This window comes from Herpailurus yagouaroundi, unplaced genomic scaffold (genome assembly GCF_014898765.1).
Source record: "Herpailurus yagouaroundi ecotype Mexico unplaced genomic scaffold, PumYag 250, whole genome shotgun sequence".
NCBI lineage: Eukaryota > Metazoa > Chordata > Mammalia > Carnivora > Felidae > Herpailurus > Herpailurus yagouaroundi.
Genome location: NW_024412467.1, coordinates 15,543,665 through 15,615,377, shown reverse-complemented (window position 1 = coordinate 15,615,377; position 71,713 = coordinate 15,543,665). Strand labels below are relative to the sequence as shown.

Sequence of the window (71,713 nt, the reverse complement as noted above, 5' to 3'; positions counted from 1 at the left end):
ATTGGGGATGAAAGAACTCGCAATGATAGGTCGCTATGGACAAAATGTGGGTCCTGAGAGTAGAGACCTTGACTTGTTCTGAAGGTCATAGTACCCAGCACAGCCGAATGCACAGTGCAGCTGGAAACAGCTGGGCCTTTTTCCAAAGTGTGAGCGTGCTTTTAGCTTCTTCCCGAACTGTCTCCTGTAACAGCAACCTCTTTCCTGGTTATGGTTTGTGCTCGCAGCTGTGCCTGTGTGTGCCAGTGGGCTGGCGGTGGTCACAGACAAGCTGCATGTTGATATATATATATATATGTGTGTGTGTGTGTGTGTGTGTGTGTGTGTGTGTGGATGTGTGTATATACACATATATTTTTAAACTGGTGCCAGACAAATCATTGTTTTCAATATATGTCATGGGGTAAAAACTGCGGAAAAGTATTCCCTTAATAAAGCATCCCGCAGTAGATCCTACATTTCAGAATCTCAGAGGGGCAAGATTTCCAGTTGCTCGTAAAATGTAGGGAAGAGCTGAATCCAGTAATGGAGCGTCGATCTTCAGGTAGCATCATTATCCTCTGTTAATTCCACAAAATGGGGATGTTTCCACATTCTGGACAGCCCCAACATTGGCAGTTTTGTTGACGCCAGTAATGCACATTGTATCAAAGAAGAAATTCTGTAGACCAAATGCTTTCTCAAGGAGAAAGCAGAAAGACTTGACATTGAGGCTTCATTGAGTGAGTCATTTAAGTGCCACAAAAATCCTCTGAGGGAGGTAAATATCATTACTTGCAACTTGCAGATGTGGAAACTGAGGCCTCGGAAGGTAAAGTGATTTAATCTAGGTTTGTTTGACCTTTAATTCAGGATCGGTCTAATCCACCATGTTGCCATGTAAGAGCTCCCACAGCTGAAGCAGTGTATTTAAAATTTGTTTTTTTAACGTTTATGTATTATTGAGAGAGACAGAGCATGAGCAGGGGAGGGGCAGAGGGAGAGGGAGACACAGAATCCGAAGCAGGCTCCAGGCTCTGAGCTGTCAGCACAGAGCCCGACGCGGGGCTCGAACTCACAAACCGCGAGATCATGACCTGAGCTGAAGTCGGATGCTTAACCGACTGAGCCACCCAGGCGCCCCTGAAGCAGGGTATTTAATGGAAACATGACTGGGGGAAAAAAAGAGAGAGAGAGAGAGAGAGAGAGAGAGAGAGGAACCAAAAACCAAACTCTTAATTAAAGAGAACTGATGGTCACCAGAGGGAAGGAAGATGGGAGAATGGGTGAAATGGGTGATGGGGATTAAGGAGTGCACCTGTGATGAGCACTGGGTAAAACCGTTGAATCGTTGAATCGCTCTATTGCGCACCTGAAACTAATACAACACTGTATGTGAACTCTACTGGAATTAAAATTTAAAAAAAAAAACCTAACCAAAAGATACTCTCCTACGTGCTCTAGCGCAATGATCCAGTGACACATCACCACGCTTTCAACCACAGACCCTATTCCAGTCTTACTGGTTATCCTAAAAATGTCCTTCATAAATCTGGCATCTGATCAACACTCTCAAGCTGCCCTAGCGGTCCTACCTCTTTAATCTCCTCAAATTTGAAACAATTTCTCCGTCTGTCGGTGTCCTCTCACATCTTATCATTTTCGAAGAGTGCAGTCCTGATGTTTCCTCATGATTAGATTCAAGTTATGCCTCTTGGGTAGAGATACCAAAGAAATGATGCTGTGGAAACACGTTAGTTGACATTCATCTATAAGGTAGAGCCTTCTCTTCTTCCCGTGTGTTTGTTTGTTCACATCCCTGTGAACATGGATTCCCATTTCACTCACTGGGTTCCAGTCCATTACAACTTGTAGTTATCTTTCTGCTGAAATTATCCCAGGCTTAGCCAACGGGGGCTCCTTCAAGCTGGCTGTTGTGTCCCTTCAACACCGTGATTCTTTGAGAACTTCCTTCCTTGCATTTAACCTGTCTTGGAACCAGTCATTTTCTTCAAGGAACCCAGTTCCATTTCATAGAGAACGATATTTAGAAGCCACGGTCTGGGCCCTCAAGCGCATGATTACTTCTACGTCTTTTCAGGGCTCTGAGCTAGAAAAAATACACATGTGTGTGTAGGCATAACATCTGTCTACGCACATGACGCACACTCACGCGTGTGCATTCTCGAACAGGTACTCCAAATCATTCACATATTCACACGCACATGCCCGTCTATAGTTTAGGTTTCCAAATACATATTACAACCACAAGTTCACACTGAGATCTCCAGTTCCAATCCAACAACACGGGGTTTCTTCCCTCCACTTCCTTCCCTAGCAGCGAGGAACCCAGCCCTGGTTCGCCTCAGTGCCTTCACGGATTTCCTTGCTCCCGCCCTGTGAAATCAGTCCTCCTCAGGGTGCTTAGCTGAAATGCCCACCCCACAACGTGCTCCCAGGATCCACCTCCCCCTGGCTGTAGCTTTAGCCCCTGGGAGAGACCGGGAGCTCGGAATGAATTTTGATACTTTCATAAACTTAGTTGTTGTTGGGAGGCCGTTCAGTACGTCAATATGTAAAATACAAAATTTGGTTCCAACTCTACCTGACATCATGAGCTTTGGTAATATGTTGGGCCTCTCTGAGTCTCACTTGCTCATCTGTAAAATGGGGCTAATAACGGTGCTTACTTTGCAGAGTTGCTGTGAGCCTTGAATGATGCTCTCTGTGAAATGCTGACTGACGACTTGGCACCTGCCGAGTATTAACTCAAGTGTTATCTTTATCAGTGTTGTATGGGTCAGAGACCCAGCAGGAAACCCACAGCGTACTTAGAAATTAGGCTAAGCAAGAAGGACTTACCACAGGGACTATTTCTGAAGGTGTGGGCACAGTGGAGGGAAACTCTAAGGGGTATTACAAAACCGAGGGCCAGTAATAGTGGAACTATTACCATTTCTCGACCTGAAAGGAGTGGTTGGAAAAAAGTGCTGTGGCCAGGGGCCCTTTGAGAAGAAAGAACTTCAGTCAAAGGAGTCAGCTCTCCTGCTGAGGACGGCAAGAAAAGAGCTGGGGAGCCAGCCACTTGAGCCCTGTCTTGTGCCCTCATTGGCAAACCCAATGGGAGCCAGAGCTGCTTGATCCACTCCCTATATGTCAGCCCTCTTACAGGGTGGAGAACAGAGGGAGGGATCTACAAGGGCCAAATGGAGGGGCGTCTGGCTGGCTCAGTCCGGAGAGCATGTGACTCTTGATCTCAGGGCTGGGAATTCGAGCCCCACATTGGGTGTAGAGGTTACTTACGAATAAAATCCTTAAAAATATATCAACGGAGGTGCCTGGGTGGCTCAGTCAGTTGACCGTCCAACTTTGGTTCAGGTCATGATCTCGCGGTTTGTGAGTTCAAGCCCCACATCGGGTTCCCTGCTGTCAGCCTGTCCGTGCGGAGCCCGCTTCAGATCCTCTGTCCCTCTCTCTCTCTGCCCCCTCCCCTGCTTGTGTTCTCCTCCCCCCCCCCACTAAATAAATAATGTGTATATGAAGAGGCGCCTGGATGGCTCAGTGGGTTAAGCATCTGACTCTTGATTTTGGCCTAGGTCATGATCTCATGGTTCATGAGATCAAGCCCCATGTCAGGCTTTGCACTGTCAGCACAGAGCCTGCTTGGGATTCTCTCTCTCCCCCCTCTCTCTGCCCCTCTCCTGTGCTCTCTCTCTCTCAAAATAAAAAAAAAAAAAAAATTAAAAAAAAAATATATGGGCCTATAACAATAAAAGGGCCAAATGAAAGCTGTTCAACTCCATTATTCAAGTTGTGGAGCAGGGGCATGTTTTGGTAAAACTGGTGACTGACTCTGGCAGAATTCTTGCAATAGTGTATCAAACCCCTGTCAATATACCAATCATGTGGATGGCCTCAGACTTAGTCTTCCTGTGAAAGGAAAGCTAAAAAAAAAGAAAGAAAGAAAGAAAGAAAGAAAGAAAGAAAGAAAGAAAGAAAGAAAGAAAGAAAGAAACTTGGCAAGTCACCAGGACAGCAGGTGTCTGAGAACTGCGAAGGGCTGGGGATCCAGGAAGCGTGAGACAAGATCTGAGCACCTGGTGTCCCCAAGTCAGAACGGAGGAGGAAGAAGTGACTGGGCACATCCGGGTACTGATGCCATTCTGGGTCCTGCGTGCAGAGGCGCAGGATGGCACAATGACTCACATTCCAGCCCTGGGTCACCCCTCCTCACCGAGTGACCCCAGACCGGGAGGTTCTTGAGTGTCAATTCCACATCGGGCAGGTGGGCTGGTGTCAGGAGCCAGAGGGGGAACCCCCTTAGCAGTCAGGTTGCTTAAGGGACAAGTAAGGGGGCTCCAGTACGTGGTACTGGAGAGTATTTGGCCGCAGGCGATGATAACTCGTGAACGTTCGTTATTCCAGGACTCCCGATCCCCAGTCACCTGGAAGGTTCACCTGGCAGAGTTTTTCTGGCAGAAGGACCATGACTCATTTCATTCATTCATTCATTCATTCATTCTTGGTGAAGAATTTTATGACATAGGAAAGCGCACAGATCAGTAAGGAGTGTTGGGCTCAGTGCGGTGTCACTGACAAAACACACCCAAGTAACAACCATCTAAACACAGAACGTGACCAGTATCCCAGTCACTACCCTGATGTCTAACACCATAGATTACTTTCACCTTTGTTCTTCATTAACATGGAAATAACGACATGTACTCTTTTCCTGTCTGGCTTTTTTTGCTCGGTGTTGTGTCTGTGAGATTCACGTTTTGTGTGGTAGGCAGTTATATATATATATATTTTTTTTTTTTTTTCAGGCAGCTATATTTTTTCATTCTCATTGCTGTGTAGGCAGAAGGAGGTGCATGACGTGAGGAGGGATGATTTTGCCCCCCAGGGACCATTTGCCGATACCTGGAACTATTTTTGGTTGTCACCACTTGCAGTGGGGTGGGAGGGGGCAAGGAGGCTATTGGCACTTAGTAGGTAGAGGCCAGAGATACCGCTAAAAATCTACAATGCAAGGGACAGCCCCCACAACAAGGCACGTTCAACCTAAAGTGCCAGTAGTCCCAAGGCTGAGAAACCCTGATGGCATTTGGGCTGGTGGGCGTTAGGGTCTACTGTGAATATGGCTGCAGCGAATATTGACTTGCACTTCCTTTGATAAATGCGTATGCACTTCTATTGACGAAATCCCTGGGAAAGGCATCACTGGGTCGTAGGACCTGCCTGTGCTCAACTTTGGTAGATACTGCATTTTCCAGACTTGTGTCCATTCCCACTTTGACCAGCAGTACATGAGGTTCAGGGTGTTTCACACCTGCACCAAGATTTGGTATTTTCTGCCTTTTTTTCTCTCTTTCTCTCTCTCTTTTTTTTTTTTTCCTCTTGGTTGTATTTTCTTTTTCTTTCTTTTTTTTTAGTTTATTTATTTATTTATTTATTTATTTATTTATTTAGAGAGCGCATGTGTGAGCAGGAGAGAGGCAGAGAGAGAGAGGGAGAAAGAGAATCCCGATCAGGCTCAGAATAGAACCCAACGCAGAGTTCGAGCCCACGAACCATGAGATCATGACCTGAGCCGAAATCAAGAGTCGGATGCTGAGCCACCCAGGCGCCCCTCGTTCTTGTTTTTTAATCTCTCTCCTACACCCCTCCTCTAATTCAACTTATGGCATATTAGATGCCCAAAACATCAGCTTTTGTCAGTAAATAATCCTGTTCCGTATTTTGTGGGAGACTGGGATTATGCACAGGTGTGCTTGCTGTATATGTTGGTCCCAAGAGCCTGCTAGAAATGCAGATTGTTAAATTCCACCTGGAAGTTACTACCTCTTGCCTGCAACCTGTATTTTAACAACCCCTCCAGGTGATGGGATGCTTGACAGAAGTTTGCATACTTTTGATCTGGATGATCCTTATCCCGAAGCCAAGAGAACACCTAGTTTGGGCTGAACACTTTTAGAAACAAATGTTTTAGTTCTTCCAGGGTTAAAGAATTCACTTCCACATGTACATTCAGTGGTAAGTTTCATCAGTGGTAATTGGCCGTGACTTCTTTGGGGTCATTTGTTTTTCATTTTCTAAGCCTCCAGCTATGGGGAGATTGCCTCCTATCTGCACATGCTTGGACATTTGCCTATTTGAATGTGTGTAGACTGTGTTTTGCAAGTATTTGCTTAGCACTCTTTAGCATCCAGGAAGTGTTTCCATGATCCCTTCACTCCATCAAAATCGGAGGCAGATCACTTCACCTCACACCGCTGTGATGTGACCCATCTAGCTGGACCATGCTCTGGACCTGCTCTCTAGGTTTTAAGATTCTGCACGTTAAACTTCTTCCTGCCTCCAAAATGAGAGTTTTAATAATGCTTTGGGTTCCACCATCTAGAAAACAGCTTCTTCTGTTGCTAATTAGATGAAGGGTATAGAAAGCAAAATGATTGTGTCTCAGGAGAAGGTGGATTTTCCCCAGTGAACCCCAGGACTCCCCAGTTATGGGAGAATTGTTGTTTTAAAGATGTGCTTTGGAAATGTCTCCTTTCTTCTCTTTAACATCATGATCATTATCATGAAAAACACAAACAAAAGCCTCCATTGACAAACTATCTGGTCCCCCAGAACAGAGTTATGTAGTTGGCCATCCAAAGGGAATTAGATTGTCCGCATTCTCTACTTGCCTGTGAATTCCTGTGAATTCCTGTGAATTTCCTGTGAATTGCATTCAAGGGAAAAACATAAATCCCTATGTTTTATTTTTTTAAGTTTAGTTATTTATTTTGAGAGACGGGGGGGGGGGGGGGGGGGCAGAGAGAGAGGAAAAGAGAATCCCATGAATCATGAGATCATGACCTGAGCCGAAATGGACGCTTAACTGCTTAACCTGAGCCAAGTTGGACGCTTAACCGACTGAGCCCCCCGGGTGCCCCCCACCTACATTTTATAATTAAAAATGAATCCCTGAGTCATTTGGCCTGCTTCAATAACAAAGGAAACCACACAAAAATGACCTTCCAAAGGACAGCCATCAGCAAACCCAAGAAATGATATAATCTCACCTCATTCACCCAACCATTTCTGCCAGCGTGTGACTTATGCTCTCAATGCTCCTTCAACAAACTTCATTCTGCTGTTATTTAACATTTTAAATGTAGTATGCCTGCTCAAGCCTGTATCCCCTCAATGTCTCTCCCAACTAAAGGACAACAGTTAATTGGGAGTGGAAAAACAAGTCCCAGAACAATGATGAAAGTGTAATGAAGTTTACATAAGTCCACGCGATTAAACAAAGAAAAGGTACATGAGGAAATGCAAACACAGTTCAGCGCTGATGTGGGACATTCATAGTTAGGTCTCTCTAGGTGTATGCTGAAACAGGAGAGTGAAGAAAGGACTATCGGGACAGTAAAATCACACATCTAGAACTAGATGTAACTAGAACATCCACTTAAGAGAAAAAATCATGAAGGGCTCTCCTCGAATAGCTCTCCTATGCTATTCCAATATGTAAAATAAAACGGTGGGTATAAATTAAAATAGAAACAGAAATAGAAATTTATATTATAGGTTTTAACACTCCTTCCCCATCGCTAAAATCTGGACCTCTTAAACAAGCATTGAACGCAGTGTGTGCCCAATGGCCCGCCGGCTGTAACACAAGAGAAGACTCTTGGAGTTGCTGGACCACGGTAGGAACAGGGGGGAGATGTCCCTGCCGTCCTACAGGTCACCTTCTAGCTAGGCCTGGTACTCTGAGGTCACGGCTCACTGGTGGGAAGGTTTTATGTGCTGCTCAGCCTGTGAGGTTCTAGATTCACAACTCTGCCTGGGAAATTTCTCCACATTGGGCTTTCTTGTTTTTGTGTTCTTGCTCCCTCCTGTAACGTCTCCAACTGGAATGGATGCCTTCTCCAGATTCGGAGTATAGGAACACACACGTTGAAGGCGCTTTCTCACCATCCCAGCTTCTAGGGAGCTTTTTCTCCTCTGAGCGCCCCCTACGTTTAGTGGCTACCCTCTTGTTTGGAACGGATCCATAGTCTTCTATGTTTCATTGGTTATGCATTTTCAGCTAAATGTATTTTGAAGCCTAGGGAGGAGACGATCTCCTGCGGGACGGGGGTCATACTTCACGCTTCCTGGATTTGTCACTGCTGCTTTGTGGACTCACCTTTCACATTCTGAATTACAGCTCAAAGGGCCATAATTTTAGCCAAAAGGGACCATAGAGAACATCCTTTTTTTTTTTTTTTTAAGTTTATTTATTTTGAGAGAGAGAGAGAGAATGCACACAAGCACAAGAGTAGGGGAGGGGCAGACAGAGAAAGAGGGAGAGAGAGGCTCTGTGCTGTCAGTGCTGAAACCCATGGTGGGCTTGATCTCACGAACCATGAGATCATGACCTGAGCCGAAACCAGGAGACAGACGCTTAACCGACTGAGCCACCCAGGCACCCCGGGAGCATCTTGTTTTAAAGATGAAGCAAGTGGGGGCCCAAGATCACATAATCAGTTAAAGGTGGAACAGTAACTAGAACCCAGGTGTCCTGAGTTTTGCACCATGACCTGTTAGCAATATTGTGGGGGTGAATGGGCACCCCTTCTTGATATTCAAATGAAAACACATCTTGCATGGTTTCCCACAGAAATTTGATTGAAAGTTGTGGGTTTTTAAATATCGTTTCATCTGTCTGGTCAATCAGTCTGGTCAGTTTTTGTGTGTCAAAATAAAAGACACCAGTTGTTCTGTTCCCAGTTCCAGCTAGGAGCGCATTTACCCATGAGCACCTGGAACCATGGGGGGGGGGTGTGGTCTTTCATTCATTCATTCAACACCTACAAACAGGTAAATAGTATAAATAAGGTAACATACACATTTCTACATTACAACGTTGAGGGAGTGAAAAAGCAAGTCTAGACTTTCCACTAATTTCTTAGCGACCCTGGGACTTTAAATCCTTCTATCTGCATTTCTTTATCTAAGGAAAAACTCAAAAGATGCCACATCTGATGTTCTGGTTCATTAAAGCCTTGGACTTGTTTCTAGAAGACACTTAAGGTGTAGCCAGCACCTTTACCTCATACTTTCAGAGGCTTTATTTACAATTATTATTTTTTAAACACTTAATTTTTTTAATGTTTTTATTTATTTCTTTTAAGACAGAGAGAGATCCCGTGTGCACGCACACAAGTGGGGGAGGGACAGAGAGGGGGGGAGAGAGAGAATCCCAAGCAGGCCCCACACCTTTGGCGCACAGCCAGACGCAGGGTTCGAACCCACAAGCCCTGAGATCGTGACCTGAGCCGAAATCAAGAGTCAGACACTTAACCCACTGAGCCACCCAGGTGCTCTGATTTTTATCATTATTAACGTGATTATATTATCATTATAAACATAAGCTTTTATGGGCTGACGTAAACTTCTCACCGTGGATTAGTTTGCTCTCACCCTTCCTCCTGTTCTCCTGTTGGCACGTGTTGCCTGGGAACACTCCTCCACCTAAAAATGTCTTTGGTGGTGTTCCTTTGCAGCAAGATGAAGGCCAAGTGCTTCATGCAAGGTCTTTTACGACTGCCTGGTTAGCCACAATTTCTGTTGTGCCACTGCCTTCAGCTCAACCCTCTTTAGGTCTCCCCCTTCACATGGGAAGCCGATCAGTGCTGGGATGTCAGAGGATACTCTTTCTCCTCTTTTATTATTTAAAAAAAAAATTTTTTTTTAATATTTATATTTATTTTTGAGACAGAGAGAGAGAGAGAGAGCATGAGCAGGGGAGGGGCAGAGAGAGAGGGAGACACAGAATCCGAAGCAGGCTCCAGGCTCTGAGCGGTCAGCACAGAGCCCGATGCGGGGCTCAAACTCACAACCTGAGATCATGACCTGAGCTGAAGTCGGTCACTTAACCGACTGAGCCACCCAGGCGCCCCCATTTCTTTATTTCATAGAGATTCTGAGTCTTCTATCATTTCAAATAAAGGGATACCCTCTTCATTTTGGAGCTGTGTTCTGGACAGCTCCATAGCTGGAAAAATTCTTAAATAATGTACAGAAAATAAAAACTGCTGAATGGAATGAAGAGCAGGCTCTGAAGGTGACCCCAGGGAAGAGTCAACACGTCTAGCCTGATTAATTGGCTGGTTCGGGAATAACTGCTTCCAAAGGAGCCCCGAGGTTTGGTTGCTAGGCCTGCAGGTGCCAAACCGGTCCCTGCCTGCAGTCAAAGGCGTGTAGGGAAGGAAGTCTGAGATGTTCAGTCTCAGTAGCGAAAACACAGGCCGAGGTGTGTGTTCTGGGTAAGCAGGTCTTCTGGCCTATTAGGAGGGAAAGGTAACAGGTACAGCCTTTCTCTATTGCAACATGAAGTTTCTTAAAAGGTTCTCCTGTGAGCTTTTTTTTTTTTCTAAATACCAGAACTTGCGGGGGGGGGGGGGGGGTGGCAAATTGGCCCAAGGACAGCCGAAAGGGCAGAGAGGAAAAACAGCTATACGTTTAACACGCAAACAATGCCATTCGAGGTAATAGATTGAATACAGAAACATTAGGATCGCTCCTAATTGGGCTGGTGTGTGTTTATTTCTTAATATAATGGCATTATAATGTCTGTCCCTAAGCCTGTGTAGATCTGAAACCCTGTGTTATCGGCCAGTTGGAAACAGCAATGTAAACAGGCTCGGTTGGCCTGATTAAGTTATGCGTCTGTACGCTGAACACTTTGTCAGACTGCAAACGCCTTAATATTCACTCTAAGCCAAGAGGCTTTGCCAGACGAGATGCTGAAATTACTCTCTGTTGTTTTGAAATACAATATACAATAAGCTAATCCTTAAAGGTATTATTTGGAAGAAGAGCAGCTCGGCACTGAGCTTTCCGTTATCATGCGCTCTCCATCGTTTTCTTTGCTCTATTCCGTGGAAGACACTGAGAATTAGACTCCTCTGCTTTACCCGCATAAGGGTTACCTTTTCTCTTTTCCACTTGGCCTAAAAATCTGAAGGCGGGTTCTACATGGAGTTTATCTGTGGCAGGTCTTAAAGAACGGGGAGGATTTAGTAAAGGAGAGAGGAAAATAAGGTATAAGTTGGAAGAATAAAAGATGGGAACAATGGACACTGGCAGAAAGAAAAACTACAGGGCTCGGTTGATGGAGCGTGTAACTCTTGGGCTCTGGGGTTGTGAGTTCGAGCCCGGCGTTGGGCGTCGAGTTGACTTGAAAACAAAAACAAAAAAACCACTGTGTTCAGGAAATGACGTGGCATTCCCTTGGAGCAGGGTGGTTTCGGATCGCGGGGGCTCACATTTGTTTTCCTATCCGGGCCAAAGCAAGGAATCAGCCTGTTGTCCTATCAGTTCCATTAATAGCAGTGTAGAGGCTTTTCCAAAGAAGGAGAGAAAGCACCTTGGAGGGCATCATTTCTTCACGGGGTGGGGGCTCAATCTGCATTGTGAGTTAATGCCACCGGGTGGAGGGACTGGGGTTCTGAATTCAGAGAGCGAGGAGAGATGTGAAGGCATTCAGCGGTTGAAGTGGCATTTTCGAAGTCATTTTAAATAAAATATATTCATCTATATTAAAAAAAAAAAAACAGCTGGTGGGAAAGTGAAGGGTTGAAGACAAGAAACTTCTAAGTCGAAGAGCTTGATATACTTTACCCAAAACACTGCTATTTACAGGTTGGGGGAAATCCCGTCCATCCTAGGTGGTCAGTATCCGACTGAGCCGATATAAAGGATGTATCTGAGTATTAGACGATGTTCTCTGGGTGTTTAAAACCCGAGTGACCCCTCCCCCCGCCCCGGGGTCCCCGAATCTGAACGTCACTTGTGGCCAGGATTCAAGTTCTTTCGGGTGGAGCTCTAGGGCCTTAAGGAAATCAGGGGGTGCAGCTGGGGACTTGTTCTGTGACCCCAACATTCTGTGACAAGCCCGCAGTGGATGCCGTAAGCCGGTGGGGGCGGGGGGGGGGGTGAGGGGGTGCGGCTGGCACCTCATGGCACCTCACCTATGAGTCACAGGACCAGGAGCCTGCGCTGTCTGATTCCCCCCCAGGACTGGAAGTCCTGTGATCTCTGGTTTTAGAAAAGGGTAGGGCGGGGCCGGAAAGCCAGGATGGATGATGTTGTTGTTGTTTTTTTTTCATTTTAGATCTCTGTCACCTCAGTCACTTTTGTCATTAAAGCATTGGTTGTTTTCCTTAAAGCATTTGAGCATGGAGGCCGCGTCACCTGGAAGAGTGGGGGGACCCCTGGAAGGGGGGATTGCCACGAGCCACAGGAGGGGATAACGCCGCAGCCCGTGGAGGGCCAGCAGGAAACGGCACGCCTGCCAGAACACATTTCAGCTTTGCCTTTCACTGTGCTAATTCCCTGAATGGCAATAACAAGCGGGGGAGGGGGGAGGGGGAAGGGCGGGGGGGGGGGGCGTGGTGCGGGAAACACACGGGAACTGAAAGAAAAGAGATCTGAGAAACGAAATCCGCAGGGGAAAGGAGTTGCCGGTGTTTTAGGGCCACAGCCAGCAGATGCGGGCAGGGAAGCGGAGGGAGGGAAAAGGCCGGGCTTCTGGAACCTGCCGCTGGGCTTTACACAAAGGCGGTTTGAGAAGCGGAGACCGCGAGGCGGGACCGGTTGCTCATATCAGCACGGTGGGGGGGGGCCCCCCCGGAGCCAGCAGCGGGACTCCCCGGCCTGAAAGGGGATCGATTCCCAGCGCGTCCTTCAGGCTGGGAGTTCCCGGAGTATGTGCCTGAGTAAGAACGCAGAGGGAGAAGTAAGCTTGGGGGAGGCCTGGCAGATTTTGCCCGTCGTTGACAACCTGCTCCTCCGGGAGGCATGCTGCCTTCATCCATGCGTTACCTCTTCGTGGTTTCTGTTTCCTGCGTCGTCCTTTTTATCGTGCTCTACGTGTTTGGGTTCGGGGGAGAGCCGGGCTTCCAGAGGCTAAATAATTCAGACACTTGGATGCTGACTCAGGTTTGCACATCCTTTATCAAAGGCAGAACGCCTTTCCTGTGGAGAAACAAACTGAGGATTCAAGACAAGTCTTCTTGCCGGGAATACCTGACCCAAAGCCACTACATCACAGCCCCTCTGTCTAAAGAGGAAACTGAATTTCCTTTGGCGTATATAATGGTCATCCATCACCATTTCGATACCTTTGCAAGGCTCTTTAGAGCGATTTACATGCCTCAGAACGTCTACTGTGTTCACGTGGACGAAAAGGCGACGGTCGAATTTAAAGGCGCGGTGGAACAATTACTGAGCTGCTTCCCAAATGCTTTTCTGGCTTCTAGAATGGAGCCAGTGGTCTATGGGGGGATTTCCAGGCTCCAGGCCGACCTGAACTGCATCAAAGATCTCGCGGCCTCCGAGGTCCCATGGAGGTACGCCATCAACACGTGTGGGCAAGATTTCCCCCTGAAAACCAACAAGGAGATAGTCCGGTATCTGAAAGGATTTAAAGGGAAAAACATTACCCCGGGGGTGCTGCCCCCAGCCCACGCCATTGGACGGACTAAATACGTCCACCGGGAGCACCTGGGCAAAGAGCTTTCCTATGTGATCAGAACCACAGCGTTGAAATCACCTCCTCCCCATAACCTCACCATTTACTTCGGCTCTGCCTACGTGGCTCTATCAAGAGAGTTTACCGACTTTGTCCTCCGTGACCCGCGGGCGGTCGACTTGCTCCGGTGGTCCAAAGATACTTTCAGTCCTGATGAGCATTTCTGGGTGACGCTCAACAGGATCCCAGGTATGTGCGACGCCGTGTTTCAGGGGACAGCAGCGTGCCGTACTTGGAAAGGCCGTTCGAGAGCCTGCTCCCTTTTAGTAGACGTGCAAGATGAAAGGGACCATCTGTAGTTCTCTCTGATCCTTTCTGGATGCAGAATCAGGTTCTAGCACGGCCAAGGAATACCTATCAGAGGTATGGCTTTACAACTGATCGCGTTCTTTTGCGTTCAGCTTACTAAATCTTTACCACGATAGGTATTACTGTTGTCAGTCATAGTGGTGTTCTTTCTTTCCCCCGAATTTGCCAGACCCTCTCTTGCCAGCGCTTCTCCTTCCTACCCCATCCATCAGCCAGATATCTACAGCTCAGCGGAACTGAGCTGACCACTCCCCTTATTCTTCCTTCAAAGGGTGTATCACCCCTTGGAATAATCACATTGACGTCTTTGTATGAGGTTGTTCTTGGCCTCCTCTACATTATTACCTGTGCGAAGTTGGGGTCATTTTCCTATCTTGTTAACTGCTAAGCATCCTCAGTGCTTAGAACAGATAGTAAATGGTCAATAAATATATATTAGATAAGTGAGTGAGTGAATGAACGAATGGCCAAGCATGAAGCTTTACGCCACAGTTGTCTCCCTCAGACCCGGCGAGTTGAGAAATGGTTGGACTCGTGTGTATACCGTATCACACGGGTAGGGTTGTTTTTTGGAAAAGAAAATACATTTTGCTTTAGCTCAAGAATGAGATTCTAGGAACAGCCCCTTCTTTTCTCATCAGAACATTTCCACCTTTACTAATGGACCAGATGGATTCTTTTTAAAACTACATGAAACATGATAGAATCTCTTCTGCAGGAAATCTCAAGCTTTGGTCTCCATGAAAAATACAAAATGGACCTCTGATGAACTCAACAGCATTATTATAGCAGGAGAAAAACAATCATTGTTCTGGTTTTGGGGGCCTGCCAAGTTGGAAACACTGGTAGGTCCTCTCAGGCTGCAGGGCAGGGCCTGCTGGGCAATAAACATGCCAGCATTCTCTGGAAAATACCACGTTTGGGCTCTGAATCTCAGGGCGACTGGCTTGGGGAACAGGGTTTGCTCTTGTTCTGTGCCCTCTGTCTTTCCTGGCCTCCCTCTCCGTATGGCCGCCATCTTCCCACCTTCTGTCTATGGTTTCCATCATTGTCATATAATTTGGGAGGGACTCAGTACTTAGAGGCTGATTTTCACATTTCAATATTTATCCCTTCCTTTTTTCACTATTCCCCTTTGATTTAGAACACTTGGTACCAGCCATGCGGTTCCTTACATCTGGTCTGAGATGAAGGCATTTCTTAGCAAAAGCCTGAATCGTCACATCTTGAAAGAAGAAAAACACGTATTTAGGCTGGGGTTAAATGTCTGGTTACTGTGACAGATGGATGATCAGTCTTCTCAATGTCAAATCAATATAAGAAAACCAAGGAGGGTCGCCTGAGTGGCTCAGTCAGTTGAGTGTCCGTCTCTTGGTTTCAGCTCAGGTCATGATCTCACAGTTCCTGGGATTGAGCCACGAGTGAGACCCCGCATTGAGCCCCGAGTTGGGCTCCTCGCTGTCAGAGCAGGGCCTGCTTGGAATTCTCTCTGTCTGTCTGTCTGTCTGTCTCTCTCTCTGCCCCTCCCGCACTCTCTCTCTCCCTCCCTCTCAAAGTAAATAAATAAAGAGAAAACCAAAGGAAAAAAGAATCTTCCACCCCTCCTCCCCCCCCCCCCATTTTCCAGCCCTAGAAAAATAGACAAGATAGGAGACCAAGACTGATATGTAGACAGGCAGAGGAAAGGAAACCATTTTTGCTATAGGCTGTGGTATGGTATGCTGGCTTCTGCCTTCATGGAGTATGGCTCCATGTAAATCACATAATCTCTTGGAGCCTCAGATCTCCCCAGCTACCAAATGAGAGCCCAGGTAAGAAGACCCCCTTCATCTCTGCCTTTGCCTCTCCTTGCGGAAGACTCAATGCCCAGAACGACATGAACACTTCACATACAGCTATGAGGAATTTGTAGGAAGGTGGAAATGCTGGTGAGTCTAGATTCCCGGTTGCCCATTAGCCTTGGCAAATGCATTCCATCTCCTTCGGAGGTGAGAGCTCCACCAAGAGCATCCTCCAGGGAGAAAAGCAAGCCTGGTCTAGGGTCAGTGGTCTGTCAGATCTGATTCTACAAGGGATGCTTTTCAGGATAATGTGACGTCTCCTGTGGCTTTGCTTCCTTCCTTTCTTACATGCGGGATGGCATTCTGGTTTAGGGAGAAAGCAGAAGGATATCCTGCTTGTACGCGGGGCCTTCATGAATTGCAAGGTTTTAAAAAAAAAATCATCGGGTGCCTGGGTGGCTCAGTTGGTTAAGCATCTGACTCTTGGTTTCAGCCCAGGTCATGATCTCATGGGTCTATGAGTTCGAGCTCCAGGTAGGGCTCCTTGCTGACAGTGCAGAGCCTGCTTGGGATTCTCTCTTTCCTTTTCTCTCTGCCCCTCCCTTGCTCATGCTCTTTCTCTCTCTAAATAAATAAATTAAATAAAATAAGTATCATCAAATGCTCTAGCCCGTGTTGGATATCTCCATCTTCAAAGGCAATGTAAAATCCAATCACACCCTCAAGTAACTCCAGGATTTTATGCTTGAGTCTCCTTTGGGACTTAAGATTTGGGATGTGAGTCTGGTCCTTCATTACCAGATAGCTTTTAATCATATCAGCTCTTTTTTTTTTTTTTTTTTTTTTTGAGAGAGAAAGAGTGCATGTGAGCAGGGGAGGAACGGAGGGAGAGAGAGACTCTTAAGCAGGTTCCATGAGAAAGGAGCCCCACGCAGGGCACAGTCTCACAACCCTGGGATCATGACCTGAGCCAAAATCAAGAGTCGGACTCTTAACCAAATGAGCCACCCAGATGCCCCAGCTCTTCTATGTTCCATGTCACGTTATAAGAGGAAAAGTCCTTCAGTAAGTATGGCGTCAACATCGTTTTTGCAAAACGTGCAAGTACAAACAGTGTTGTTCCTTTCCTGTCTCAAAAGTTCCTTCTCTCTTCTGCCTAACACCCTAACTTAAAGTGGTTGTGTTAGAAATACCATGCACAGGTACATCAGCTTCCCCAAATCACCCACAGTTGTCATAGGACCAAGGAAATGACTAGTACCCTACAGTTACATGACATCAGAAAACCAAATGAAAATAGTTTATGAGACTCAATAGAAAGAATATTCGCAGAGGTAGCACTGAATTACGTAGCTTCACCTGGCATTTTTTTTTTTTTCAAGTTGTGTTTCTATTGAGAAAATGATTTCTTTCTTGGTCTTCAACCCTTAGGCTTGTTCCAATCTGCATTAGAATTAGAAATGGTGCTAGGGGCGCCTGGGTGGCTCAGTGGGTTGAGCGTCCCACTTGGGCTCAGGTCATGATCTCACAGTTCGTGATTTCGAGCCCCGCGTCGGGCTCTGTGCTGACAGCTCAGAGCTTGGAGCCTGCTTTGCATTCTTTCTCTCTGTCTGTCTCTCTCTCTGCTCCTTCCCTGCTCACACACTGTCTCTCTCTCAAAAAGAATAAAGATTAAAAAAAAAAAAATGGTGCTAAAACAGGCCAAAAAGAGTCTCTTGGGGTAAGAGGGCCAGTCTCACATCCTTCTTTAGGGGAGGCCAGGCGGAGTGGCTACCAGCCCATTCCATGTGGCTCTTGGAGAGACAGATGGTCTAGACCTCTCCCTTCTGGCCATATTCTCAAAGGAAACCCTCCAGGAGCACAAACAGAGAGCCAATAGTCCACCTTGAATTCTGGTGCATGGTTAGATTTTCTAACTCATCAGATCTTTGTAATCATTTGTGTCACCTTAAGAAACCACCATTTTCTCCAGCTTTTCTGGTTATTCCTATAGCATTGTCTTTGGCCTCCCCACCCCATGGTGGAATGTTAGAGGCCATTTTGATTTTTGCTTTAAATCTTGTGAAATTCCTCAGTACCCACAGAAACAGCCGCTAGGCTTGTTTCTTACAGTCCATTCCCATGGCTAAATTGTCTTCTGGTCGCACTTCAGGGCCAGTCCATCCCTAATGGAAAAAGCAAAACTGTTACTTTTTTTTCCAGCTATACTTTCCCCCCCTTCTCAGTGTGTAAGTTTATTCTTTTGAATTTTTGCTCGTGCATTCATTACTCTGACCTTTCTCATGCCGTGAGGTTTTTTCCTCCATAAGAATGTTTTCGTTTGCCTCTCTTCCTTTTTCCATTTGTATACATTTTTTTTTCAGAGCCCCTTCTTCAAATAAATTATCTCAACCTCAGCAGTGACCACATGATCGCATTTCCTCATTTTTCAAACCTAAAAATAGCGTGTTTCCTACTTCGATTTATTTTGCTTTTTTAACGCTGAGTTTTATTTATATGTGCACATTCTTTGGGAATGTGCTATGACTCTTTAAGTGGCAAGCGACAGAAACACAACTCAAAGTTGCTTAAATAGACACAAGAGCCTACCGGGTCACAGAATTGAGATGCCCAAGAAAGGACTCCAAAAAATCTGGATCAAGAGTGGAAACAACATATTCAGGAATTCAGGACTCTGTCTGCCAGATGGTCTCTCTGTGGTGTGAAAAACTGTCTCTTTGTCCAGAGCTAAAGGTGGGGGGGGGGGCGGGGGTCCCAGGTATGGGACTCCCAGTGCTACAACCAGGAAAGCCCCAGGTGAATTGGGCCAAGTTGGTCACTCTCCCTGCCTGTGGTGGCCCCATTCAGACAGACTCCCCCCACCTGCTGTCAGAGATGGCCACAAGTAGCTCTCGTTTCTTGGTTCTGACAGTTGGCACTCTTAGGGGACAAGAGAGTCTTTTTCCTGAGAGTTCTAGCAACAAGTTTAGGGGAGACCTCGTATTTGTCCTGCTTGGTGCAAATCACTATCCCTAACCAAATCGAGGGGGTGAAGGATACTGACGAGCCTTTGTTGGGTCACTTTCCCAAGGGGCAGGCTACAGTTGAAGACGGTTCCTTAGGGTGACGCTGGTCAGACTAAAGGACGCTCCCCACTGCAAAAGCGTTCCTTGTCTTGTGGGTAGAGTGTTAATGAACATCTCCATCTGGTATTAGAAGGGCAAGATTCAGGTTAAGACCTAAAGCTTCAAGCCCTTGAACAATCGTAACTTGGAGAATACTAGTTAAATTACTTCTGTGGAAGTGGTGTCATCTCAATAAACATATGCCTTCTGTCTCATAAAAACATTTTTTTTTTAATTTTTTTTTCAACGTTTATTTATTTTTGGGACAGAGAGAGAGCATGAACGGGGGAGGGGCAGAGAGAGAGGGAGACACAGAATCGGAAACAGGCTCCAGGCTCTGAGCCATCAGCCCAGAGCCTGACGCGGGGCTCGAACTCACAGACCCCGAGATAGTGACCTGGCTGAAGTCGGACGCTTAACTGACTGCGCCACCCAGGCGCCCCTCTCATAAAAATTTTTTAATAATGTTTCTTTGTTATGTTTGGATAGTACTTATTTTGCAAAAGTACTTACGCATGATCTCGTCTAATCCTTACAAGACCCCTGTAAAAGGAAGTCTACCATCCCCATTTTGCAGAAGAGAAACTAAGATGAAAATATGTGACTTACCCAAAGACAAGTATTTCATATAACCTAGCAAGAAATTTAAAAAAGAAAAAGAAAAAGAAATTTCTAGAGGAAGGAGAGATAAGACCTGTGTTACACATTTAGATTCAATTATACCTGGTTTTATGGATCCTTCATTAATTATTGTAAAAACTGCAAGTGTCCAGAAGATGAACCTTAGGGGATTCGGAGTCTTGTTGAGCTTGAGGAATGATGTATAATGGGACTCACCCAAAAATATTCTCTCTTGTTCCCTAAGTCATCTGGATGGTTAGCCCCTCTTTCTGGAACTCGGGGCTTTTTTGTGTGAGCAGGAGGTCCAGGAAAGAGGAGGGGACTGCCCATCTGCCCCATCTGGGTCTGCATTATCTCGGCTTAATCTTCTCAAGAATCTCGTCTGGTCAGTGTTGAAACGCACATTTTGCCATTTTACCGAGAGGTGAAGAGGGAATCGGAAGGGTTGAGGAACATGCTCTGCTCCAAAAGCAGGAGGCACAGTGAAGGATAGAGTGGATACAAGGAGCACTGCAAATCCAACGCACTCAAAACACAACTTACACAGTCGCTTTTGTGTGTCCTCTTCTAGCTCTTCCCTGCAGGCTGGGTTCTCTCTCTCCGTCGTTCTCACTGCCCCATCCTGGGGGATCTGGCTTTCCCTGGAGCTTGGGTTCCAAGAGTTGGGGAGAGCCAGGCTGGAATCCTAGCTGCCCTATCCCAGCCACATGACCCGGTGTTTATACAAAAGCCCGGTCTTCAAGTAGCAAAGCCAAGGTGGTGAAAGCATGGAGCCTGGAGCCAAACTGCCTGCATTTGAATCCCTGCTTTGCCGTTTACAAGCTGTGTGACCTTGGACCAGTGACCTGAATTTGGGGACCTCAGTTTCCCATCTGTAATGTGGAAAATAATAATTTTGTATCAAATACGTGAGGCTTCAATGAGTTGGACTATTGCCCAGCCCATATTTTAAGCGTTAATTTTTATCGTTGTTATTGTTGTGATTCTGGCCTTCGCCTCTAAAAGGTCGTCTGTAATAAATATCTATAAAATGTCATCATTTAACAAATGTTGAGCACCTAGATACCGTGCTAAGTACTGGGATACAGTAGCGCATGAAACAAATAAGACCCCTGCTCTCGTGGAGTGTATGTTCTAGACGTGGGACACGGATAAAAAAAAGCAGACAGATAAGATAATTAGAGATTCTGTTCAGTGCTCTGCAGAGAACACAGGCTGATACGGAAAAGGACGTGCTTTGAATGGGGTGAGTCGGGGAAGCCTTCTTAGTGGACGTGGTACATGAACTGAGGTGGGCACCTCGTATGACAGCCACGGGGACGATGTGACCTGGCCACCCCACCTTCGTAGGTGTTACTGGCAGAAGAAGCAAGGCGATGGGTGTAAGTTTTTGGCATAGCACTGACTACAGACTGAACAGTCAATAAACTGAACCTGGCTGTCAGCCTCCTCTCTGTTTCTGGTGCCGCCATCTGTCTTCTCTTGTCTCCTACAATATAGTCTTGTTTCTTTCTTTCTTTCTTTCTTTCTTTCTTTCTTTCTTTCTTTCTTTCTTTCTTTTTTAAAGTTTATTAGTTTATTTTGAGAGAGGGAGAGAGAGCACACACAAGCAGGGGAGGGGCAGAGAGGGAGGGAGACACGGAATCCCAAGCAGGCTCTACACCGTCAGCGCAGAGCCCAACTCGGGGCTTGAACTCTCGAACCGCAGGATCATGACCTGAGTCGAGATCAAGAGTCGGATGCCTAACCGACTACACCCTCCGCCAGGAGCCCCTCGTCTCGTTTCTAATTACATCAAACCCGTGAACCACACGGGTTTGAACTGCGTGGGTCCAGTTACAGGTGTGTGTGTGTGTGTGTGTGTGTGTGTGTGTGTGTGTGTGTGTTTTACAATAGAGCCCTATAAATGTATTTTCACTTCTTTATGATTTTCTTCCTTTTTCTTTTGTCTCGCTTACTTCATTGTCACAACACAGTCCATGATACATATGATATACAAAATATGTGTTCATTGGCTGTTTGCCATTGGTAAGGCTTCCAGTCAACAGTAGGCTACTGGTACTTACGTTCTGGGGGAGTCAAGGGTTATGTGGGGCGCGCCTGGGTGACTCAGTCGGTTAAGCGTCCGACTTCAGCTCAGGTCATGATCTCGCGGTTCGTGAGTTGGAGCCCTGTGTCGGGCTCTGTGCTGACAGCTCAGAGCCTGGAACCTGCTTTGGATTCTGTGTCTCCCTCTCTCTCTGCCTCTCCCCCACTCATCCTCTCTCTCTCTCTCTCTCTCTCTCTCTCTCTCTCTGTCTCAAAAAATAAATAAACATTAAAAAAAGTGTTATGTGCGGATTTTCTCCTGCACAGGGGGTTGGCACCTCCAACACCTGCCATTATTCAAGGGTCAACGTATTTTTCCCGACTGTATTCTCAGCCTGCTTTCATCCATCTCCATAGTGACAAGGATGACATTTATAAAAATTGATCATGTGATCATCTCTCTCCTTGAAAACCTTCAAGCAGATCCTCATCACCTCCAGCATGATGTCCTAGCCCCTTCACTGAGCGCAGGGCACTCATTGCCGTCTGGTCTCTTAGGCTTTCCAGCACCTTCTCTCGCTATGTGCCCCATCCCATGCTGTACTCCAGCTCTACCTGGGTGACTTGTGAGTCCCAAATGTGCCACTTCCACCGTCCCTGCCTCGACTCATGCCAGTTGCCCTGCCACGACCTTCTGGGCTTTTTCTCCTTCTCCCTCACTTGACTGACATGGGCCTTTCTTGTAAGAGTCAACTTACGGTCACTCTCTGAAAAGACTTTCCTAATTCTCACTGCCATGGACTCACTCCTCCCGTATCACACTGTACTATTATTAGTCTTGCAGTGCTGTGTTTGTGTTCCCAGCGGACTTTGAGACTGAGCTTCCAAGGTAGAAGCTACACCTGATAATTTTTGTTTCCTTTAGGCCTAACACAACCCCTGATACGTGAGCAATGCTCAACACAATGGAGTCTCAACTGTTATTCATTCAACTTGCACAAACTCAACTGTATGCACGCACACATGCGCACACACAGGCCCACACGGTGTGTAAATTTAAATGGTTTGGGCCATCCCACCCTGCCTTCCATTCCATGCAATTTGTCTGGGGTTTCGAGTGAGCCCGAGGTGGACTCTGTTTATTCCCATGATGGGTCTTCGTTCCCATGGCTCTCTAATGTTAATGATACCGTGTACATCTCATAACACATAGTTCCTCAGTTCCAGCCAACTTCTTCGTCTGGGGCTTGTTAGAAGAAACTACCATCTAGGTCAAGATTAGAGGGAAAATCGGCCATGTTGGAATTAGGGAGACTCTGTGTCGTCTTAATGTGGCACGTTCCCAAGGGATTTCTCCAGAGGAGTTTTGACTGTGTGTCGTCTCCTCTTTACACCCTGCCTTTGCAACCTAGACTCCCTATAAGATGTGTACCGTTCTTTGAATTGAATTTATTGTACGTTTATTGTATAAATATGTACATTTATTGTATATGTATACATTTATACAATACATTTAGGTAAATGCATCGTATACGTTCATTGTGTAAATGTATATATTTCTCTCTCCCGACACTTCCCTACAGCAGCTGGTGCTTGTCACAACAAATGCCCTCCTTAATCCCTATCACCTATTTCACCCATCCCCCCACCACCTCCCCTCTGGTAACCACCAATTTGTTCTCTATGGGTAAGAGTCTGTTTCTTGCTTTCCCACTCTCTCTCTCTTTCTTTCCCCCCTTTGCTCATTTGTTTTGTTTCTTAAATTCCACATATGAGTGAAATCATACGGTATTTATCTTTCTTTGACTGACTTATTTTGTTTAGCATAATACTCTCTAGCTCCACCCATGTCATTGCAAACGGCGAGAGTTCGTTCTTGTTTATAGCTGATTCACATTCCGTTGTATCTAGACACAACTTCTCTACCCATTCATCCGTTGATGGATGCTTGGGCTGTTTTCATAATTTGGCTATTGTAGATACTGCTGCTATAAACATCAGGGCGGGTGCATGTATCCCTTTGAATTAGTATTTTTGTATTCTTTGGGTAAATACCTAGCAGTGCAATTTGGGGATCGGAGGGTGGTTCTGTTTTTAACTTTTCTGAGCTACGATTTCAACACTATGTAAAGGTTGTCATGTTGCCAAATGTGTGAAAGGGCATTGCTTTTACAATCCCTCTTTGAGGAACTTGGATAATGGATATTATCCATCCAACTATGGATAATACTGTTCTTTTCAGATGCTTGGTCGCCGACTATTGAGCCTTGGTTAATAGTTGATTTTAGAGTCACTACTCTCAGAGAAATTCAGAATGACGGGGAAATTTTAATTTGCAGTGACTGTCCCCCTTGAATCTTTCCTCAGCTTGCTTTTTGGCTCTTAATGTTCTTTGTTACTTGGTGATTCACATCACGGTTTGGGTTCTGATGAATCATAACACTGTATCATGCCCCCCACGTTTCCCTCTTTTTTGGATATCTCTTCCTGAGGCTCCCACTGGCACCTGCTGATATGTTCCCCCTCCCACCTCCCTACTCCCCACAAATCCACTTCTCCAGAGTCTCCGTGACTGGCACTGCCATTCTTTCCTGGGAGCCGACTGCTTTGTGCCCCATATCTAATCAGCACGTTCTGTACATTCTGTCTGGGATGGTTTCTAGCGAGTATTACCCAACTTGTTCCTATCACGGCCACTCTAACTCCAGCCCAGTCATGCCTCTCAAATGGATTGTTAGACCCGTCCAAGTGCCCTCTCTAGCCCGGGTCTCTCTCTCTCTCTTCAAACCATTCTACCACTCGACATATTTTTCTAATGAAGGCATGGCTCTAAGAATAACTTCTCAATCTCACATGCTGCAGGGAGTTCCCACAGCTTATTGATTTGCTCACTATAAACATCTCATGGGATGTCGGATATCAACATACTCCTAATAGGTATCACCTCATTATCACCAATACCACCTCGCTGTCAATTCTCACTGCTGCTTTCTCTGAAAAGAATATTCCAGAAAAACCACCTTCCTTGTGTTCCTGCCTTTGGCACTTTTCTTCAGTTCATTCTCTCTCTACCGGGGCCACTCTTCTCCATCTCTCCCATTTAAATAATGGCCTTAATATGTCTGCTTTTAATGGCCTGTCATTTGGGAAGCTTTTCCTGATCTTTTTTTTTCTCTCTCTCTCTCAATGATACACTTTGTAAACCTTTGTAATGCTTGTATGTCATTTTCTAATCTTCTTTACATTATGATTATGAATGTGAATATCGTATTACCCTAACTCGAGCATAATCTCGTATGGGGTCTTTCATGTTTTTGGCAGCCCAACACAGTGAGCATCCAGTGGGATAAGAATAGTTATTGAATTGATATAAATGGAAATAAATCTTTTTTTTTTATGGCGAAAAATTTTAGATTTAGATGTAGCCAGCTGGACGCAGTTTAGACGGTCCCAATTTTGTTGCCAATATCCAAAAGCATCATAATGAGGAGCCAGTCAAACATATGCCTTCTTCTTTCCATCAGGCCTGATCTGGGTGTTGACCTTGGCCACGTCAAGGTAATAGAGTTTCTTCACAGTGTCTTTAATCTGGTACTTGTTGGCCTTGACATCCACAGTGAACACAGGTGTGTTGTCCTCTATGCTCTTCACGGCTGACTGGGTAGTAAGGGAGAACTTGATGATGCACAGTGGTCCAGCTTGTGTCTTCTGGGGGCGTTCTTTCAAGGATATTTGGGCTGCCTTCAGAGGCATTTGGGTCATCAGAAGGTAGATGACCTGCAGATCTTCCTTTTGTGTGTGTGTGTGTGACTGTGAACATCTTTCAGCACCATTTTCTTGGACTTCAAAGCCTTTGCTTTGCCTTTGCCTTTGGGAAGGACAGGAACTTCCTTCTTCACCTTCAGCACCATCTTTGTGAAAGGCAGAAATAAATTTTTTTATTCAAGTGTAATTAACATGCAATGTTATATTGGTTTCGGGTGTACAATGTAATGATTCAACAATTCTGTACGTGACCCAGTGCTTGTCAAAGTGTGCTCTCAGGCGCCTGGGTGGCTCAGCCGGTTAGGCATCTGCTCAGGTCATGATCTCACGGTTCGTGAGCTAGAGTTCCCCATCAGGCTCTGTGCTGAGTGTGGCGCCTGCTTGAGATTCTTTCTCTGCCCCTCCACCGTGTGTGCACGTGCTGTCTCTCTCTCTCAAAATAAATACATTAATTAATTAAAAAAAATAAGTAGATTCCTGATTCCTTTTATCTATGTCACCTGCCCCACTCACCCACTTTCCCTCTGGCAACCCCCAGTTTGTCCTGTGCATTGAAGAGTCTGGGTTTTTGTTTGTCTTTTCTTCTTTCTTTGCTTTTTTTTCTTTCTTAAATTCCATATATGAATGAAATCATTTGGTATTTGTCTTTCTCTGGATGACTTATTTTACAAAGCATTATAACCTGTAGGTCTGTCCATGTTTTCACAAATGCAAGATTTCATTCTTTTTTTTATGGCTGAGTAATATCCCATTATATATGTATACCATATCTTCTTTATCGATCCATCTAGAGATACACACTTGGGCTGCATCTGTATCTTGGTTATTGTAAATAATGCTGCAGTAAACATAGGGGTGCATATGTCTTTTCAGATTAGTGTTTTGTTTTTTAGGAAACTCCGTACTGTTTCCCATGGTGGCTGCGCCAATTTGCATTCCCATCAACAGTGTACATGAGTTCTTTTTTTCTACATATCCTCGCCAACATTTGTTATTTCTTGTGTTTTTGATTTTGGCCATTCTGACAGATGTGAGGTGATACCTCATTGTGGTTTTCCCTTTATTTTTTAATTTTTTCATTTCATTTTTTTTTTTTTTTAATTTGGGAGAGAGAGAGAGGGCGGTGGGGGAGAAGGGCAGTAGAAGAGGGAGAGAGAATCCCAAGCCCAGTGGGATCTATGCCCTGTGCAGAGCCCAGTGTGGGGCTTGATCCCACGATCCTGAGACCATGACCCGAGCCAAAATCAAGAGTCAGACCCTCAACCGACTGAGCCACCCAGGTGCCCTCATTGTGGTTTTGATTTGTATTTTCCTGATGATTAGTGATGTTGAGCATCTTTTCATGTGTTTATTGACCATCTGTATATCTTCTTTGAAAAAAAGTATATCTCTTTAGGTCCTCTGCCCAGTTTTTGATCAGATTGCTTGGGGTTTCTTTTTCTTTTTGTTTCTTTCTTTTGTTTTGTTTTGTTTTGTTTTGTTTTGGTGTTGAATTGTATGTGTTCTTTATATATTTTGGATATTAACTCTTATCAGATATATCATTTGCAAATATCTCCTCCCATTCAATATGTTGTCTTTTGTTTTGTTGGTTTCCTGCACCATACAAAAGCTTTTCATTTTGGTGCAGTTCTAATAGTGTAATTTTGTTTTGTTTCCCTTGTTTAAGGAGGCATAACTGGAATTGATGTTTCTACAGCTGACGTCAAAGAAATTACTGCCTATGTTTCATTCTAGGAATGCTACTGTTTCAGGTCTAACATGTAGGCATTTGATCCATTTTGAATTTATTTTTGTATATGGTGTAAGAAAGTTGTCCAGCTTCATTCTCTTACATGTAACTGTCCAGTTTTCCCAACACCACTTGTTGAAGAGGCTGTCTTTTCCGCATTGTACATTATTGCCTCCTTTGTCATGAATTAACTGACCATATGAGGGTGGGTTTATTTCTGGACTCTCTGCTCTGGTCCATTGATCTGTGTGTCTATTTTTGTGCCAATACCTGCTGTCTTGATTACTACAGATTTGTAGTATATCTTGAAATCTGGAATTGTGATACCTTCAGCACTGTTCTTCCTAAATGGAAATAGTTTCTAATATGCCCCTCAGCCTGCTGCCCAGTCAGTTGCAAATCATCACCCCTTCCACCTCCACCCCCATCACATACACACACACACACACACACACACACACACACACACACCCTAGATTACTTTGCCGTGTCCTGAGGGATCCGTTTCAGACAGCATTTTCTAGCCATGTTCAGTCCTTCTGGGACATTTCTGACATTTCCTTTCTACTCCTGGTCAATAGCAATGGTACTGTTCTCTCTCCTTGTGTTTCCAAAGCATCTTGCTCACCTTGGGAATACTTCACAGTGCCAACCTTATTTGGGGAGCAGTGCTGGCCCTAGCCAGACTATGCTTCAATCCGAGGTCGACCATCCCTGATCTTACCAAACTGGTGCCTTACTCCACACCATAGAAGTAAAAAAGAGCAGCCCAACAGCAGAAGCCCCTGCTTTAAAGGACGTGTCTGGGTTTTCATAAGGCTACTTATTTGATGAAATTAACTCATCTGTTGGTGAACAATCTTAGAAAGTTGTATCCAGGGGCACCTGGGTGGCTCAGTCAGTTGAGCGTCTGACTCTTGATTTCAACTCAGGTCATGATCTCACGGTTCGTGAGTTTGAGCCTGTGGTGAGCTTGGAGCTGGGAGCGTGGAGCCTGCTTGCGATTTTCTCTCTCTCCCTCTCTCTCCACCCCTCCCCTGCTCTCTCTTTCTCTCTCTCTCAAAATAAATAAACTTAAAAAAAATTTTTAAGGAAAAAAAGGAAGTTACGTCCAAAGCAGTAAATGTATTAGTCACTTTCTGAACTAACCTTGTGTTAATGTGGTTTCTCATTGCCACAGCTGCTTACAAGCCCATCTTTTGAAATCTCATCTCCTGACCTGCAGAGTATATCGTATTCTTTCTTGAGCTGCTTTTGGTCAAAGCCATGAGCATCAGAAGGTTTTCCCCAAAGTATATTTACCCCATATCCACGTCAGTGCCATGTTTTCTGAGGATAGGTGGATGATATTCCTTCCCCATAATCTTTCTTTTCAAGCCAGGTTTAAGGATCAGAACTTAACTGTGAACATATTGAAGGCTGATGCTACCATTTTTTTTTTTTTTACTAAGCAAACCGAAGATATTCAGATCATCCTAACGTAATTAGCTTCCCGCCATCATTAGTCTCTTCTCTTGAGCCATCCCCTTCCTTAACCCCACTCCTCACAGGATTCCTCCTTCATGAAAATCTGGGATCCTGTCCTCAATTCAAATCAGAGCTCCTTGGGGGTCTACAGAAGGAAAGCCCTCCTTCCCGGGACCCCAAACACTCTCCTACATCCCACGTGAAAACTGCCCAGTTTAGACCCTGAAGTCCTGGTGGGGTGTTCAGGGGGGTGGGGGGGGCTCCCGGAAAGGCTGCTTACCCTTCCCCCCATGTGGTTTCTCCTCTCCAAGGACTTTGGTCTGTCTGAGCCAAGCGCCCTCCACCCCACCTCCAAGTCTTCTTGGATTTTGTCCCTGGTCAGTTATCCTACCACATTTTGGACTTTCCCCTGCACTTTAAGTGAATTTAAACAAAACTCCCCAGTGCAGTTTTCCTGTAAAAACAGCATCCTCTTTATTCTGGGAAGAATCTAGAATAATCACAGCATTTAGAGCCGAAAGAAGCCTGAGGGAGCATCTAGTTCCAATTTGCGCTAAGCTTGTACAAATCTGGAAATTGAGAGTCGGAGAGATCAAATGGCTGGTTGACTCTGCTGCTGTTAAATGAGTTAATGTTTCCTGGCTTTACTGGCCATTTCTTACACATGTTAAAATAAGTGCTTCCATTCATAAGACCTTCATACTTTTCTATTCGTCTCCCCTTAACAGAAAGAAGACCTCTCGAGTCACATGTGATGTGGAGGGGAGGGGACTTCAGACACAGTCAACACTGTGATAGCTGCTATCTTCCTTTTAGGTTCTCCCTGCCTTATATAGGTTGTTCCTAAGACATTCTCCTACCCCCTAGGGAACATCTGTGTAGTTAGAATAATGTATGTGGGTTCTTTTCAGCTCACTGTAAAGCTGTCCAACAAACGCTGATCATTTGGTCCCCACGCCTTAGTGATTTGGGATAGGTAAGGAAGGGCTATATGGGTTTTACGCACTACAGTTTGCAGACTTTTGATGACCGGCGTCTCTGCTCTGCATTCCCTCTACTCCCTCCACCCAGATCAATGGTTTAAACATTTCTTTTCCTTCCACACTCATCCAGTTATTGAATACTCTTTTTTTTTTATTTTGCTTAACATTTTTATTTGTTTTTGAGATGAGAGATAGAGACAGAGCGTGAATGGGGGAGGGGAAGAGAGAGAGGGAGACACAGAATCTGAAGCAGGCTCCAGGCTCTGAGCGGTCAGCACAGGGCCTGACGTGGGGCTCGAACTCACGAACTGTGAGATCATGACCTGAGCCGAAGTTGGACGCTCAACCAACTGAGCCACCCAGGTGCCCCGAATACTCTTTTGTCAACTATCTTGCAGCTGTGAGTAGGACAGCTGGTGTCTAGGGGGATTAATTCATCCTGGTATGCCCAGGACTTTCCTAGTTTTAGCACTGGTAATCCCACATCCTGAGAAATCCCTCAGTCCTGGGCAAACTGGGACAGATGGTCACCCTAAGTGCTGCCCCAACACATTCCTGCTTCCTTCCCAATGCCCAGGTCATCTTGGGATCAAGAATTAATGCCTTAGATATTTGTGTTCCACAGAACAGCACTGATCAGTAAATTGGAAAACTGTTATCATCAAAAGCACTCAGTTCTGCAGATTCCAAAACACTGAAGACACATCGAAAGGTAGTGATTGAAACTACACTATCATTCACGAGGGCCCTAACCAAAGCAGACTGGGGCCATACCTCCTCTATTTATTTATTTATTTATTTATTTATTTATTTTTTTTTAATTTTTTTTTCAACGTTTATTTATTTTTGGGACAGAGAGAGACAGAGCGTGAACAGGGGAGGGGCAGAGAGAGAGGGAGACACAGAATCGGAAACAGGCTCCAGGCTCTGAGCCATCAGCCCAGAGCCTGACGCGGGGCTCGAACTCACGGACCGCGAGATGGTGACCTGGCTGAAGTCGGACGCTTAACCGACTGCGCCACCCAGGCGCCCCCATACCTCCTCTATTTATAAGAAATTTTCCTTTTCTTTCCTTTTTTCCTTTTCTCTTTCTTTCTTTCTTTCTTTCTTTTCTTTCTTTTTTTTTTTTTGAGGAGAAAGGATAGAGTTTAAGGAAATCATTTCAAAGGATAAATTGATAAACATAAAATCTGAATCGAAAGCCACTTTAACCAGGGGGAGAATCAAATACAAAGATCTTCTTCAGTTACACGCAAACACAGGACATATCCTGGAGACAAATTTGTTTGGCTTTAACGTCTAAGAAAGAAGAAATGTCTGCTTCTTTGGGATTGGTCCAAGCCCTCTGCCCTAATACACTGTCTAAGCTCAAGTTAGTGACAGGTTCTGTGGGAAAGAAGCTAGTAGGAGAGTGGATTAAATAAACTGAACTCAAGTCAAGAATTTAATAGGGCTATTAAAAGTAGAAGTTGGAGGAAGCCACACCCTATTTCTATTTTAAAACTGTTTTGTTTCCACTTATTTGAAAATGTTCAAAAGATAAAGAGTATCTTCAAGATACAGATCTCCCGCAGCTGCTGAATGGTAAAACACTGGGTCTTAGTAGAAATACCAACCCGTTGCAACATCAGTTCAACTTTCAAAAATATGTAGGTGGAGGAGTTTGGAGGCAGTTGGTACGAGAAGGGTAGCAGAAGCATATCCCAGATTTGGACAGACCTTGAACTTGCAAATTCACTTCATGAATCTGCCATCTTTTTTCTCAAAGGAGACATTTGGAAACCTACACGTTGCATAGAAAGACAACCGTCACTATTCTGTTCCTTGAAGTTGAGCAGAATATAACCAAAGATAACATTTTTGTTTGTGTTTCTTGTCTGGTTTTCGCTTTTGTTTTTGTTTGGGCAATTGACCCCGGAAGGGAAAGAGCTTTGCTACCCCAAGAAGGCCTCTAGGGAAGTAGAAAAGAGAGTGCGACCCCAGAAGAGTGAGGTAAGCTAGGGTGACCGTATGTGGAAGATTAGGAGACGATTCGGAAGAAGGCTTCCGAGCCAGATTGACTTTCCACCACTTAGAAAGACTATTCCTTTTTAACAATTGGGAAACTAAGGGACAGTGATCCCCAAAGACTTTTCCAAGGTCACGTAGGAGGCAGCAGAGCTTTGTTTAAACCCTGCTCCAGGGGCACCTGGGTGGCTCCGTCCATTAAGTGTCCCACTCTTGACTTGGGCTCAGGTCGTAATCTCATGGTTTGTGAGTTTAAGCCCCACATCGGGCTCTACACTGACAGCGTGGAGCCTGCTTGGGATTCTCTCTCTCTCTCTCTCTCTCTCTCTCTCTCTCTCTCTCCCCCTCTCCCTCACTGGTGCACATGCTCTCTCTCTCTCTCAAAATAAATAATGTTAAAAAACAATAAAATAAAGTCTTACAAAGTATATAACGCTGCTCCAAAGCCTTGGTCTTCCCCCACTATGCTGTGTATTTGTCTCTGTGGTGACCTTTTTGTGGGGTGACCCAGCCGGCTGGCTCTCTGAAGAGGTAACGATTTGGCAATGGTTTGGAAATACAGGCTGAAGTAGCCTGAAGTGTAGTTGCCCCACTTTGGGGCGGGGGCACAGGGCAGAAGAGGCCAATGCCACCCACGATAACAGTGACCTTGAGGGCTCCCACCTATCCTTTGGGATCTTTCAGGCGGCAGAATGACCCCCTCAAACACAGTTGTTCTGCTTCACTGTCTAGTATCTGGGAAGTAGACAGGGCAGGTATGTTCCTGGGTGAGCCAAGTTTGGCAACAGAGAGATGCCTTAAGACTTGTTGAGTAATTCTCACATGCAAGGCCTTGTTCTAAGCTCTTTTTATATCCTGAACCTATTTAAATCTCCTTAAAGCCCCATAAAGGCAGCCCTCTTACTACCTCCATTTTATAGAAGAAGGAAGGAAACCGAGGCATACAGTCCAGTGCTGTGCACTGTAACCCAGATGATGGATGTAAAGGGGGCTTCAGGCAGGTGTAATTGGCCCCATTTCACATTTCTTTGTCTGGAAAGATACAGAATCTACAGGTGATTGCAAAGACTCCAGTATTGCAAAATATAGGCCTAGAGGAACCCGATTGCAGTCTAGAACAGGGATCGCCAAATGACATACAGCCCATGGGCTAAGTCTCACCCGTTTCTGTACTCTCCACAAGCTGAGAATGACTTTACATTTTTAAATGGTTGGAAAAAACCAAACGAAGACTATTTAGTGACATGGATGTTATATGAACTTGAGATATCAGTGTCCACAAATAAAGACTTCACAGGACACAGGCACATATTATGGCCACTTTCGAGCTGCGGTAGCAGACGTGAGTGGTTATTACATCAGAAACCAAATGTCTCACAAACCTAAAATATTTACTATGGGGCCCTTTATAGAAAAAAAAAAATGCTGACGTAGAATCATGTGGTCAACATAATTGCCTAATGCTTTCAGGGAAAAATTTTTGTCATAATTGTGATTGCTAAATAATTAAAAGCCTCCCCTTTTGTGCAGAAACTGGTTACTTAAAAAGAAATTCTGAATAAACATCCTTCACAAATGACTTTTTTTTTTTTTTAACGTTTTTTATTTATTTTTGGGACAGAGAGAGACAGAGCATGAACCGGGGAGGGGCAGAGAGAGAGGGAGACACAGAATCGGAAACAGGCTCCAGGCTCCGAGCCATCAGCCCAGAGCCCGACGCGGGGCTTGAACTCACAGACCGCGAGATCGTGACCTGGCTGAAGTCAGACGCTTAACCGACTGCGCCACCCAGGCGCCCCCACAAATGACTTTTTAAATAGAATGTGCAGCAGGTGTGCATAAGATAGATAAATACATTTATATATCTTCTCACTAAATGTTAGCGCTCTGCTTGTTTTCAGAGACGGTCTGCTTGGCCCAATGTTTGCAATAATCTTTATGATTGTCAAACCCTTTCATAGACATTAACTTATTTGATAATTTACAAGTGCTGGGGGTACTGATCGGCAGTAATAAAATGGTCCCTGAGCTGAACGGATGGCAGCCATCCTTTAACTGAATGGTCTTGCAAGTGCTCTGCTTCTGGATTTTTTCTTGAACCTACTCACCCGCAGCCCATCACCTTGCTGACAACAGGGTGCCTGGGTGTCCCCGTGCTACATCCCTCTGTTAATTTGTGACTTTTTAAAACAATATTTATTCATTTTTGAGAGAGAGAGAGCACATGAGTGAGGAAGGGGCAGAGAGAGAGGGAGACAGAGAATCCCAAGCAGGCTCTGCACTCTGAGCACAGAGCCCGATGCCGGGCTGGAACTCATGAACCGTAAGATCATGACCTGGGCTGAAACCAAGAGGTGGACGCTTAACTGACTGAGTCAGACAGGTCCTCTTGAATTTGTGACTTTTTAGCTGCTTAGGTCTGAGTAACTTTGTTATGACTATGCAACTATACTAAGAGCTCATGGCCTAAGACCGGAGAGGGGTTCAACACACATGAACAGGACCTCTGATGCTTAAAACAAAGATGATAAATTTGCATCTTGAAGGCTCCATGCAGCCTTCAGGGTGCATGTACATGCATGCACTTGTGTTTAAAAATTTCTTAAGTACTTGGTCACATTCAAAGAGTCTGGGAATTTTTTTTTAAGGGTAAAATTCAGATTTCTCACTTCTGAAAATATTTGAAAAGTGGGGCACCGGGATGGCTCAGTCAGTTAAGCATCTGACTTCAGCTCAGGTCATGATCTCACGGTTCATGGATTCTAGCCCTGCGTCGGGGTCTGTGCTGATGTCTCAGAGCCTGGAGCCTGCTTCAGATTCTGTGTCTCTCTCTCTCTCTGCCCCTCCCCCACGCATGCTCCTTTTCCGTCGCTCAATAATAAACATTAAAAAAAAATTACAGGCCCCATGGCCAGCGTGGCATTATTGGCCAGCGTTGAGAGGGAGCTGCTTGCTTTAGGTGGGACATAGGCTCTTCACTGCGGTCCCCACCCTCCCTCTGTGTCCATGACACCTCGCCCAAATGTGAGCTGCCACTTGTGAATTTACCAGCCCTGTCTTTCCCTTCCTCCTCCAGCTTCACCTACTATCTTCATTCCTCTTCCCCGACACATTCACGTGTGTGAATCCAGCCCACAAATGTGTGATCGTTGGTTGCTGGGAGATCCTTTCTTGTTTATTTTCTGTGTCTCCCGCGTAGCCAAAGCATTTGGGGTTGCCAGACTGACACAGCATGGTATACATTTGGCGGAAATGAGGGGACCCGTCACAAAGCGTTGTCGTGAGCCAGCAGCAATAATTAAGCTGAGAGGAGTGATCTGTGGTAGAGAGGTATGAGCACTTGGAAAGGAGTCAGGCCCGGATTCCAAGCCTGCCCCTGCCGAGAACCAAACCAGCCTCCACGTTTGCCCCTCATGGCTCAGCTGGGGCAGACACATGGCTCCTAAGTTACTAAGAACCCAGTGACTGTAAGGGAGAAAAGATCCGCCGTGTTCTCAGAAACCTTTAGGTAGCCTCGCCTCGTGTGTTCGTGCAGAGCGGAGCTGATGATGTGTTGTTAGCTGCCTCCTGTGCTATCTCCTCGTTTGTGATGTTAAAGATTATCCTGGGGTACGGGGAGGCAGGGGAAGGTCATACAAAATGCCCGCTTGATGACAGTTTGCAGTAGGTTAAGCCAACTGCAGTGACCAGAGCAGAAATAATGTACTGGTTGGAAGTCACAGCTTAGCCCGCCCCAATTATTTGCTAGAAGAAAATGCCTGTTCAGTTGCCACAGATACCAAGCAAAACAAACCTACCCGCTGGGCTAATTGCTTAGCAGGGCATCATCTCGCAATCTCACGTTGTTCATCTAAACCATTGTACATAAGGCAGGACAGACCAGAGAGGCATCTCCCGGGTCGTGCTGTTTGGAGCTGTAAATCACATCGCGCCTCTCTCGCAGCCCCGCTTGCAATCTGCGTTGAATAAATCCTGATGAAAGATTTGTTGAGTTTGCTTTGTATTGGCATTCCATTGGGGCTCTACTGTAGGGTCAAGGCTCAAGGCAAAAAGAGGGGAAAACCACCCCGAACCTACAATGAGAGCCCAGAATTCCCTGCCTCCCCCCCGGCCCTCCCCTACTCCTGCTCTCCGCGAAAGTTCTGCCAAGGATGTATTTTACAGAAAAGGGCGTGGCTCTACTAAGAGTGAAGGGAAGTGAAGGCATCCACATGGGCTATTCAATTCTTCCCTTCCTGTAGCATATTTCTATTTTGTGTCTGGGGCAAAGGGGGAGAGTGATGGGGAAGGATAAGAGTGGAATTTAACCTCCCCTGTTTCAGTAGAAATAAAGCAACCCACTGGAAAGCCTTAAGAGGGTAAAAATTTCTCTTTGCCATTACTAAGAACAGAAGTCAAAATATCAGCTCATTAACAAGGTCAGGAGATGTTGGATATTTTTCTAAAGAGAAACAATAACAATAGTTGGTAATGCTTATTCAACATGTATGGTCATAAACATAAACCCTGAACAAGAGTCATCTCTCTTTTTTTTCTTAAATTTTTTTAATGTTTATTTATTTCTGAGACAGAGAGAGACAGGGCATGAGTGGGGGAGGGGCAGAGAGAGAGGGAGACACAGAATCAGAAGCAGGCTCCAAGCTCCGAGCTGTCAGCACAGAGCCTGACACGGGGCTTGAACTCATGGACTGTGAGATCATGACCTGAGCCGAAGTCGGTCGCAGGTCCGACTGAGCCATCCAGGTGCCCCCAGAGTCATCTCTTTTTATGTTCTTCCCAGCCATGTGAAACGGAAACCACTGTGACTGTCCATCTCACAGATGAAGAAGCTGGGGCTCAGAGAGGTTCAGTAACTTTACCCTGGTCTCACAGCTGGTCAGCGACCAGCAGGGATTTGAGGCTCAAATGGAGTGGCTCCAGCATCTGGACTAGGGAGCTGCAGAGTGAAGCTTTCTGGCTTCTCTCCAGCTGAATGACTTGGGAAAAGAATGTTCTTCTTGGCCTCGGTTTTCTCATCTGTAAAATAAAGGGTTGTATTAATTAGATATCTTTAAGGTCCCCGCCAGCTCTTCGGGTCTGTGTCCAAATCCGTATCCATCACATCCTTGACACTGTTGTCATTCATTAGCTCAGCCCATTACAGTAAGCTGGGGAGTGGGGGGGGGGGAAGGGGAGAGGGGTGGGACAGGAAGGGGGCAAGGAGATCGCTGCATTATACACCAAACACTTTCCTAACAGAGGCAGCTGATCCTGCCCAGACAGGTGGGACGGGAGATGGGCGCAGGCATTTTTAGCATACCACTGTGACTGTCACAATGGATTTTGTAGTTGGACCAGTCCCTTTTCCCCAGAAGCGTCCTTACCGCCCTCATAGGTCTACAGGGCACTCCACATTTGCTGAGTGCTCCAGGCACCTGGCACAGGTGAGCTGTGACAACCCCTGTGTAATGTGACCGGACCTGCTGGGCTTCTCTTTCTTCCTGCCTCCCTTGAATTACACTGAGTGATACTTCCAGGAATTTTGCAGCAGCCCCAAAGCCTTTGTTCTTTCTTCAGAATAAGGAAGTGGGAGAGGTGGCTTGGTGGGAAGGAGACTTCTTTGAGTTCTGTGAAATGAACTCAAATCTGAAGCTGTCAGACTTTTCAAAAGACCCAGTGGCTAGTCACTCCACATTTCGTAGATAAATACCGTGTTGACAGCTCAAGTTATCTGAAGCTCTGTGTGAAAGGGGAACCAACTTTTCTCTCTGGGAACAAGGACTCTCACGTTTCGGTCTGGGGTGCAAACTAACGTGTGTTTGTTTCATTTACGATTTGTGTCATCCACACGGACCCTTCAATGTTACAAGTCAGTCACCGCTAGGTTCCTTCTGCCATACCCCAAGAAGGTGATGCTTTTTTCCCTCTTCCCATAGCCTCCACAGACTCGGTGGTATATAACACCATGGGAAACTGGCTGATTTAATCCGGGGAACACGTACCTCACCAGTCTTTTTTCTTTCTGTTTTTTTCTTTCCCTTTTTTTTTTTTTTTTGCAGCTGATAATCTGCTGAACACGTGTTACAAGTGCATTTTTTTCTTATCTGTGTCTGCATGCCCAGAGGTAGAAACAACACTGACAACAAAAAGAGGGGCAGAGAAGCAAATAAACCCGAGGGGCAGAGGTCCTCAACCTTGTGGTTTCCCCGGGGCGGCTAGCAGGTCGCGGGGCTCCCCGGGGGGCAAAGTGGGAGCATTTACTCTGCCAGGCGAGGGGTGGGGGGGAGCCTGGGAAGAGAAGGGAGATGGTATCGGAATAGATTGGACGGGAGGGGGGCGGGGTGAAGCCGGGGAGACTCAGCCCTGGCGAAAAGGACCCGTCCTTCCAATGCAATGCAGTAGGTAATTTGCAAGGATCCGCCACTCGCATTCCGTATGCAAATGAGGAGGGCCTCTGGGCGGGGCGGAGCGCGGCCGGGATTCAGCACCGAGGGTCGGAAGAGCACGCCGAGCCCGGGGAGCATCGCTTCTTCTCCGGCCGGCGCCCCGGAGGAGGGACGCCGCGCTCCGGGAGACAGTAGATGAGGCTTGAAGCGCTCACGCCCCGCTGCGAAGCTGTCGAAATCCCAGACTGCGAAGAGCCGTCAGTTCAGCCTCTTCGCGCCCGAGGTTTCAGGGGCCGGTCATTGCTCCATCCCTGGAGAGAGATCCCTTCCCCGAGGAAGTGAAAATAATGAACTTTTGGAGGTATTGCTGTTTTGCTTTCATCCTGCTCTGTGTGGTTATTTTGGTGATCCTTTATAGTAGCCAGTTAAACGTGCCAAAGAGTTTCGGGAAGGTGAACGGTTCCAGTCCAAGGTATTCTCCAGTGCAAGCCTGTGATGACGCCTTAGGAGCCAAGTCAGCCTTTCTGTGGGGGAAGACCTTACCATCCCCTTTGGGAAGCGTCCCTTGTAAGGACTACCTGATCCAGAATCACTACATCACAAGCCCCCTGTCGGAAGAAGAAGTCGCTTTCCCTTTGGCTTATGTCATGGTCATCCATAAGGACTTTGACACTTTTGAAAGGCTCTTCAGGGCTATCTATATGCCCCAGAACGTCTACTGTGTTCATGTGGATGAGAAAGCCCCGGCTGAGTTTAAGGCATCTGTATGGCGGTTACTGAGTTGCTTCCAAAACGCTTTTGTCGCGTCAAAGATAGAACCTGTGGTCTACGCAGGCATTTCCAGGCTTCAGGCTGACCTGAATTGCCTAAAAGACCTTGCGGCCTCCAAGGTCCCATGGAGGTACGCCATCAACACGTGTGGGCAAGATTTCCCCCTGAAAACCAACAAGGAGATAGTCCGGTATCTGAAAGGATTTAAAGGGAAAAACATTACCCCGGGGGTACTGCCTCCGGATCACGCAATTAAACGGACTAAGTATGTCCACCAGGAGCACATAGGCAAGGATGGCTCTTTTGTGAAAAATACTAATATTTTGAAAACCTCGCCTCCACATCAGCTGACCATCTACTTTGGCACCGCCTATGTGGCCCTTACGAGGGAGTTTGTCAACTTTGTCTTCCATGACAAAAGGGCCATTGATCTACTACACTGGTCAAAAGATACTTACAGCCCCGACGAACATTTCTGGGTGACACTTAACAGGATTCCAGGTAGGTGCCGGTTGCCGTTCCAACGTTTTCTTATTCATAGATTGAGTCCACTAACATGGAACGCTCCTAAGAGAACAGACCCATTTGAAATTATTTGGGAAAAAATGTTAGCCCTTAGAAAACTCTTAGTCTGGTTGCTTTTTAGTGACAGTTTAGTGCCAGCTCTGTCGTCTTGTAACTATGTGCAATATGGTGATCTAAGAAGTATGCAGACTATGGGAGGTCTGGTCTGTTTTGATCATGTATCACATAGTAACCGACTTGTAGTTCAGTGTTTTGTTGTTGCTTTTGTTTTAACTGAGGTGTAATCGACATGTGCTAGCTCAGTCTTGTGAATGAATGCTTTTCATGCTTTTCTGGATAAGCACAGCTACAACGTGATGGAATTGATTTTTCATAAGCAGTCTAGAATGTATGAGTTCTAATAGGTAGTGTTTCTTTCAGAGCGTGTTAAGGGGTGTTAACACTGATCCTCAAAGTCAATGCTCCAAGTCGATGGGGCTGTTTTTAGAATCTTAGAATCTTTGGATGTTGATAAATGATCTCTTCAGTGAAATGTCTCTGGTCTGAGATCTGATCAAGTGCCCAGGTCTCGACCGACTGGGTTCAACACGAGCGGTCTGGCACGGTGTTGCCTAGAAGAACTGGGTAAAATGAGTTGGAATAGACAGAGTTGATCAACAGCTGGGGTCGATCCAAAGTAAATTCTCAATTTCGAAGCCACAGATTATTAGAAATTCCAGTTTGCAGTTGCTTGGCTTTATATACTGTTAAGTCTTTTCCATTGTTTATGATAATCCAGAAAGGGGTCCAAGGGGTGCCAGGCGACCGAAGGCAGAAAACAGAACGCAATTCCCTCTTTGATTCAAGACTGAGTATCTTTTCAAAGTTCTGTTCTCCGTATGCTGCCCGAGAACACCTGTGTGGCCTGCACCACCTGTTCCTGGTGATGCCTCCATCGACTAGTTTCCACTGTTGTGCCAGCCTGACTGGGGGTACCGGCCCTGTGCGAGGGTGGCCCGGTGCCTGCTGTGTGTGAAATCACTCCCTGCGCTTACATGTAGGACTGCCGGTGACACATTGGAGTGTGGTTTGAAGCCACCTTCATCTCTGAAGTAGATCGATAGTGGTTGCTCCTTTCTCAATCACTCCGCATTCCTCAGAGCCGGACTGGAGTCATGGTCTCAAAAGTCTACTCAGGGCAGAAAGAGGACTGGCAAGGGGACTGGGAACAGAGACATATGCTATCCCATGAGCTGCTAAATTGTCAGATCACACAGACTTGTAGGAGCAGGAGTAAACCAACAGTATCATAGTGTAGTGAGTGTTCATCCTGATTATTTACAAACGACTGTCTTAAACACACGTAAATAGGGGCGCCTGGGTGGCTCGGTGGGTGAAGCGTCCGGCTCCGGCTCAGGTCATGATCTCACGGTTCATGAGTTCGAGCCCCGCGTTGGGCTGTGTGCTGACAGCTCAGAGCCTGGAGCCTGCTTCCGATTCTGTGTCTCTCCCCGTCCCCTGCTCATGCTCTGTCTCTATCTCTCAAGAGTAAATAAACTTAAAAAATTTAAAAAAAAAACGTGTAAATATATGATACGTGGTGTCTAATATTGTTTTCTGTTGGTATAGTTTGCTGCAGAGGTATGTATTTCATCATTTCTTTCTTTTTAATTTTTAAATATTTATTTATTTTTTGGAGACAGGGGTTTATTTAACCCTAAATAAATAGGGTTATTTATTTTTTGCAAGCAGGGGAGGGTCATAGAGAGAGAGAGAGAGAGAGAGAGATACAGAATCTGAAGCAGGCTCCAAGCTCTGAGCTGTCAGCACAGAGCCCGACGCAGGGCTCGAACCCACGAAGCACGGGGTCATGAGCTGGGCTGAAGTCAGTTGTTTAACCTACTGAGCCACCCAGGTGCCCCCATCATTTCTTTTAATTAGGAGAAATGATCATTGTAATCCTCACGAGCAGAGGAAGAAAAGGAGGTTTAGAGAGACTGAAGTAATATGCTCATCTTTACACGGCTTGTCCAAGCAAAGCTGGGATCTAATCCTGAATCTGTGTGACCTGAAGTTTGAACTTGCACCAGCAAAGGAGGGAATAGTCATTTCATCTTTCCTGTATATCTGAAGCAAATTCCCTGCAGAATCCCAGAAGGGAGACAGGACAGGGGAAGGGTGGGGAAAAAAAATGGGGGGGGGGGGGCATGGAGGTAAGTTCCAGCTGACCACTTTAAGCTGGAAATAAGTTAACAGGAATAGAGAGGGAGAGTGTGTGTGTGTCTCTGTGTGTGTGTGCGCGTGTTGGAACACGGTGAACACGCTGAGGCTTAGCAGGGCCGCTGTGCTAACTGGAGTCATGGGAAGGTGTCCTTGTTGGAACTGATGGCCAACCCCACACAGGCTTCTGTGACAGCTTCCCCAGTCCCCATCTGGAACAGGCTTTGGTCTGGAGCTTCCTTCTGTGAGCCAGTGGAAATGGCCAGTGTTCTTACAAAAGGCTGGGGGGGGGGGGGGAGGGGGGGAGGAACAAGCAGGCTGAGACTTTGAACCTAGTCCCTGTGAAGTGTATCGAGACTTTGTCTTCACAGTGAATAGAAGTCTTCAAAAATTAGTAGAACATTTTGACATTTATATTTTTAGCAGTCAACAAATATTTATCTAGCCCTTAGTTGTACCAACTACTGTTCCATGGACCAAGAGTGCCTTTTGGTTTTTTTTTTAATTTTTTTTAAAGTTTTTTTTTCCAACGTTTATTTATTTTTGGGACAGAGAGAGACCGAGCATGAACGGGGGAGGGGCAGAGAGAGAGGGAGACACAGAATCGGAAACAGGCTCCAGGCTCTGAGCCATCAGCCCAGAGCCTGATGCGGGGCTCGAACCCACGGACCGCGAGATCGTGACCTGGCTGAAGTCGGACGCTTAACCGACTGTGCCACCCAGGCGCCCCCCAAGAGTGCCTTTTGTAAGAAGACAGACATGACCTCAAGGAGTTTGTTTCTGGATTTAGAATTTTAGTATATTGGACTCATTTCCCCCCACTCCACCACTCAAAAAATGTGTTGTTGTTGTAGTTGTTTTTTTCTTTTTCTGAATATCTGCCCCTGTTTTTAAAACATTTTTTTTAAGTTAGCTTTCTAAAAAACAGGAAATATATTCAAAAGGTGTCAGATCTCTTTATTTTGCACTCCGTCAGTTCCTGATAGATTGCTGCCGTATACGTCCTTCCAGAGATACTTTACTACGTTTACAGAAAATAAAATTAATGAAACATCCTGCGTGGAAAACGGTACACATCTTTTTTCTCTTTAATTGAGGTAACATTGGCATAGGATTAGTTGCAGGTGTACAACATAATCATTTGATTTATGGTCACACTACAAGGTGACCACCATAAGAAGTCTGGTTACCACCTGTCGTTATGCAATTAACCCCCTTCACCCGTTTTACCCACCCCCAGACCCCTTCCCGTCTGATAACCACCCATCTCTGTATTCTATGAGTTTTGTTTTGTCTGTTCATTTTTTTAAATAGTATTTTGTCCATCTATTTATTTATTTATTTATTTATTTATGTATTTACAAGAAATCCCTACACCCAGTGTGGGACTCGAACTTACAAGCCCGAGATCAAGTCACATGCTCTACCGACTGAACCACCCCAGGCGCCCCCACATATACTCTTTTTCTCCCACAAATACACAGACGAAGAAAAATGATCTTTATAGCAGGTCCCCTATTGTCTGTAAGCGAGAAACAAAGGACGACACAATGCGTTATTTGCACAGATCATCGGCCGACATTTAGGAAGCTGCTTTTGACTTAAACGCTTTAGTTTTCCTTATTTTGAAGTGATTTGTCACCTGGATCCAAACAAGGGGTGGCGTAATTTTCGGTAGTAAGGGTTAGAGAAATGGTAGGTAAGATACCGCGTGGAGGTATAATGCCCCAAGAGCTAGGCCAACACGTGGTATCAGTGAAGGAGAAGATAAAAGTATCAGAAAGACCTTGTAGCATTGGCAAGCCTCGGAGTTCCAGTCGGAATGTCATAGGGCAAAGTTCCTCCTTAAGAAATCTGGTTTCCGGGTAGCCACCCCGGGCCCATCATGCAGTCGCATCTGATTCCAAGAGAAAGCACCTGCTCCCTACCTGGACGCCTGCAGTTCGTTTCCATCTTACGTGCGCCTGTTTGGAGTTTCTCCCCCAACTTGGTGCCCCTCCAGCCCCGCTGTTAGTATTGCTGTTAGGTTCCTGGCCTGCTCCCCTTTCGTGCAGTGGGCTTCTCCTGTCTTCATTTGATCTGGGCTGCTCCTTAGCTACTGGATTAGGGGGAAAGAAACACGGGTATAAGGAAATGAAAGGTTAAGAAAAGACAACAATAGAAAGAAACTTGAAACATTTCTCCAGGTGTCGCTCCCAGCAGATGTAAACACTGAGCTATTTAGAAGGTAGGTGTTCTCTACCCGAAAGGTTACCTGCCGGGCCCTTAAATCTGGGCGTGGCTGGATCAGTCCCAGCGTTTTTCAAAGTATGCATTGTGTTCTCTGTACATCAGCCTAAGTTTAGAAATCAGTTTCTAGAACCACAAAGGATGCATTCAGTCATGCCGGTGACCGAGAATTATAAATATTGATGGACTGGTAGGATCATGTCTTAAAAATGTCATTAGAACAGTCGGCTCTACCATACAGCTATTTGTGTGTGTCTGCGGCCAGATGAAAATCCACACTGACACTTATTTGATCAATATGGAGGTGAATTCTGGTTGAAGGAAAAATTGTATAAATCAGAAACTTCCATGGGTTCCTATCCATATAACAGAATTTTAAAACGATGCTACGGGGGCGCCTGGGTGGCGCAGTCGGTTAAGCGTCCGACTTCAGCCAGGTCACGATCTCGCGGTCCGTGAGTTCGAGCCCCGCGTCAGGCTCTGGGCTGATGGCTCAGAGCCTGGAGCCTGTTTCCGATTCTGTGTCTCCCTCTCTCTCTGCCCCTCCCCCGTTCATGCTCTGTCTCTCTCTGTCCCAAAAATAAATAAACGTTGAAAAAAAAATAAAAAAATAAAATGATGCTACGTTTGTATAGCCAGATCATAATATTAAATACGCGTAATAAATTTGGACATGATTTTTAAAATATTGTGTTGGTGGTTTCGCCTTCTGGCTTGTGTTTCCTCATGGAGGAAACCTAGACCCTTTGAGGACCAGAAATTTGGGGGAAGATTGAAAATTTACAATTCACTCTGGCTCTTGAGTACCTAGACTGATGGATGAGTCTGGATCACAACGTGCTGAGTTCCTAGTCGAGAAACTTTAGACAGGTTGCATACAATCTACATAGTTGAGCTATGCCGAAGCTGTAGGCAGTTGAAGGATCATTTATGATGCTTCCGGTCATTGGTGATGCTATAATATTTGGATCATCTTTACTGCGGAATCTGTGCCCAAACATACTTTGCTCCCCACCCCCGTGAAGGAAAGAATGCAGAAACACTGCTCTCGGTTAGCTTTTAATTCCTAATCTCTAGAACAACATTCTGCAAGACAAAAGCAATTGGGTTAAAGTATATATGAAGATTTAATTAAGTATAAATACCGTTATGATTGGTAAACATTCACTAAGCTGAACTTAACGTGACTTTATTCGAGCACGAAGGAATAATACAGCATCCATTTTAGAAGTGGCAAGGCCATTTTTTCCAATTTTCAACCTGGCATCATCTCGACCAAGACAAATATTTTCTAGAAGCAGCAGTTGCCTTTTTTTTTTTTTTAAAACGAAAACATAGTATTGCATTTCAATGACCCTTTAAGCAATAAAATAAACTATTTTGTGTATCAAAGCCATAATAGATGTATAATCAATGTCAAAATTATCTTCTTAACCTCAATGTCTCAACCCCATTTCTCTGAACCACTACAACGGCATCTCCTTCCATCCCCCTTTGAGTCCAGGTGATACTCTGAAAAGGCTTTGGAGCCAGACAAACAGAATTTTAGCCCTGGCTGCCCTTATTTGCTAACTATGTGCTGCTGGTTTTAGTGTCTGCTGACCCTCAGTTTACCCATCTGCGATGACGGGAATGACGTATAGCACTGAGTTCCCAGAGCAGTTATGAGTATTAAATAAGATAATGTATACAGTGCACTGGTTCTCAGACGGACTCCCAGGATCTGCCTGTTGGAACATAGATAGCCGAGCCCTACCCATAGGCTTTCTGATTCAGGAGGCCTGGGGCAAGCCCCAGAATCTGTATTTCCAACAAACTCCCAGGTGACTTGATGCTTCTTGTCTAGGAAGCGCACTTTGAGAACCACTGGTGGAGACCATCTTTTACAGACACTGGCCCCTTTTTAGATTGGCGGCAAATGTTGGTTCTGTTCATTTCCCTCAGAGGTTCTCCTTGACTGTGGAAAAAAAGGCAGTCACCCGGGAAAAGGAAAGCGAGCCTATGTAAGGAAAAGCGTGATGCTGGTTGCATTATAGTGGCTGTTATAAAAGTGATGTGCAAATAACTGACGTTTGGGAAGTATTCGTATTGAGCAAATATCCCCTGGGCTCGGGAACGAGGCAAAACTGCCGATGAATTTTAGCTTTGCCCTTGTTAGCTTGGTGATCACGGGTAACCCTAACCTCAAACTTCTCATCTCTACAGTCATGGTAACAGCAGCTACTTCTTAGCCGTTCTGAGAAGGAAATGAAAAACTTGAGTGTAAAGTGAGAGGTTAAGAATTTGTCCACTGAGGGACGCCTGGGTGGCTCAGTGAATTGGGCATTCGACCCTGGATTTCGGCTCAGGTCACGATCCCGGGGTCGTGGGATCCAGCCCCATGTTGGGCTGTGCACTGAGCGAGGAGCCTGCTTGGGATTCCCTCTCTCTCCCTCTCCCTCTGCCCCTCTTCCTCACTCCCATGCTCTCTCTCTAAAATAAAAAAATTATAACAATAAAAAACAAAGAGTTTGTCTACGTAGGAACAAGAGGATCCTCAATAAGATAAAATTTAAATATATTCTTACCAGGGTCTACACTACAGTTCCACCACCATGTACCAGCTTAATTTGCTGGGATGGGTACTCATTCTTTCTAACTTTGATTTCCCTTAATGTTACTGGGTGTAATTTTTGAAACTACTAACACCGCCTACTTCATCCTCCCACCAACACTGTGAAGTATCCTCCGTGAGAAGCATTTCCTCGAAAATTCAAAGGATGTCGATAGTGTCTTCAGGACTTTATTTTTGCAATCACATCATGGGAAAGAAACGGGGATTGGGATTCATAGGTTGTTTTGTTTTCTTAAGCCATACCGTGAACCCGAAGGGACTTAAGGCACTATTTATGTGGAACATAATTTCTCAGGAAAGGAAATCAGCACGGCAAGGACCTGAAAGAAATGAGAGCTTTTTCACAATCACTCTGTGCAGGTTTTTGCTGGCCCAGCCACATCCTTCCCATTTTGGGCGTTCAACTTCCTCAAAGTTAAAACAGACGTCGTCCCTCCTAGCTGCTTACACCGGGATAATTTATAAACTCTAACATGAAATTCACCAACACACACCACCATAACCCTCTCGTGCCCACTGACCAGCTTTGACAACTACCACACAAACTCAAAGCAAGAAAACACGACTTATAGAAAATCATGGAGTAGACTCCAGTTTTCAGAAATGAGTAAGCTGCTTCTTTTCAAAGGAAATATAACATTCCAATAGTCCAGGCTAAGGCTTTCTATGTATCCCATAATAATGATTTGCTGAAAAGTGAAACTCCTTGTATCCAACTTAAACTTTTAGGATATGTTACATCAACCAGACTATGTTTTCTTCCTCTTCTTCTTCTTCTTCTTCTTCTTCTTTAATTTTTTTTAATGCACAAAGCTGAATCTACAAATTCTGTAAGCATTAGAAGCAAGAGTCAGAATAATGATTGCTAACAATGTCCATTCTCTTGGCCTCCCTCTTTCTGTAGGGAAGATCGGTAGAGAATGTTACTAAGAGTAGTAAGCTGATTGGTGACATAGACTGTTCATGGGCAGTGTTTAGAGATGCTTTTTTTCATCTCTTGTTGCTACTGTATACTGCTTCCTCTATTTGGGAAAAAAAAATAAAAGGCCAAGTGACCGTCTTTCTATTTTATGAGTCCCTGTATGTTTGACTTTGGAAATGACAGAAGGAAAAATTTTGCCTTCAGCCAAATCTTAATGTATTTTCCATCACAAGTCCTCGTAGAGCCTTCTCTGTTGGGTTTAATTATCTTGTTAATTTTTCACATATATCATTTAATCTGAGATTCCCCAGGTTTCAAGCTTCTGAGCTTTGTGCGAGGTTTCTCTCATCTTGCAGGACAGTGTGGAGGGGAGAATACAGACTTAGGCATCCCAGCCTTGTCAGCTTGTAGGACACTAGCCGAATGACTTAACCAAACTGAGCCTCAGTTAATTTTGGTTTTAGGACATTGGAGACAGTTGGGAAGGTGTTTGGGAATTTATTAAAAAGTAAGAATTGTATATTGGGCAGTTCTGATTCAACTTCCCTCCCCCAAATACATAATACATATATATATATATATATATATATATATATATACGTATGTACGTATTCTCCAGATATATACATCTGTGTGTATATATATATGTATATATACATACGTATGTATATATATGTATATACACATACGTATGTATATATCTGGAGAATAATGCATTTCACAGCATTGGCTGTGACTTGCTAGTATGTCTCTTCAAAGATGTTTGTAGAAGAGCTGGAAGAATCTCTGGATGGCCTCTAAGGATGAGGTCTTGGATGACCCCAAAAGACACTCAAGGATTAGAACACATAGGTTCTTCAGACTCCAGCCACTGAACCATGTAAGAAAGGTCAGTGACCTAAATATGCACATTACAAAATTATCTTCTAGGTTCTAGCCTCTTGTCCTTGATTAGCTGTTTGACCCTAGACAAGTCACTTCATCTCTTAGAGCCTCGGTTTCCTTCTCTATAAAATGAGGAAATTGAACTGGGTGATCTCAAAAAAGTTTTCCTGCATTATTTTGCTTTAACTCTGGAGCATGCAGTGGAAGGAGCAAACATTTTAGAGGCAGACAGGCTTAGGTTTCAGGTACCTGGTGTATGACCTTGAGCAGTTACGTTATCCTACGTGGGCTTCAATTTACTCATATGTAAAATGGAGACAATGCCGATGATTTACAAGATAATGGAGAATGTAGCTCCCAGCTTGGCCATTGGTGATTCTATGACCAATTCCATCCCTCCCCCCACTCCTCTTCCAGTGGGATTACTGGAACAATGGCCTCTGGGCAGTGAATTTCTCTCCTTGTCACAGTCACTGTGTTCTTGTCTAGATGCCAGCTACCACTCCTGCCATGACTTAATGAAACTCAGGCCAATCGCCTTAGGCAGTGGGGAGAAGTGATTTTTGTACCATAAAATTCTGACCACATGAGGATATTGGGTACCGAGTACTAACACAATATCCCCATTTGCCTGGCTGTTTTAATATAGCACATTTCTCCTTGTTTCTGGAGGGTATTTGGGGGGCGTGCTTATAAGTGCTGTGCGAGACAGAGGCTGGGTCGTGTATGAACTGTGGGGGAGGGGAAGAGGCTCTCTGGAACCAGACTACTTGGCTTCGAGTGCAGCTTTGCAGATTCCTAGTGTATACAATGTGAGGCAAATTATGTAATCACTCTGAATTTCAGTTTCTGTATTTGTAAAATGGGGACCATAATAGTACTACCGTTATAAGTAAATTACGTGTCATAATATCAGTTGCTGAAAATGCCGCATGGTGCCTAGTAAGTATTAAAAACTGTCAAGGTTTTTTTGTTTTGTTTTGTTTTTTTGATTCCACCCAATCGTCCGCATTAAGAGACAACAGGCTCTGGGAGAAGGCAGTTTCCCAAGATGCAGAGGCTTCTGAGATTACTACCAAGGATCTGGAAGATTTTGTAGAACTCAAAGTGTGAGCAGGGGAGAGGCAGAGAGAGAGGGAGACACAGAATCTGAATCCAGGCTCCAGGCTCCAAGCTGTCAGCACAGAGCCCGATGCGGGGCTGGAACTCACCAGCCGTGAGATCGTGAGCTGAGCTGAAGTCGGACGCTCAACCGACTGAGCCACCCAGGTGCCCCACAACCATTCTGTTTTTCACTTTCCATACAGTACTCAATCAATTACATGAGAGAGTCGACACTGTATTACGAATAAGTTTTGTGTTAGATGATCTTACCCAACCGTAGGCAATATGAGCATTCTAAGCATATTTAAGGTAGTCTAGGGTAGGCTTGGAAGTCCCATAGGTTAGGTGTAGTAAATGTATTTTCAACTTGATATTTTCAATTTACAGTGAGTTTATTGGGACTTAACCCCATTGTAAGTCAAGGATGATCTTTAAATAGAGGGAATGTCACAAACTTAATTGGAAGAATAACAAAAACTGAATTCCACTTTTATTCCAGAAACACATATGACCGACTCACAAAACTTCCATTGTGAGTCCTTTCAGTTAGTCATACAAGAACAGCCTAATGAGCACGTCACAACATCCCAATATGATCTCTTATCAGAACTCATTCAGGGAGCACCTGGCTGGCTCAGTCAGTGGAGGATGGGACCCTTAATCCAGATTATGAGTTCAAGCCCCACATTGGGCGTGGAGCCTACTGAAAATCAAACAAACAAAAAAAACTCATACAGAAGAGGATTTGTCTGGATTTGTAGATGACTTTAGAGTTTATCTTTTATTGGGCTCCTGGGTGGCTCAGTCGGTTGAGGGTCTGACTTTGGCTCACGGTTTGTGGGTTCGAGCCCAACACTGGGCTCTATGCTGACAGCAGAGAGCCCGCCTTGTATGCTCTGCCTCCCTCTCTCTCTCTGCCCCTCCCCCACTCACTCACACACACTCTCTATCTCTCAAAAATAAATAAACATTAAAAAAAAGAGTTTGGGGCAGCTGGGTGGCTCAGTCGGTTAAGCATCCGGCTTCGGCTCAGATCGTGATCTCACGGTTCGTGAATTCGAGTCCTGAGTCAGGTTCTGTGCTGACAGCTCCGAACCTGGAGCCTGCTTCGGATTCTGTCCCCCTCTCTCTCTGCTCCTCCCCCACTCATGCTCTGTCTCTCTCTGTCTCTCAAAAGGTAAATAAACATTAAAAAAAAAAGAGTGTATCTCTTCCTATGAATTAAGGATATTAGTTATTGGTCTTGATCTAAATATGTCCATAATTCAGAGTTTCTAAAATACTGAAAATAACGACCGCACAAATGAAAACACCAGTATCGAGTCCTTAAGAATAGAGGTCTCAAAACCTCACAGCTGGATAACTCAAAACTGGCACTTCCATTCCTAAAACGACTCTGGGCGGAGGACGAGAGACAAGGGCAAGGAACTGAAGGGGCCAACGTTTCTTTGGCTCACGTTTTATTTTATCACCTTCGTACACATTCTATAACTTTCTTAAACTGAAAAAAACTTGTTTAATGTTTTATTTATTTTTGAGAGGGAGAGACAGAGCACAAGCAGGGGTGGGGCAGAGAGAGAGGGAGACACAGAATCCGAAGCAGGTTCCAGGCTCCGAGCTGTCAGGACAGAGCCCGACGCGGGGCTCAAAGCCACAAAGCGCGAGATCATGACCTGAGCCGAAGTCAGACGCTTAACCAACTGAGTCACCCAGGCGCCCCACTTTCTTAAACTTTTTATTGAACTTTTGCATATAGACAAAACTGCACTTATTAGAATTGACCACTGAACTCTCAAACTGATCCTTACCTGAGTAACCATCACAAGAACCCATGTTAGGCTGGTACTCCAAAAAACCCCGTCACTTCCAAAAGTGACAACCATCCCCACCCCCATAAATTACTTCTGCCTTTCTTTGGGTTGCTGTGTAACTTCTAATTGCAGCCCAATGCCTTTTATCCAAATGTTCAGCTTCAGGAGATGTTTCCAGAAGAAATGCTAGGCCTACTCTGTGGCTTTCTGTATTTCTAAAAACAGCTGCAAACTCCATGGGGTGAGGGGGTGGCAGGGTAGGGGTGGGGGGGGAGGTCCTCCCCCATGTATGCGGGGCACATCCCAAGACTCTTCCTCCCGTGTTCCTTCTCTTTTGAAAGTTTGTTTAGATGTTTCTCATTTTTGCAGAAGAATACTGTAAACAGAAGAACTACTTGTCCCGTTCTGTATAAAAGATTAGGCTTGCTATAGATAGGCACTTAATTCCCAGAATTGGCAACCTGTATATACACCCCAGTACGTGCAGCAACAAATGCAACTTATCAGGGACCTTCAGCTCCTCTGGACCTGTCTTGGGTTGAAAATAGGGATTAAAATCAGACAAGAGTCCTAAATAGGCATGGTTTTTATTTGGTTGCTTTTACAAGGAATTGGAGGAAACGTTCTACCACTTGCAAATGAATTCTTGATGTACGTCCAACTGGGTGTAGCCTGGTGCCTTGTTTTGAAGGTGAAGAAGGCCCTGTGTCCTGGGCAAGATGAAAATTCGTCTAATGGATTTGCTGAGAACCTCTTCCCAGACAACACAGCAGTACAGGGCATGCTATACTCAGTTGATTCTAATAGCAAATGGCCCTGACGAGAAATCTTTATCATGTAAGGGAACGGAGCTCTAAACAAACACGTCTAAACAAATAGATCACAGAGAAAATTACCGTACTTAATGTTCACATGCTGCAAATAACAGAATCTCTCAAGTTTCTAGAATCTAATAAAACTTCAGTCCTAAGGTAACCGTTTTTTGAATTGATAAACCTTAGAAAGCAGTAAACACGTGTGTAGGGAATGCCTAGACTCATTTAAGGAAACCCAACCCATATATCTCAATGGTAAAAGCCACTTGTGTGGGGTTATTTGCAATCATTATCCAATATAGGTTAGTCAACTAGTTAATAGATATATTGAAGTCTTTTTTTTTTTTTTAATGTTTTTACTTATTTTTGAGAGAGAGACTGAGCACGAGCAGGGGAGGGGCAGAGAGAGAGGGAGACACCATGTGGAGCAGGCTCCAGGTTCTCAGCTGTCAGCACAGAGTCCGATGTGGGGCTCGAACTCATGAACCACGAGATCATGACCTGAGCCGAAGTCAGATGCTTAACCGACTGAGCCACCCAGGTGCCCTGCTATGTTGAAATCTTAAGGTGACATGGAAATATTTATTTGTATAAGAAGATGCTTTATGAAATAATGTTTTCTTTTTCTTTAAAAAAAAAAATCCCATGGTTAACATACATTGCTACATTAGTCTCAGGTGTACAACATAGTGATTCAACACTTCCATACATCATCTGGTGCTCATCCCAAGGCCCTCCTTAATCCCCATCCCCTATTTAATTCAACCCCCCCAAGCCCTGCTCCTCTGGTGACCATCACTTTGTTCTCAATAGTGAAGAGTATGCTTCTTGATTTCTCTCTCTCTCTCTCTCTCTTTTTTTTTCCCTTTGCGCATTTGTTCTGTTTCTTAAATTCCCCATGAGTGAAATCATTCAGTATTCGTCTTCCTCTGATTGACTTATTTCACTCAGTATTTCACCCTCCAGTTCCACCTTTGTCATGGCATATGGTAAGATTTCATTCTTTTTTATGACTGAGTAATAATCCTTCATATGTAGATATACCCGTTCATCAACTGATGGACGTTTGGACTGCTTCTGTAATTTGGCTTTATAAATAATGCTGCTATAAACACTGGGGTGCATAAATTAATGTGTTTGCATTTGGGGGGTAAATACCCGGTAGCAGAATTGCTAGATCATAAAGTAGTTCCATTTTTAAACCTTTGAGGACACTGTGCCAGTGTGCTTTCCCACCAACAGTGCAAGAGGGTTCCTTTTTCTCCATATCCTCACCAACACTTGTTGTTTCTTGTGAAATAATGTTTTCGTAATGGTTGTTACCAGTAGGTGTAGGATGGTGTGGTGTTGGGTTTTGTGTTAACTTTTCAGTTTTGTTCTTTGTGCTTTTACGCATTCTATGGCTCCATTCCCATAACCAGGGTTCAATTTTTCACCAACGATAGGATAATATTTTTAAGAGGACAAGAAGGAAATATTCACAAGGCAAAGGTGCCACGGTGACTAATTTTGGGCAGCTGGAACATAACTGGTCCCTTTGGAGTCTCTACAACTTTTAGAGTCTCTACAACTTTAACTTGCTTTCTTTGGTGAAAAAGAAAATCTCTCCTTACTGAGGCACAACGCGTGGCGTTTTAGAAGCTAAAAAGTCTTACCCCTATGAAGGGATGTTCAATAAAACATTCTGTGAAAGACAGGTGCTCTCAACCCTGGCTACACCTTAAGATTATGGGGACTTGTTGAAAAACATTAATGTCAGAGCCTTACCCCTGACCGCTGAAAATGGGAGACCAATTTAGGAGTTCCCCCGACGGTGGCGGGACCGCCAGGTGTGCGTGGACAGCGATGCATGATGAGGTGGGCAAGGTGAAAGACGAGGCCTGGGAACCCACTTTTACAAACCACGTGTTGACAGGGCCAGGTAGACAATATGAGTGAGGTGAGTGAAGCATGGTGGGGAACAGGGCAGTAGGAGAATCCCCGGCTTCTCAAAGCCCCAGTGAATTGTTGTCGAGGGACACTGGCAATCTAAACTTCCGTGGGGGAATTGTTTTCTTTTCTTTTTCAGTGTTCAACCCACACTTCTGTGAGGGTCGAACCAAACAGGCCTACGATCGATCGCATGCGGCCTATGAGCGGCCAGTTTGCTGTTTGTAGTCTGGGGACAAGATGGCAACAGTCCTTCTGCGTCACGGTCAGTATTCTGGCATCGCCCTGGCCTGAATGTGACCTATAGTGTGGTCCAAGTGGCCTGAACGTGATCTATAATTTCGGTTCTGGGGAGCTCGCTGGGGCGAGCTGCTTGATTGGCGGCCATCCAAAGCAGGAAATTAAAAATGCTAGTTGAGAGTCAAGCTTTTGGGAGAGGAGATAAATGTTAAACTGGGTCCAGGGGGAGCAGAAGCAGCGGTAAAATGAGAAACGGAGCGAGGAGACAGAATTCTAGTAAGAGGTAGAATGGGCACCCACAGGAGAGGTTTGGGATGATGGCCAAGTGTGAATTTGCTTTCGTTTGTCGGGGATGAATGGTTGGTGGGTTTAGCATCTCCAAGTGGCTTGAAAAAAACAGACACAGGGCAGACAGTTCAAAGTAATCCGACACCTCCCCTCTTGAGGGGAGGGTTCGGGCTACTCAGAAAAATATTAATAAATATATAATTTCTGAATACTCTAGGCCAACAGCTCCAAGGACATCTTGTTCATAGCTCTACCCTCAGCATCTATTCTAGAACATAGGAAGCATTCGGGAAAACTGAATAATTGGGTGAATTATCTTGAAACAAAATCAACAAGGTATTTAGCACATCCACACTCCTGGGCAATTCACTTAAATTTCCTAGGCTCTAGTTTACATGGCATGCCAATGAGAAGGAATATATTAAAATATTGAAACATACTAAAATTTCTAAAAGCCTTTTGAGTCTAAGATTCCGGTTTTTTTTTTTTTTTGAATTTTTTTTTTCAACGTTTATTTTTTTATTTTTGGGACAGAGAGAGACAGAGCATGAACGGGGGAGGGGCAGAGAGAGAGGGAGACACAGAATCGGAAACAGGCTCCAGGCTCTGAGCCATCAGCCCAGAGCCCGACGCGGGGCTCGAACTCACGGACCCCGAGATCGTGACCTGGCTGAAGTCGGACGCTTAACCGACTGCGCCACCCAGGCGCCCCGTAAGATTCCGGTTTTTTTAAGGGCACCTGGGTGGCTCAGTCGGTTGAGCATCTGACTCTTGATTTTGGCTGAGGTCATGATCCCAGGGTCCTGGGATCGAGTCCAGTGTAGGGCTGTGATAGCACAGAGCCTGCTTGGGATTCTCTCTCTCTCTCTCTCTCTCTCTCTATCTCTCTCTCTCTCTCCCTCCCTCTCCCCCTCCCCCTCTCTCTCTCTCTGCCCTTCCCTCCGCTTTTTTCTCTCTCTCAGGATGGATAAATAAACATTAAAAAAAAAATACAATTCTGGTTTTTTTTTTCCTTTACTCATTTCATCTTTTCCTTTTACAACCAAAGATGAGTCAGTTTGTTGGCAATTATCTGAGCTGAATGCGGTGATGTTTTAAGGATACGATGCCATTGTCTCAGACTGCAGAGCTCTAGAAAACATCCACCTGAAACAAAGCAGGATCTCTTTTAGTAAGTTTGTGTGTTACAGATCCTAAGTGATTAATGAACAACAACCAAAAATGTATCTTTTTATGGCTAAATATGACCGTAATTAACAATGAGACAAAAAGGCTACAAGTTACTTAACGGTACATTTCCCGCTTCCTATATAATTTTCCATTTTGTTGTTGTTGTTGTTGTGAAAGCGAATCACCACTGAACACTGTGCATCTTTTTCTTTTGTTGCTTTATTCTTAAAATATTCACAAGTACAATTCCTAGGTCAGCAAAGCAGATAAGTCTCAGAGGTATGTAAATAAACTCATTAAAAATATAAAAGCAGTGCCATCGAAGAAAGTTTTATAAACTAAAAACTATATGGTCATTTTACATGCAAATATTTGTTCGTGATTTTATTAATAGTGGACAATTTTGTGCTCTCAGTCAGGGGCAGTTTTGCCCTCTGGGGGACATTTGGCAACATCTGGAGACGTTTTGGGTCGTCATGGGGGTGGGGGGTGAGGAGTGGGGAGTAGGAGGCACAGGGATGGGGACTGCTTTGTAGCATCCGGTGGGTAAAGGCCAGGGATGCTGGTATATATACATCCTCCAGTGCACAGGAAAGTCCCCAGAGCCCAAATCATCCAGCCCAAATGTCAGTAGCGCCGAAGTTGGTAAACTTGCTTCCGGTTATAGTAAAGAAGCCATCTCTGCCACAGCTACCCTGTCCCCATGATTTTAATAGATTATGTTTTCAACCATTTATTTCAAGTATGCCAGGCACTGTGCTAAGCGCAACACATACATTATTTTATTTAACATTAACAAAACCCCGTGAGGTTTTGAAGATTAGTGTGTGATGTCGTATAGAGATTGCCCAACTGTTCAAGGTCACCCGGCCAGTAATAGCAGAGATAAGGATTTGAAATGTTGACTCTGACCTGAGAGCCTGTGATGTTAATCATTATGTATAAATAATGTCAAAATAAACACCTTCATATATAAACACTTAAAAAATGATTTCCTTAGCTTATTGTGAAGCTATTGGTTTAAAGGGCCAAAGGGAATTGAGGGCGATGGTGACTTTCCCCACGTATTTCCAAAGTGATTTTCCAGAGTCATGCCGATTTACAGCACCACCATTAACTTGTGAGAAAACCCTTGTCTGTACATTGGCATTAGCATTGACTTTTGACACGTAAAAACAAAATTTGGTAAGTTGAAAAGTACATATCTGAGCTTAAGGAGTAAGCAGTTGCTGGAATTGTTACCACATGGAGGTCTCGCAAAATGAGGCCCGCACTGCCTAAGAACAATAAGGAGAAAGTCAAGTCAATATAAATAAAGTTTGCATTTCAAAGAACCATGTTCATTTATTCAACAAATGCACTTATTTGACTAATAATGGCTAAGCTCCAAGAAAGACAGTCTTGGTTACTCTGTAAATTTATCTCAAATCTTTTGTTTACATTAGCCTATGAAGAGCAAATCAGAGAATTGGATTTTATAGTTTAAGCTGGTTCCTCTGATAATATCGGTGTATTCTGTTTGCCCCTTCCTAGAAATAATGCAAAATAGACCCTTCCTAGGACGCTTAGGAATGGAGGGTAGACTTTATCCATAATACCTCATAACTACCCTCCCAGAATCCTGCACAATAATAATCATAATCATAACAGCAGTAATAATGACACAGTCATCAAGTAAAGTATTTTTATTTATGTTTTTTTTTTTTAATTTAAGGTTTATTATTTATTTTGAGAGAGACAGAGACAGCAAGAATGGGGGAGGGACAGAGAGAAAGGGAGACAGAAAATCCCAAGCAGCTTCCGCACTGTCATTACGGAGCCTGATGTGGGGCCCAGACTCATGAAACTGTGAGAAAGTGACGTGAGCTGAAACCAAGAGTTGGATGCTTAACCTACTGAGCCACCCAGGTTCCCCCAGTACAGTATTTTTAAAACAGCACTATTTCCCATTTAGTGGTTCCAGAAATCGCTTGAGTCAGTTTGACCAGAACTTTATTATGAAAAAATAACATAAAATAAACAAGTGCCTTACTTACATGTAATAAGCCTGAGTAATTTGCGAAACTTTCATTTACTTTACATATGTATGTATGCATATGATGGTATATGATTGTTTTGGGGTGCCTGGGTGGCTTAGTCGATTAAGCATTTGACTCCTGATTTCTGCTCGTCACGATCTCACAGTTGTGAGTTCGAGCCCCACTTTGGGTTCTGCGCTGACATCTTGGAGTGTGCTTGGGATCCTCTCTCCCCGCCACCCCCCCACCCCGGCTTGTGCTCTCTCTCTCTGAAAATAAAATAAAATAAATTGTTTTTCTGTAGATTGCAATCTAAAAGGTTGAAAAATCAGAACACCTGGGTGGCTCAGTGGGCTAAGCGTCCCACCTCTTGATTTTGGCTCAGGTCATGATCTCATGGTTGTGAGATCAAGCCTGGAGTCAGGCTCCGCACTGAGCCTGCTTGGGATTCTCTCTCTCCTTCTCCCTCTGTCCCTCCTGTGCTTGCATGTGTCTGTTCTCTCCCTCTCTCAAAAAAATTAAATAAAACAAAATTTTAAAAAAATGTGTAAAAGGTTGAACAACCACTGATGTGATCTATGCTTCATTTGAAAGAGAGACTATGTGATGTTAAATGGTGTTCCAGCATACATAGCTGGTTAGCAACAAAGCTGGGATAATAATTAAGTTCCCCAATCCCAGCGGGAAGGCCAGTGTATTCCATGGGGAGGGGGTTGGTAGATGATTCTGCCTTGGGTCAATCTCTGGGAGAAAAACAGGAAATAGTTATGCTTAGTGGACACTTTTAGAAGAGAAGGAGCATCTGGATATTGGCCCAAGTGATGGGATCAGTAGCTTTGGGGTCTCCATGTATGTTTTAACCCAAGGCACCTTCACTTACTGAATAGTGGTCACATGGCACATTTAGACCATTCAATCTCTTGCTTGCCATTATCTCCTCAAAATAATAATCAAGCGATGCCTGCAAAGTATTCACATTGAGCTGATATTCGAGCTGTGACCAGAAGTCTTGTTGAGGGTCTTATCACTTCCCGAAGCTAGTTGCACCAGTAGGACGGATGTGGAGAATAAGTGATTGGTGGCCACTTAAACAATTGCTGGAAGGCAAACTGAAGCTGGTTGGCCTTGGCTGAGAGAATTGAATAAGTACTTTTTGATATCAAGAGGTAGAACATGATTACACCTTAAAGTACAGTGGCCTGTTGGAAAACCAAGGTGGCAAGCAGGCCTGTCCTGTCGACACCCAAGCTAAGCGGTCCTACCGCCATCTCTGAAGACCAAGTTGAGGGGCAACCCTTGACCATGGGCACTCATTGACCCCTTTAACATTGACTGAAAATCCCCGGTGGGCCAAATGCTGTGAGGTCAAGGCACAGTGCAGACTGGTCTTCTGCTCAACATGGCTTCTCCTCACACGGAGGAGGCTGATCGTCTCCAAGGAAGTGACTTGAGAGGTCTTCTCAAACACACGTATTCCCGGCCATGGGGACGAGTTTGTTAAATTAACCAAAGGATGGAAGGTACACAGTACGGGATTCCTTCCCAAGGGCAAAGTGTGAGGAAAGGGGAGAGAGAAGCTAACTGGAAACCTGCTCAAGGCTGAGGGAGGGACTCCAAGGCGAGGAGACACAGGAACTGTGTCCTCTTTGCACTGTCGGTGATAGCTCAGGGCTTCTCAGACTTCCTTGTGTGCCAGGCTCCTCTGGGGATCTTGTGAAGATGCCGATTCTGGTGCAGGATGTCTGGGTGGGGCCTGGTAGTCTGCGTTTCTAACAAGCACCAAGGGGGTGCCCAGTCCGACAACCACCACACTTGCAACGCTAGGGGCTCTGCCCACTCCTGCCAGTTATTCCTGTGCCTCAGGAAGGATTCTTTGCAAGAAAAGACAAAATAGAATTTGACTTTGTCCGTCTCCTTGGTTCTACTTTTTTCCTTTCAATTTTTTTTTTCATTTTATGTATTTGAGAGAGAGAGAGCGCGCGCGTGCGTGAGCAGGGGAGGGGCAGAAAGAGAGAGTGAAAGAGAGAAGCCCAAGTAGGCTCCACACTCAGTGCAGTGCCTGACTCGGGGCTCGATCCCACAACCCTGGGATGATGACCTGAGCCGAAATCAAGAGTCTGACACTCAACCAGCCGAACCGCTCAGGCGCCCCTCTCCGATTCTATTTTTCAAACTATAATTTTTGTAGGCACGAATATGAGTAGTATTTAAACAGGCATGTTGGAGATTTGTCATTACACAGAAAGTATAGAAGTTGAGGTTTATAATTTCATGAGCCGGAGGTTCACACGTGCTATGTGTTTACTTTAAAGACATTAAAGCAGCCATTATGGGGCGCCCGGGTGGCTCGGTCGGTTACGCATCTGACTTCAGCTCAGGTCATGATTTCACAGCTTGTGGGTTTGAGCCCCGCGTCGGGCTCTGTGCTGACAGCTCAGAGCCTGGAGCCTGCTTCCCATTCTGTGTCTCCCATTCTCTCAGCCCCTGCCCTGCTCACCCTCTGTCTCTCTCTCAAAAATAAATAAACATTAAGAAAAAAAAAAAAAAGACAGCAGTCATTAATTGTAAATGTCACCATCTCTAGAATAAGGAATGTGTTTCTGAGGAAGAGTCAGTTTTTGGTGAAGAGTATTAACGAAAAGGAGAGGGAAAAAAAATATCTTGTTTTGTAAAAAAAAAAAATGTAATGTAAAGGAGGGTAGGGACTTTTTCTCATGGCAATGCGTTCTTCACCCTCTTCTGCTGTAGTTATTTAATCAAAATAGACTCATAAAAATCACATCCATGTAGGGGCACCTGGGTGGCTCAGTCGGTTGAACATTCAACTTTGGCTTGGGTCGTGATCTTGTGTTTCGTGAGTTCAAGCCCAGGTCAGGCTGTGGGCTGACAGCTCGGAGCCTGGAGCCTGCTTCAGTTTCTGTCTCCCTCTCTCTCTGCCCCTCCCCCCCCACCAAAAAAAGTTAATAAAAGCAAATAAACAAATAATCATAAAAAAATCACGTCCAGGTCAGCTAATCTTGCTGACACAATTAAATATACCAAATTATCTCTTTGTTTTCTGGACGGCCCTCCCCCCAGCCCCCAACTCAACCAAGGCAAGTTTTATTCTGAATTCTTTTAAAATGTGTACTAAGAACAAAATAAAGAAGTTTCTTTTGGGAAAGGCAAATGCTAAAGTAGTTTTTAAAGTAATAAATGCAAATCAAAGCAATAGGAAAAATTATTGCTTAATAAATAGTGTTTTTCTTCACTACTCAAGATTTATAAGCAAACTTTTCAAGTTTGGCAACAAGAAAAAAAGAATCAGTCTTATAGTGAGCCCTTGGGGGTAAGGATTCATGCTATTTACAGGAAAGGCTTGCATAATTTAATTTTGGTTGGGAGACCTTGGTACAATTCTTGATTCAGAGCATCATATAATTATCATGTGACATCAGGGCAGAAGAACAGAGCTTTTTTCTTCTGAAAATCACATTTTTATTAATGTTTTTAAAGAGGAAACATGTTTATGTGCCCATCCACTTAAACTTCTTGAAAATTATTGGTTTTGCCCAGTTTCTTTTTTCTTATGAAAGAATACTTATCATCTTGAGTAAGTTTTTGTCTAGTTAGTATGTGTATTAGTTTTCTATTTGCCATTGTAACAATCTACCACGGACTTAGCAGCTTAAATAACATAAATGTATTATGATACAGTTCTGTAGGACAGAATTCTGACACGGTCTCACCAGACTAAAACCAAAACGTCGGCTGGTCTCCGTTCCTTTCTGTAGGGTCTGGGCCTTTTTCAGCTTCTTTTTTTTTTTTTTTTTTTTTAATTTTTTTTTTCAACGTTTATTCATTTTTGGGACAGAGAGAGACAGAGCATGAACAGGGGAGGGGCAGAGAGAGAGGGAGACACAGAATCGGAAACAGGCTCTAGGCTCTGAGCCATCAGCCCAGAGCCCGACGCGGGGCTCGAACTCACGGACCGCGAGATCGCGACCTGGCTGAAGTCGGACGCTTAACCGACTGCGCCACCCAGGCGCCCCCAGCTTCTAATGACCGTGGTCCTTACCCCATTCCTCTACGTTTAAATAGTAAAAAAAAGACTAACTCTTTACCTCCCTCTTCTACTGTTAAAGACCCTTGTGATTGCATTGCACTGACCTTGATAATTCAAAATAATCTCCCTGTTTTAAGGTCAGCTGATTAGCAAACTGAATTCTCTTTCACCTGTAACATAACATATTATCAGGTTCCAGAGATTAGGGTTCGGACTTCTTTGAGCGTATGTCGAGGGGAGTGGTATTATTCAGCCTACCAGATCTTGTAGGGAGGGACTGTTACCGTTTGAGTACACATGTCATACCTATGTCAGTACATTAGAATCACGTTCAGATTACATTGCGCACTGGTGAAGATTGCCGGAGCTCTTATGAAGCAAAATATTTCTTCTTTTGTTGTATTTGCATTTGATTCCCACGTACTTATTTTCCAATGATGGGAACCTTGGGGTAAAACTATTCGATAGGAGTAGGCAAAAGTTACTGAGATAGAGAGGGTTATTTAAAATAGTTTAGCCCAGTGTTTCTCAAATGGGGCAGTTCTGCCCCCCAGCCCCGACCCCAGGGACATTTGGCAACACTGGAAGATGTTTTTAATGGTCACAACTTGGGGGCGTGTACTACTGGCATCTGGTGGGTGGAATCCAGGGATGCTGCTATCTTACAGTACCCGGGAGAGGCCCTACAACAATGAATTATCTAGCCTAAAGTGTCAATAATGCCAAGGAGGAAAAGCCCTGCTTAGCAAGATGGCGACCTCTAGAGCTGTCCTCTCCTCTTTTCAAGGCTTCCTACTTTTCAAAGGTGAATCCGGTAACTAATTGGGTAGTGGGTTGGCAACTAAACGTCTGGCCAAAAGAACACCTGAAAGAAATAGAGAAGTTGGGGAGTTCAGGGCACACCAGTCTTCCTAGGAAAAACTCAAAGCTCACAGCTTCCTGCTTGGGGTCAACTGTTCATCTTCTTTGGGTGACCGGCAATCACGTCTTGTCTCCTCTTTCTCTGTTCCCAGGGCCTCACACAATGCTCGGCAACACCAAATGCTCAAGAAGCACTTTAACAAATAAAGAAGGATCGTGTGTTAAGGGATTTGTTTGAGTTTATATGTAGTAAGCAAGATATTTCCCTTCTGTATGCCTCATACTGCAAGTTCACTTAATTAGTGCTTAGCACCTAGGGTAGCCTGTTTCCTGAGCTTTCATTTTAAGATCGAGGTCACATGGAAAGTCCGAAATAGCTGTAATATTAGGATTGAAAGTGAATTCAGCTCAAGGCCATTGAGAGATGACCCAAAACTCCTCAACTTGTCCACCTGCATTATGGTTTCCTGCTACGGTATTTCTTAACCTCTATTTTGCAGGCTTGGGCACACATTATGAAAAACCACCTGTATGTGCGTATGTATTTTTACTGGTAGCAAGGCAGAGCTCATAATCATCAGCTACTCACACCACGAGCTTCTGAGGTCTTACACCAGTGATGGAAAATCTAACGCGAAAGATAACGTAGTGAAAAAGTGAACATGATGTGGAGGCTTCACTGATGCGATCGACACCCTTCTGTCTTGGTTCTCATGTCTGCTTTTCTCCCTTATCAATGTTGCAGGTGTCCCGGGCTCCATGCCAAATGCATCGTGGACCGGTAACCTCAGGGCTATAAAGTGGATCGACATGGAAGATAAACACGGCGGCTGCCATGGTGAGGCACTCACTTCACTCTTTGAGGCCACACTGCTTGTTGGTGTTGGCATGGAGGTAGCTGTGGAATACAGGGGTTCTCGCGGACAGAACTGCTTGTGTATTTAAAACAATCCGAGTTCCTGGAGTAGCTAGAGGCTTTAAGACATGGGCCTTGAAAAGGAGACTTCGGGGTCTCGCCGACATGCTCCAGCTCATGATTCCTGAGGGGGTTGAGAGGTGGGCTCGACTTATAATGGCATTTTCTTGCTGGTTTCTGCTGTCTTCACATGATTTATTTCTCTTTCTTTTGGGAGTGTGGTGGTTAGGAGGGGAAGTGGTCAGGATGAGAAGTGACGTCATGGTCTCACCACAGACCCAAGCAGGCTCCACGCTGCCAGCACAGAGTCCAACGCAGGGCTCCAACCCGAGAACCGTGAGATCACGACCTGGGCCGAAACGCAGAGTCGGGCGCTTAACCGACTGAGGCACCCAGGTGCCCCTGCGATAGAACTTTCTAAAGAAGGGTTTTTATCAGCCCTGGCATACGTTCCATTCACACTGTCTGGTACCTACTCAGCATGGTATTCATTCACTAGGATGAATGACCGGATGGCTTAAATAACAGGAACTTATTCGCTCCCAGTTCTGCAGGCTCGAAGTTCGAGATCAAGGTGTCTGTTAATTTGGTTTCTTCTGAGAGGCTTAGAGATACCCCCTTCTTCCCGGGTCCTCACGTGGTCTTCTTTCTGTGTGCGTCTCTGTCCCAATCTCTTTTTATACTGACACCACCCATATAGAATCAGGTCCCATCCTGTGTGACCTCATTTTCACTTGCTTTCCTCTTTAAAGGCTCTCAGATTTACACCGCACCCCCTTCTCATGTCTTCCTGAGGTCCCCATCCGCTGAAGATGGCAACACCCTCACATCCCATACACCCTGCTCTCCAACATCTTCATCTTAATCAGCCAACATTTTCCCCACAGGACATCTCCCGCCCCCTGCCTGCATTCTCATCACAGCCTGCCCTCCTTGGAGCAGGAAGAGAGTGGAGAGAAGGTTGCTTTGCTCTTTGATCTCTGGGGGACTTCTTCAGAAAAGAGACCATCGCCATTAGTCCAGGTCCCAATACTTGAGATGTCTTGCCTTTTCCACAGTCCTTCTGTAACCCTGTCATCCTCCCTGTGGGACTGCTGTGGTCACCTGATCTGCTTCTCCATCTCCTCTCCAGCTGTAACACTGGAAGACTTCAGCCGCCACCGCAGGGACCCCTGTGACGTCATTACTTTGCGCCTCTGGCCTCTACCACGGAAGCTTCTGTACTGTGTGTCAGCACCAAGCCCTGCCCCTCCCTAGAACCTTACTCTCATTCTCCTTGTCCTCACCTGTATCCAGGCCCTACCCCATAGACAAGGTACAAGCTAGTCAGGTTTCCATTTTTATAGGGACCTTTACTTATCACACGACAGGTGGGCCCATGAGAGTAGCTCCAAGCCAGGAACCTGCAGAGGGTACACAGCTTGGGTAGCCCAAGCCTCTGAGACAAATGTCTCATTTTTCTTCTCTTAGCCGTGAACATCTGAAAGCCTGATATGGTTCCGAACCTAAAAATAGTTTGTCCCCCAAACCACTAGATGGGGAAAAGAAAAGACATAACCCAGAGGAGCACCCAGAACAGTGCCTGCGAGTCTGGAGTACAATCCGGACCTTTCCCCCTTGGTCGCGAGTGGTGGATTTGTTCCAAACCCGTGGATGCGCACCTGCTTTATAGGCCCTTAGAATCACAGAGACTACTCTACTCTACGGTCTTGAACTTGGAGCTCCCATCTCTGGTTACAATTTCTTGTTACTCGGCTGGTTTTCTTCACTGAAAATATACAGACTTTATATCTTTACTGTCTTTCTCCCCAGAACAGAAGTGAAGCCCCAAGAGGGTTAGGATTTTTGACCAGTTTGTTTATTGCTATATCCCACACCTAAAATGTGTTGTTGTTTGAAATGCATTTGCTTTATTATTATTATTATTATTATAAGTTTACGTATTTATTTTGAGAGGAGGGGGAAAGAGCAGAGGGAGAGGGAGAGAGAGAATCCCAAGCAGTGTGGGGCCGGACGCGGGGCTCAACCCACGAACCTTGAGGTCATGACCTGAGCTGAAATCAAGAGTCAATTGCTTAACCCACAGAACCACCTAAGTCCCCCATGTGTCTGCTTTTTTAAAATTGGGATTGGGGAGCCTGGGTGGCTCAGTCGGTTGAGCGGCCGGCTTGGGCTCAGGTCGTGATCTCCCGGTCTGTGAGTTCGAGCCCCGCGTCGGGGGGCTGGCAGCTCAGAGCCTGGAGCCTGTTTCGGATTCTGTGTCTCCCTCTCTCTCTGCCCCTCCCCCGTTCATGCTCTGTTTCTCTCTGTCTCAAAAATAAATAAACGTTACGAAAAATAATAATAAAATAAAATAAAGTTGGGATTGCCAGAGTTTCAACGCTCCCAGCTTCCACCTTCTGCCAGCATCCTTCTGAGGACTCCTTATCCGGCCTGTATACTGGATCAGCCGTCCCCTGCTGTTCTCACGAACAAACCAGGCTCCCCTGCCATTTGACCCTACAAGGCCAACTCGCACATGGAATCACTTCCACCATCTGCTTTTGGCCATTTGTGTTTCCCTGACCAGAGCATTGCTGGGGACTGTTCCAGAACTGTCCCGGTGCCCTTCCCGACGCACTTCGTTTCATCTTTCCTGCTTGCTGTGAACTCTCAATCCTGTGCCCAAACGGCCTTTCGGACCCCAAAAGGTAACAGCTTCAACCTGAGGAAGAACTTTCAAAACACGTGGCCCAAATCCCCTTACCGGATTGTCACGCCATCCCTTTCCGCCATCTCAGGGTATTTTGGACACACGCTTCTCATTGTTCCTTCCCGTCCCGAGAAGGAAAAGTCACCCGTCCCCACAACCAGGGTCCCCATCCGGGGTCTCGGTTATGTGCGGGTTTCCCTTAAGGGATCCCCTTGTTTCCTTGAGTCCCAGTGGTGCCCTCGTGCTGGCCCTTTTCCTTCTCCTTCAGTGTCATGATCGCCTGTAGCCTGAAGACCCCATTGTCTGTGAGCCTCTAGTTCACGCGCCCTGAAATGGTCTCTCCACTTTGTTTTCTTAAGCGTGGATGTGCTTATTAACCTGCATTCCGTTCTCACTCCCCAGTTACCTCCGATTGTCCACTACTCTGACTTCTGTCCCCCATCCATTTCCCCTCTCTATTGTGCTTCCTGCCAGCCGTATGAAATGAATGATGATTAATGACAGCCTCTCTCTGTTCTGTTTCAAATACCCTTCCTTTCCCACTCATGGCAACGCCATGAACTTGGAACCGGCTCTCTGGTTTACATTAAGTTATTACTGCGGCCTCGTGGTGGATTTCTAACTGTACCCTGCAAAGCTCTGTAAAATTAATGCTGCTAAAGCCCAATTTACCCTCTGATTCTTCCATTCAAAACTCTTCAAAGACTCTCCCTATTTATGGGATTACAAAAGGCCCAGCCCTTGAGTTTAAGTCAGTCAACCGTAGTCTTTCCAGTGCGCGCCAAGAAACCTCTAGAAAAGGGGTTCAACTTCCTCCCATTCCTTTTCTAACCCCCTTGCCAACCAAATTCTCTCTTGTAGAGAAAACCACCCCCCTGCACATTTTCCCCAAATGAAGCCACCATCCATGCCCCTGATGCCAACCCCCCCCCCCCCCGCCCAGCCAAGTTCTGTCCTTCCACTAACTCTCCACTCATTCGTCTCCATCCTTTCATTCAACAGCTATTAATTCAACACCTAATACTTCCCAGGAACTGTCCCGGATGCAGGTTGGGACAGAGAGGACAGCAAAAGGGCCTCCGGTTCCAGCTCTTCGGACCTTCCATCCCAGGCCAGGGAGAAAGACAATAAGCCAAATATTTGCGTTCGTGGCCCTGACATACCAATCTATCCGTTGGCAGCGAGAGCCGAGAGAAAAATGAATTGGGGAAGGCGGAAGGGGGTCAGAGGAGGCCTCCCTGAGAACTCGGCCTTGAGGCAGATACCTGGGGTGGTGAGAGAGGGAGTCTGCGGGAGGTGTGGCGGAAGCTGGCGGAAGGGGGCTGCCTGGGGAGGAAGAACTATGTGGATTCTCAGGTGGAACATGCCTGGTGTGCGGTGGGGGGGTTGGGGGGCGGCCAGCAAGGAGGCCACTGCGGCCGGAGTAGCGTTGGGAAGCATTGTAATCGGGTGAGCAAGGGGCCGGAGGTCAAAGGCCAGACTCAGGAGCTTTCGATGCCATTGCTGGGATTTTGGCTGTGCGTGCACATGAGATGAGGAGACATCGTGGTGTGCTTGCGAGCAGAACGATCCCCGTGGCCGTGGGGCTGAGAACATCCCAGCAGGCGGAGGTGGGGACAGTAGAACCCAGGCGTTACTGTGACAGTTCTGGCGGGAAGATAGAGGTGGCACGGGCCGGGATGGGAGTAGCGGACGCGGTGCGAAGCGATCAGATTCTGCGACGATCTTGAAGGTGCAGCTACCAGAGTTGCTACCGGAGGTGGGGGCTGTGAGAGAAAGGGGGAGAAATGCCCAGGGCGCTGAAAAACTAGGAGTGGTGTGGGTGTCACGGGAAAGACGTGGCGGGGATTGGGAGGGGAGTCAAGCTGGCGTGTGGAGACATGTCACATCAGTGGGGTTGATTCTCCTCTAAGAGGAGACGAACGTAAGCACTTGGAGAGACTAAGCCCGGGCTCAAAGAAGAGGTCTGACCGGTGCCTCCCAGCAAGACCTCTCCCGCCCGTCCGCTTCTGGAACTTCCTACCCATAACCCTCAGGCCAGAACACATGAATCGTCTCACGATGCCTGTGGCCGCTCTTGCCTCATATCATTGAACCCTCCTGTTGTTCAAGCACGGATGTGTCCCCCTTAGCTTTCCAGAAGGGGTTTCACTTCCTTGTGGGCCGGGCCGACACGACCCCGTGTCATACGGAGTCCCAGAGCACCGGGCACAGCGTTAGCTACTCAGTAGACAGGCCCCACTCTCCCGCTGCGCCCCTTCACCACCCCCACCTTTCCAGACCAGACATGTTCTGACGGTTTCTTCTCTCCTCTGCAGGCCGCTACGTACACGGCATTTGTATCTATGGAAACGGGGACTTGAAGTGGTTGATCAATTCGCCCAGCCTCTTTGCTAACAAGTTTGAGCTGACTACGTACCCCCTCACTGTGGAATGCCTGGAACTGAGGCTTCGAGAAAGAACCCTGAATCAGAGCGAAACCGTGATCCAACCCAGCTGGTACTTCTGAGCCACTCTAACCCGTGATCGGAGGGCAGTCGCGGCCTTTTCTTCGTGAGAGAACCCGGCCCCGCTTACGGTAACGGTTGTAGCCGCGAGGTCACGGCTGCAGGACCTGGCCGGGTTATTGTGTGTTACAACACCCGCCGGGCACTGGGAACTGTGCAATCAGGAGCACTGGGACGATGCTGGCACGTTCGGCATCCTGGCCTTCTCTTGACGGTTGTTCCACGTCGGGCTCGTGATCAGATCCGTGGCCAGTGGAACTGGCGTCAGACCTTTGCACCAGATACTCATCAGAGCGAGATGCTCTCACGCAAAGGAGAGCTATAGATAATACTGTTTAGGAAAATAGGAACTGTGTTTCTCCGGAGAAGGAATCTCCTATGCCAGACCCGTAGCCACGCGTTCATGGGTACCCCTCCTCTTTGCTCAGCGGCCCCCCGGGCATAGAAACAGCTTCCTGGGCACCTCAGCAATCTCCTTTAAAACCTGAGCTGCTAGAATGGAGAACTAGATCGTGTTTCCTGAGTTTCAACACGAGCACGGTGAGCTTACCGTGTCTGAAGGTCTGTACAGAATGTAAAGTCGTTAACGAGAGGCGGGATATGCTATCAGACAGCAGTCACTGGCGGCTGCTTCGGCAAAGGGACCCCAGGGAAACGGGACCTTTCTTGTGGGTCAGAATGTACTCTCGTCCCTCTTCCATTGTTTTCCATGTCGAATGCTAAAAAGTTCCCACCGAATGAAGATGTTTCTAGAACTGAAGTGCTGTTGCATGGCTCTCATCCCAAGTCTCGAACCCTCAGGAATGAATCACTCGCCTCTTGGATCACCACCCTCCACCCCCCACCAAAGTGATCTTACCTGCAAAATGGAGTCCAGACTCTATGCCGCGACACTTCAAGGACTCCAGAGTATTTTCTGAGTAGCTTTACAATGCTTGGTGCTGATAAGAGTGCCTAGATTTTTAAGAGCTTTCAGCTGTGAGTGAGCTGCTTTGTCGCTTATCCCTTGTCCCGTTCTCTTACCCAATTCGTTCCCTCAGCACACAGTAAATATTTCTTGAGCGTCTGTTATACACCAGATATGTGCTTGAGACAAGGAGAAAAGTAAGACAGAAGCTACTTGCGTCTGAAATTCTTGATAATAGCATCCACGTGGGGAAGGCTGCTCTAGAGAATCTCACAGACTGCTTGTATTTTAACGCATTCACATCCAGGGTCGTAGTTTGGGCTGTCCGGCCAGGGATCTGAGTAGTCAGAAATGAGGGTCTAAATCAGAGACCATTCCAAAGAAAGAAGGGAAGGAATAGACCGAAGCTGAGGCCTGTTAGCGGGCTCATTGCGTTAAAACCTTACAAACACTCTTGGGAGGCTCACACGATTACCCCCATTTTGCAGATAAATTAAGCAAGGCTTAGAGAGGTTGTTGATAAGCATTAGGAAACAAGTTCTCTGAGGATTGGGATGTTCTTACTGGTCTCCTTAGTTCAGTTTCCTGAGAAGGTGAGATAAAGCCATAGTTAGTATACCAGAGGGTAGGTTTTAAGAGCAGTGTCAGTGTTAATATGAGAAAATGTCCTGTCACGTCGGAAAAATGTGAAGTCTACTTTTGTATTCCTACATCCATTGAGTTCCTTAATATTTATTTATTCTCACCAAAAAAAGTTAACTACAGCTAATGATACCCTTAATACGGTTTTGCCCTTTTTTCTCTCACTGTGTCTGTTGAATGTTTGTTGTACTTAAGGGAATGCCTTTGAAGTAAAGCCTTATTTTTGTCCAGCTACCGAAAAAGACGGAACTGTGCAAAGTGGTAAAGGGTTGAAGCATAAGGAACCCGTCTGGAGCTAATGAGTCTAAAAATCATCTTTTCTTTCAACTTCGTTAAATGACCCCCACCTGAGAAGAAGACACGTTTTACACTGGATCGTTCTCCTCTAGAACGAGAAGCCTTTGGGAATAGAAGATGTTTACATGTCTGTTGTTGGTCCATCTCTGTGTCTTAAAAACCTTAATATTGGAAGATTGTAGTGTTTGGGCAAGTGGGTTTCCACTAGCCTCCAGGGATGGCTGAAACTTCTAAACCCATCCTTGTTTTTCATGATGTTCCATGTTGTTGTCTTGGAAATAAATTAATATATTGTTTTCCACCTTTGGGGCTATGGTGTATCTTTATTCGATAGTTGGGTAATATGCACTAAAGACCAAGCTTCACGAGATAATTCTTCTAGCATTTTTTTTTTTTTTTAATTTTAAATATGTGCAAAGCAGCGCCTTGCTGCCTCAGTTGGTGAAGCGTGCAACTCTTGATCTCGGGGTTGTGAGTTCGGGCCCAGGCTGGGTATAGAGATTTCTTAAAAATAAAATCTTAAAAAAAAACAAAACATAAGAATAAATGAACTTCTCATTTTAGAATAGTTTTACAGACACATTGCAGGTTGCACTGAAAGTGCCCATATACCCCCTAACTCAGTTTCCCCTGCTATCAACATATTACATTAGTATGGTACATTTTATTTAGATTTCCTAAATTTTTACCTAATTGCCTGTTTTTGGTTCCAGGATCCCATCTAGCAGGCCACATGGCATTTGGTCATCAGGCTATGATCATTTTGCCGACTTCTCTTGTTTTCGAGGACCTTGGCGATTTTGATGGGTACTAGTCAGGTGTTTCGTAAAGCGCCCCCCCCCACCACCGCCCCCACCGTGGTTTTGTCCGATGTTTTGCTCATGGTTAGACTGGAGGAGGAAGACCACATGTTTTGCTCATGGTTAGACTGGAGGAGGAAGACCACAGAGATTAAATGCCATTGCCATCACATCATATCAAGGGTACATGACTTATCAGAATTGAGGCTAACCTTGATCACCTGACTTAAGTAATGTTTGTCATGTTTCTCCACTGTAAGGTTACTCTTTTTTCCCCTTTCCACTCAGTAAGTACTCTTTGGAAGGAAATCATTATTCGCAGCCTGTATATAAGGAATGGGGAGTTGAGCCCCACCTTCTTTAGAGTAGAATACCCACATCAATTACTTGGAATTCTTCTATAAAAGAGAGTTGTCTCCGAGAAGATGGGTGGCTCAGCCAGGTAAGCGTCCGGCTCTTGATTTCGGCTCAAGTCATGATCTCACGGTCCCTGAGATCAAGCCCCGCTTCGGGCTCTGCGCTGACAGCACAGAGCCTGCTTGGGATTCTGTCTCCCTCTCTCTCCCTGCTTCTCCCCCACTTGCTATCTCTGTCTCAGAATAAATAAAAATAAACTTCTTTTAAAAAGAGAGATTTGTCAATTTCCCCAGTTCACTCGAATATTTATATCAGTGAGGCTCGTAGATATTCATTTTATTTTATTTTTTTTTCAATATATGAAATTTATTGTCAAATTGGTTTCCATACAACACCCAGTGCTCATCCCAACAGGTGCCCTCCTCAATACCCATCACCCACCCTCCCCTCCCTCC

General features: G+C 45.4%; 1 protein-coding gene across 2 annotated transcripts; it reads left to right on the top strand.

Moving 5' to 3' along the window:
• The first annotated feature begins 12,787 nt into the window (after nt 1-12,787).
• On the top strand, nt 12,788-70,404 carry GCNT2 (glucosaminyl (N-acetyl) transferase 2 (I blood group)). 2 transcript variants are annotated; one of them, XM_040460614.1, is made up of 3 exons: nt 12,788-13,741; nt 62,886-62,978; nt 68,067-70,404. In XM_040460614.1, the coding sequence occupies exons 1-3, from the start codon at nt 12,820-12,822 to the stop codon at nt 68,255-68,257; spliced, it is 1,206 nt and encodes a 401-aa protein (XP_040316548.1). In that variant the 5' UTR covers nt 12,788-12,819; the 3' UTR covers nt 68,258-70,404. The 2 variants fall into 2 exon arrangements, with proteins under 2 accessions (XP_040316548.1, XP_040316547.1); XM_040460613.1 differs by lacking the exon at nt 12,788-13,741 and adding an exon at nt 37,641-38,986.
• The last annotated feature ends 1,309 nt before the right edge of the window (nt 70,405-71,713 follow it).

What these genes read in the sequence shown, in the direction of transcription:
- GCNT2 (XM_040460613.1), top strand. Translation starts at nt 38,062, where the DNA reads ATGAACTTTTGGAGGTATTGCTGTTTTGCTTTCATCCTGCTCTGTGTG. An exon ending in GACACTTAACAGGATTCCAG is followed by an intron (nt 38,987 to 62,885) that starts GTAGGTGCCGGT and finishes TCAATGTTGCAG; the next exon opens with GTGTCCCGGGCTCCATGCCA. An exon ending in TAAACACGGCGGCTGCCATG is followed by an intron (nt 62,979 to 68,066) that starts GTGAGGCACTCA and finishes TCTCCTCTGCAG; the next exon opens with GCCGCTACGTACACGGCATT.